The 72,089-nt window shown below is 38.8% G+C and overlaps 1 protein-coding gene across 1 annotated transcript; it reads left to right on the top strand.

The window, feature by feature from the left end:
• Positions 1-16,730: 16,730 nt before the first annotated feature.
• Positions 16,731-50,947, top strand: opn5 (opsin 5). The gene is made up of 5 exons (XM_085132996.1): positions 16,731-19,675; positions 43,789-43,959; positions 46,965-47,299; positions 47,400-47,635; positions 49,263-50,947. The coding sequence occupies exons 1-5, from the start codon at positions 19,483-19,485 to the stop codon at positions 49,327-49,329; spliced, it is 1,002 nt and encodes a 333-aa protein (XP_084989122.1). The 5' UTR covers positions 16,731-19,482; the 3' UTR covers positions 49,330-50,947.
• The last annotated feature ends 21,142 nt before the right edge of the window (positions 50,948-72,089 follow it).

The raw sequence follows: 72,089 nt of genomic DNA, 5'->3' as shown, positions 1-72,089 counted from the left end.
CAGCCAATAAAGAGACTGCAGCAGGACGTACAGCTGGAACAGCACGTATTACATGCTCCAGTCCCTCATTGAGCAAAAGCGAGGGCTGGGCGTGTCCGAGCATGAACTCCCTGACTATCTCACCGCTCACCAATGGGCTCTTATGGAGACGACTGTTGCCATCCTCGCCCTCTTTGAGGAACTAACTAAAAAAGTGAGCAGCTACGACGCACTAGCCTCTGATGTCATCCCAGCTGTGACTGTGCTTGTGAGACTTCTAAACAGAGAAACAGACGAACAAATTTAAAATTAAATTTTGTTTTTTATAATTATTTATTCTGTAATATGTTGCATACAACATGCTTTTCATTTTAAATAAATGTTCTTAATTCCAAACTAGTCCCTTGTTTGTTTGTTTTTTGTTAAATTATAGGACTAAAGCTGTTACCTCTAAATTTAAATCATGTTTTTATTAAGTACTCGGTATCGGTATCGGCGAGTACTGAAATGCAAGTACTCGTACTCGTACTCGTTTCCAAAAAAGTGGTATCAGTGCATCCCTATAAGAAAGTATTATTTTCTAAGTGACAGAAAAATGCTAACGTTCTAACAGCTCAAAGAACACATAAGCTGTTATTGTGTAGTTTCCCTTGGAGAGAAAACTTCTTCACTAAGAGATGGAAAAAATACATAATGTAAAGTAACAAAAGGACTGACCAACTGTAAATTTAATGCTTAAATGTAAGGTCCTTGTTCTTTTTAACATCTTGCAGTACAAGTTGAAGTATAAGAATATTTTGTTGTTCACATGTTCACTGAAAGAAATTTGGTGAAATTTGCAATGAAGCCCTGTGTTTGACTGGTGCAGAGCAGCTGTGATGTTCATGAACAATATTAGGGTATAAATGTAAGGTAATGAAGCTGTATAGAAAGTAGACCTACTTTTTAGATTCCCTTTGTTTTTTTTTGTTTTTGTAACAGATATTTAAGCATTATTATGGCATAATATGAGGTTCAGTTAGCTTGACAAAAAAATTACCTGGTATAAATGTCCTCCAAAGACCTACTTTTTATTTTTATATTCATCATTTATCTTTTACTTCAGCATTTACCAGAAAATGTTTTAACATTAGTATCTATACTTTGGTTTAAGTGATTAATGTGTATACTTTTGCTTACTTTTCTTGGTTATAATGTGAAACAGTGAAACAAAGAACAGTTCTGACTGCTCTGCTTGTGTTTTGCCAGCTTGATTTTGTCAGAAAAAAAATAACCCTAGGCTTTTCTCAGCATTATTATGTTAAACATTCTTAATATAGAAGCCATATCCCAACTTTTGAGACTGAAAAAAACAAAGCAGGTGCACCACAAAAGACAAATACTCTCACATTAAAAGACCCTTTAGAGCCTTGACCTTAACTGTGTATGCTGTGTTTTATTCGTTTTCCTTTGACACCTCATCTCAGGCCACATGAATGAGAAATGTTTGCACAAACAGTGCAGAGATATGTCTTCTCATTCTTCTTCTTCTTTTGAAACCTTACCTTACAGCTTTTGCAATCAGAATTATGATCTGAATGAAACACATTTTGCTTTTCCAAGGTCAGCTCTATAAATTCTCTATAGGCTCATCTTGTTAAGGGTTTATCTGTTTATTTCTTCCTTTCTGTTCGTATTATTTAAAGTTATATGTGGTATACAGTATGACAATGTCTAAGGCAGGACAGGCAGGAAAAAAAGGGGTGGCCGTAGGGGGGTGACAAAAGGACATTACAAATAGAAATGCATAATGTATGTATGTATAAAGCATACAGGTACGCAACAATGTTCTTGAGGGGTGTGTGTGTGTGTGAGTGTGGGAGAGTATTTGTTCACAGTATTTCTTTAAACACTGTGTTTTAAGGCAAATGCATTTTATAATAGTGTTGTTTAAAAAGACGTTTGAATGAAATAAAACTGGGTCTTGATTCAGATCAGTTCAAATTAATTTGGTGCTATATAACAAAACTTGAACTGTATTATAGCCCTAATATGAGTATCTATGAAGCTTTGTGCTTATAACAACATGACTTTCAGGTTGGTACAATTTTTTTAAGGCAACAAAAACTATGACCTCCAGTCAAGATTTTTCCATCAGTGGCATTGTCTAAAATGCTTCCTTTTATTACATCTCTCGTGGTATTGTCATTGTTCTTGAATGGCCGATAGACTTTTGACTGACAAACATGCTAATATCTTTGGCTACATTCACACCGCATCAAATCCGATTTTTTTTAACCCTATGCGACCCATATCCGATCATTGTATGACAGTGTGAACGGCACAAATCCGATATTTTCAAATCGGATCTGGGTCACTTTCGTATGTGGTACTGAATCCGATACATATCCAATGTTTTAGAAAGCGACTGCTGTGTGAACGGTCATGTCGCATTAAATCCGTCTTTTACGTCACTGACACAAGACAGACGCCAATTATCAGCGCCAGAGAAGCGCCCGAGAAGACATCGCGAACGCTTCTTGGCCATCCCGTGCAGATGTCAGTGAAACTGTTGGGAAGACAACATTGGAGAAACGTGAACATTTTATTTGTACTGTATAATCTGTCCTTTGAAGCACCGCTCCTCTAAAACAGCAATAAGGATAATTATTAGGTTATCTACATTATTATGTAAATAACAAAATAACTTAAAGCAAAAATTGGGAAACGTAAAGTCCGAAGTCTTTATATTAAGGGCCATAAGTCAAACAATATTGTTTGCTCTGGGTCTAAACAGCGCGTTGTGTGTGACATCTTCTTTTGCGCATGCGGGCCGCTTTGAGCGTTCACACTAGAGAGTGTTTGCTGGTCGCATTTTATTTGTAGTGTGAACAAGCAGACAAAAAAATCGGATTTGATCAAAAAATCGGAATTGAGCATTAAGACCTACAGTGTGAACGTAGCCTAAGTAGACGTTCATGAGACATGAAAGCCTCAGCATTCCCACTTAATCTCAGAGGCTTATTGGCTACCCACACATACTGAACATTACTGGCTGATTTAAGAAAGAGTTTTTTTGAACCATCTGTTGTACCAAGGTCGATGTTGTTATTTGCTAAGACAGCATAACATTTTTCATTTTTACATTATAGCTGTAATGAATATTTGACAGTAAGGTATTAAATTTTACAAATTCAAGTTTTCAAGTAGTGCCTCCACAACCTATTCTACATCCAAAAGTGCAAGTATATAATCTAATGTAACTTAAGTTACATTAAGAGTTAAGTGAGCTATTTTGCATGTCTTTTTGCCATTTGGTTTACTGGTTTCCCACCTGCTATAGTAGTTTTGGCTTACTTGGCTGCTTCCCATTGCCATTGGTTAACAACATTAAGGGAGTTCTTCTCTGTAACTGCTATATTTCATTTTTGGTTTGCTGATATCATGTCTTACTTCGGGATAAATAGAATGGGCTTCCATGAAGGTTGTACCAGCCATAAGCATATGACGGGAAAGCCTAATTAATTTACATTTTTTGTCAGCTGATTATATTTTTCAATTCTTTTTTTTTTTTTAAACAAAAGAAGCTTTTGCTATCAAGCTTCCCCGCAGAATGGCTTTCATTGAATCCCAAATAATTAGAGGGTTCACTTCTCCGTTGTCATTCTCTTTAATGAATGTATTTATTTCTTGTTTAATATGTTCATTTGTAATAGATTCATTATTGAGAAGCTGTCACAGGTGTGTTTGAGTTTTAGGTATTTTTGTATTCATTTTCAATTCAATTCAATTTTATTTATATAGCGCCAAATCACAACAAAAGTTGCCTCAAGGCGCTTCATAGATACAGAGAAAAACCCAACAATCATATGACCCCCTATGAGCAAGCACTTTGGCGACAGTGGGAAGGAAAAACTCCCTTTTAACAGGAAGAAACCTCCGGCAGAACCAGGCTCAGGGAGGGGCGGCCATCTGCTGCGACTGGTTGGGGTGAGAGAAGGAAGATAGGATAAAAGACATGCTGTGGAAGAGAGACAGAGGTTAATAACAGATATGATTCAATGCAGAGAGGTCTATTAATACATAGTGAGTGAGAAAGGTGACTGGAAAGGAAAAACTCAATGCATCATGGGAATCCCTGGCAGCATAACTAAGGGAGGATTCAGGGTCACCTGGTCAAGCCCTAACTATATGCTTTAGCAAAAAGGAAAGTTTTAAGCCTAATCTCAAAAGTAGAGATAGTGTCTGTCTCCCGAATCCAAACTGGAAGCTGGTTCCACAGAAGAGGGGCCTGAAAACTGAAGGCTCTCCCTCCCATTCTACTTTTAAATACTCTAGGAACAACAAGTAGGCCTGCAGAGCGAGAGCGAAGTGCTCTAATAGGGTGATATGGTACTACAAGGTCATTAAGATAAGATGGGGCCTGATTATTTAAGACCTTGTATGTGAGGAGCAGGATTTTGAATTCTGGATTTAACAGGAAGCCAATGAAGGGAAGCCAAAACAGGAGAAATATGCTCTCTCTTTCTAGTCCCTGTCAGTACTCTTGCTGCAGCATTTTGGATTAGCTGAAGGCTTTTCAGTGAGTTTTTTGGACATCCTGATAATAATGAATTGCAGTAGTCCAGCCTGGAAGTAATAAATGCATGAACTAGTTTTTCAGCGTCACTCTGAGACAGGATATTTCTAATTTTAGAGATGTTGCGCAAATGGAAGAACGCAGTCTTACATATTTGATTTACATTTATATTTATTTTGATATTACAGATTTTCAATCTAGTTAATTTATAGGTTGCTGTGTAGTCCTTATTTCTTAGTTGTTTCTGTCATCTCCCCCTGTACTCAGTCTCAGTCTCCCTGGTTCCTGCGTCTACGTGTCATGTTTCTTGTCTATGCGGTTAAGTTCATGTGATGTTTTATCTCCATGTCTATGTCTCCGTGTTTCCTGTTTTATTTTGGAAGAGTCTGGTGTTCTTTGTTCATTGTAGTTAGTGTTACTTTCCTCTGTATTGTCATTATGTTTCATTCTAGTCAGCTGTGTTCTCATGTGTCTCCACTTCCCCTGATCACCTCATGTGTGTATTTAAGTCCTCAGTCTTCCTTTGTTCATTGTCACGTCGTCTGTGTACCTCCCCTCTGGTCAAGTTAAGTGTTTTTCAGGATTCTGTGCAGTTCATGTTTGCCATTTGGATTATGTTGTTTTTCATGCAGCTGCACGATGAGGTTCCGTGCAGGTCATGTTCATGTCTGTTTTTATCACGCCATTTGGTTCACAGTTTCCATGCATCTGCACAGCATTCTGTTCACGGTGGTCATAATTGTTCCTTTCAGTCAGGTTAGTGTTTTTCCAGTTTAGGTTTTTGGTTAGTTGCAGTCTCTGTCCCTGTTATGTTTTGTCTACTCCAGCCCAAATAAAGGCTCGCTTTCAGTTTAAGTTCACTCCCATCTCTTCACCTGTGTTCGTGCCTTGGTCCACCACACACACTCTCCACACGGTCTGCCCCCGCCGGCCATGACAGAAGCCCTACATTAAGGCGCCAAACCGTTTTCCTTGGAAGTGAGTCCAACTGAATTGTCAGAAAAATCGCGTTATGATCTGAGACATCCGCTACCCCAATTCTACAGTTTAACACTCTGTGACATTCTTCCTTTTGCATTCTTGTTTAATTTTTGCTAATACTCTGGCTCTTTTGATTGGATTTCCCAGGCCGTTAAGCAGCATCAATTCCAGACACTGTGACATAGTATACTGTTGTGAAAATAAAATGATCCTCCACCACTGACCTCAAAAACAAACAAAACCTAAACCAAAACATGGTAGAACAAATAGATGAACAATTAAAGAAAACTGTAGAATTCAAAACTCGAACAACATTGCAATATGACTCCCAATATGAGGTAAATGACACACCCCCACACAATGATGAGAGAGAGAGCCTCACCAGAAGTGAGGGCCCTCTCTTAGAATCAGTGAGAACCCCGATCTGAGTCACACTCATCCTATCTTAAATTGTTGGCTACCTCAAGGTAGAGCGATTATAAACAACTTGAACCATGAAGAACATATTAATTATTCAAGAGAGCCAGATACATATTTGGAGTGATTACGTTATCTGCCCCCACACTGAAATAGTTTCTATAAAGTCAAACCCTTCTCTGAAGTCAAGTTGTTCCCTTGTAGTTTGTCGCGCACTCTCTGAATGGCTCCGTTGTTGCTTCTCCGACATAAGCCAACAGCTTATTAGCTGTTGGCTTGTATCTTCTTTGAATTTTTTCAGGTTGTCTTTCAACTCACGCCTGAAGACTTCTTTGAATGCGTTGAAGTCAACTTTCATCTCCGTCCGGAGGTCAAAGATTTGTTGGCTGATATTTTATATGACCTCTTACCTCTTGCAAAGAATCGAGATTGGCCCCCTCGCCATTTTCTTCATCTGAGTTAGCCATATCAGCGTGCGTACCCTCTCGTTCTTCTGCAAAATACTGTTCAGTTGGTTCATGTATCTTCTTGTTCTTTTTCTTTGCCTTCATTCCACCCCCCCCCCCCCCCCCCCGGCATTGTTTTAAACATAGAAGTAGTCAGAAAACTTGAAATTAAGGTGGAATTCGCTCGACCCTGTGGAGCTCAGAAATTACACAGCCATTCTGCTCACTGCCAACCGGAAGTCCCTTATTTTTATTACTTTGAATTATCCAAATTAATCAGGGAGTGGACTGTAGACAATTTTCATGTTGACAACCACAGCAAACACCAGAGCACTCAAAAACCAAAAACTCTGAATTTTCAGCATGCTGTCACAATGCTTTATCAAGGTTCTTGCCCTGTTTGTAACCCATGCGAGCACACTACAACTGTAGTTTCCTCTATTTCACAGGACATTCTCTGCTGATGGCAGTGATGGACAACGCAACGTGGCCACATCCCACTTCACAGATCACACTTGGTCACAGTAAAAGCTGTGAACTGACATACTGTTTGTCCCTTCGTTTTTTTAATTATGTAACAGTGTTTTCGCAGAAGTACAAATTCAGGTTTGTAATGGAGGCCATTTGTGCTAAATAGGGTTCATTGTAAGCAGCAAACTAAAAGAATACATTTCAGACTTTGAGGTAAATGACGCAAGCAAATAAATTTTCTGAGAAAGCTGCTGCCCTTTGATTACCTTCAACATGTGATCCATTACCATGGAATCCTAACTTTTGAGTTATCTTCTGTAGTTTTGACTTTATTTAGCTGGACAATTTCATGAGGACATAATAATATGAACTGTATTTTCTTACCTATTTCCATCCTTATGGACTGGTGTAGACAGTATGACAAAAATACGTAACATTTTTTTTAATCAAATCTCTGCTATAATTTTTGCTGCAGTATTCCCTAAATAAGAATTGGTATGTTTCAATTAATTTTCTAGAAACTACAATACATAACATAAGTCAGACGTTCCCAGTTACAAGGAAAGTGTAAGGTAGGAAGACTTTAGGACTAACGTGTGGCCCTGTACTTTGCATTTGTTAAATGACCCATGTGTAGCTATTATGTTATTACCTTTTTACTGCTTTAAAAAAAAACTTGCTCAGCTTCTACCAGAGGCCTGAGAGTTTGAGAGTTCTGTGCAGTATCCTAGCTGTTCGAAGCACTGTTTTGGAGAACATTGCTTTGCAGGGGGTCTTGCTGGTCAAACAAAATGACTTTAGTTGAAAATAACAAATAACAAGAACACTACAACACTATTGTTTGTAGTGAAAACCATTTCACTAAAATTCACATTTTGAGTGAAATGAATGTTGTTGTAATGTCAAATTTTGCAATGGGAGTAAATTGGATATGATCTAATTAACAGACCACCAAATTAAAATGTCAGCAGAAGACTAGTTTAGTTGCTGATACACATTTTACACAATCTTACATATCACACACACTGACTCATTTAATGACATGTCATTAAGTCACAGGTCTGACAAAAAAAATGTAGTCAGCTTATTAGTGTGTGTTAAAATGGGTTGTCTGTAAACCTGAATATCACTGGCAGACAATGTGAAATATATATATGGCAGGCATCCATGAAAGGGTCTCCAGCATGAAGGATTGGGCAGCACCAGGCCCCGACACGGCTACTGGTTGAAGACGCTAACTGCATCCCATGAGCGTCTGGCAGCACAAACGAACCAGGTGCTAGTCAATGAGAGACACCCAGAATGGCTAACTGAAGTCCTCCCCAAGGACCCCCAGAAGGGACTGGGCTCACCAACTACCGGCCAATAACCTGGCTCAGTACCGCATGGAAGCTCAGAGCAGCTAAGATGAACAGGCACATGGCTCAATACATGAGTGGGGCACAGAAAGAAATAGCCCATAGCACAAGTCACCATCAAGTGTGGGATCTACCAAGGAGATGCGCGGTCCCCACTGGTGTTTTGCATAATTATTGACAAGACTTACTACAGATACCGACTACGGAATAAAGCAGTTGTCAGCCACCTCCAATACATAGATAACATTAAGCTGTATGTCAAGAGTGAATGACACATCGATTCACTGATCCACAGCACCACTCTATACACACTACACTTGGAATGTCATTTGGATGTTTGGATTGGAGAAGTGTAGTGGGTTGGTAACAAAGAGAGGGAAGTTAGTCACAACTGAGGGGATCGAAGGGCGGCTACAAGTACCTGGGGATCCTGCAGGCAAATGGGAACAACAAAGAGGTTGCTAGAAAAGCTGCAACCACTAAGTACACAGAAATTTCTCATCCGTGGGATAATGAGGGTTTATTCTATTCAGTCCCGAGGAGTCCAGCTTGAACGGTAAGAACCAGATCCAGGCTATCAAACCTATGCCCTGCCCTGATCAATTACGATAATAAGCTGGCCAAAGGAGGTGATAGAAGCCACTGACATCAAGACCGGGAAGCTCCTGATACCACATGGAGGGTTTCACCCCAAGTCAAGCACCCAGATGCTGTATGCTAAGCGGAAGGAAGGGGGCATGGACTAGTCAGTGTCAGAACCATGATCCAGGATGAGACACAGGATGAGAAACGAACATTGATGAGTACATCAGGAAAATAGCTCCATCCGACCTCGTGCTCAGTGCATCCGACCTCAGGCAGCAGAAACCCAAGAAAGAAGAGCGAGAGGAGGAGCTATCATGGAAGGATAGGCCCCTGCACGGTATGTACCCCTGGGAGATAGAGGAAGCGGCTGACATCCAGAAATCCTACCAGTGGCTGGACAGAATACTAACAAACTTCTATTGATGCAACATTGAGAGTATTCTGACTGGCTGCATCACCACCTGGTATGGCAGCTGTAATGCTCTGGACCGCAAAGCTCTAGAGAGGGTGGTGAGATCTGCCAGCCATGCAGGATCTCTATAGACGGTGCTGCATGAGGAAGACGCAGCGGATCCTCTCTGATCCCTGCCACAGACTTTTCACACTCCTGCTGTCTGGCAGGCAGTTCAGGAGTATTCAGACCCGCACTAGCAGACACAGAGACATTTTTTACCCACAAGCCATCAGGCTTTTGAACTGCTGACATTCTATACACACGATTACACACTCACTACAATTACAGGACTATACACTATCACTTAAACAAATGCCAATTAAATGCTCATTGCACAAGTTATGCACAACCTGTAAATACTCTTGCACAAACTGTAAATACCAACTTGTCTTAAATTCTCTAAATATTTAATACTTTTTTTCTCTCTTTTTCTCTTTTATCATTATTATTATCATCATCATCATCATCATCATCATCATCATCATTATTATTATTATTATTATTATTATTATTATTATTACTGCTATTTTATGTTATTTCTTCTTAATATAACTGCACACTTTCTATATGCTTATGTAAAGCTGAGGAGCACGAGCCAAAGAATTTCATTATGGGTAAATGTGGCTACACTGTTTATCTGTACATGACAATGAAACTTGAAACCATGATGCAACATATGAAATAACACAAGAAAGTCTTTTCTGTGGCACCCTGTCGATGAAGCAAGCAGCTGTTATATGTGATATTGTGATCTGATACCTGGAAGTTTTGAAACAGTCTTGCTTTGCATTATTATTTTTATTTTCTTGCTACATATTCCAAATATTAGTAATAACAACTCATATTTTATTTTTGCTTTGAGATTGACTCATCTCACTTCAACATGTAACATGTGGTGAAAGGGATTATTTGTACATTAGAAAAGTCCTTTTCTTAATCTGTCATGTACTACTCATTAGTGTAGTGGATATAAAAAGTACTGCAGACTTGTTCTTGTTTCTACTTTTTCTTGTTGTACTGTACCATACATTTTTGTTCAGTGTCTAGTGGGATGGGCAGGCACTTTATATTAGACATATTAGAAGTACATGTTGGGGGGATGTTCTTGAACCATATTACGGGCGGTATGATTACACTTCAAGTGTTTGTTTGTGTTTTTTTTTCTTATCAGATTTCACTGGCAATTCTACATTGAACTGATCATTAGATTTGAATTTGTAGCTCTCTCCTGATTGATGTAGATTGGGGGATTCAAAGTAACCACCCAGATTTGTTACGAGGTCACGAGGCTTGCTTCTAGAAGTCTTTGCCTAAATCTAGCCAAACATCAAGGGAAATTCGTAAGTGAATTTCGGCCTGACAACTACAGAACAAATCACAGTCTCCTCAGTAAAATTCCTGTCATCGTCTACATGCTGTGAGTGCATATTGTCACCCGGGGGAAAGTGTAAAAAAAAAAAATGTTAAAGAAATAGAATATTGGCAACTGTTGTTGCTCTTTTAGCTTAATCCCTACTTTGGAAAATGCAGACATTAGAGACATTTGAGCCGCATAATATTTGAGCCGCATAATGAAGATGCACAGTCTATTAAGTATTAATGGGCATATCAACAGCACTAATAGCTGTAATTAAATTCTTGTACTACACATAATTACTTCTTTCTTTAATGTTACATTTTTATTATATGAAAAAATATGTTTTAATTGCAGGTATTAAATGAAAGAACTGGAATAAAATGGAACAAATAGGAAGTGAAGAACAAAAGTATGCCCTAGAAGTTTTTGCCTAAACAGTCTAGCCAAGCAGCAAGTGAGAGTAACAGTAAGGTTGTAATTAGTCCCCAGAGGGTTAAACACAAAATTGTCAGACTAAAGTGTATGAGACTTAATTAGAAATTTAACATCTTCTAGTTTTGATGGAAAAATGCCTATTTAGCATGTGGCTTAAAGTCCAGCTCTAACTTGAGATGTTAAAGAGAAAACCTGGGATTACAGAAGGCTAGAACACCCTTGACTGTGAATGCTTATCTCTGGTATAGGCTATAAGTGAAATAAACTTCTCACTGTCTGTTTTCTTTCTCATCCCCCACTTTGTATTTAGAGATGCACAATTAGTCCATCTGTGGTGTCCTATTAGCAATGTAATTACTTGAGTGTGAATTTAAATCTTTCAGCCACCCACATCTTCCCTGTCCTGTTCTAAGCTACAAGGGTTAATGAGGAAGAAACCTTGTATTTGTCATTAACAGAGACAAATCTCATAATTCGGATAACATGTTAACAATGCTTCAAAGACCAACTTATAGTCAAAGAAGTTTTAATACACAGAAAAGAGTTGTCCTTGCTTTGCAGCAGTGACAGCAGCTCAAACTGATGAATTCTTCAAACAATGACAGACTTACACACATGCTGCCCTATAACAAGGATGGGAAACTAATTTTCCAAAGAGGCCATATTAGAAACTAGGACTGGGGATGTTGTGGAGGGCTGCACGAGGAAGCTGGCAATTCACTTCATCTTATGCCGTGGCCCTCCACAACAGTCCCAGTTTCTCATGTGGCCCCTTGGGATAATTAACTGCTTACTCTTGTCCTTGTGAGATCTTCATTGTTTACAAGCTGAAAATAGCAAAAGGGTAATGTGCACAGAAGCAGTTTGCACAGCCAGTGCCTGGAACTCCCCACAAAAGGAAAATGTGTTCTGATAACATCAGCTGGAAGTCACATGAGACCTTCAGGCTCACATATTTTCAATCACACCAGTGTCTGTAGATTTCACTGTACTCTTAATCTGCAAAAGACATGCACATGATAAAAACATCTTCACCAAATTGACAACACACGTGTAGGATTTTAAAGGACATGGAAAGATGGAAAACAACCAAGCACAGAATGCGCTAATACATAGTGGAAACAAATAATGACATCAGTGCCAGCACAGAACACAGTTGCTAACACAAACCACAACCCAAATCTGAAACAGCTGGCAAATATAGCCTTTTATCGGACAAAGTGAAGATAAAAACAAAGTGTAATAAGTTAATGTCTGTTTGCTCTCCCTTTGGCTCATTTCTATGAAGTAGGAGATTTGATTTCCCCAAACCATTTACTACAGGTAAATCTGTCTGCCTAAATCCAACAGTAAATTCAGAACTGTAAGACCAAAATATATGTGTGAAACCTTAACTGAAAAGTAACCACTTGTAGTTTCTAAAAATGTTCCTGTTGAGCCTGTGGCTGAAACACAGCCAGACTCTGATGTTTCTGTAATTAATTTCAGGTTGCTGTGCTCTTTGATTTCAGGAATGTGCAGTTTTTTTCTGTATTTTGTTGTTTGTACACTTTTCAGCTTATGTGTTGCCAGCATGATGGTTTTCCCCATCTTTATCTATTTAGAGGCATTTTCTTAAGTTGGACTCTGTTGAACTGTCAGGGTTCAGGTACTGCTGTCAGCTTGTCATGACATGATTTCGTTAAGGAAAAAGTAAAAAAAAAAAAAACAGCTGCAAAGTGAAACCAAATGAGTAACGCATGTTTAGATACATTTTTGGAAATGTAAACATTTCTTGTTCTTTATATGTCAGGCCCATGCTGATAGTGTTCACTTTGAGTTCTGCAGTGTTTGTAATTATATGTTGATAACATTAACATACATTACCCGAGTTTGTGGCTGTCTGTGGCTGTTAATTTTTTTTAATTGCTAGCTAAGTTCTCTTGACAGCCTCTGTCATTAAATGATAACAACTCACACAAACATAACTCCTCGTGAATAGAAGGAGCATTAAGCACAAGGATGGTAACTAATAACAGAATTAAAGTTTATGTTGGCATTTATGTACTCCAAGTGACTTGAGGACCAAAGAGGTCTGGAGACTCTGCACTGCATGTGCATGTGCACTGCCATTGCCAGTAGAAATACAATTAGCAAACTGGCTGCAACAAGAAGGAGGAAATTGTTATTGGAGCTGTGTGATTGTTGTGTGTTACTATTTTTTACAATGACAGAGTAGCAAGAAATGTTGTTTACCCTCTGAGGTCTAAGTCATCATCATTGATGACCCCAACCCTTAGCTCTGAACCCTAACTTCTTGTTAAGTAGATTTCTTTTTAATGTAAATAGGTTTTTCACATTACTGTGAAGACCCTGGAGAATAATGTAAAAATGGTAATCAGAATGGGAGGAGGAAGACCGGGTTGCGTGTAGAACACTTGATGGACACTGGAGCTGTGTTGGAGCAGCTCTTTGCACTCACAGTCAGAGTGAACTTGAACTTTCTTGCAACCCTATTTCTGTTTATTCTTTTTCTATTAATTCTTTGCTCTGTGTCAATGCCTCAATAGCAGTTTGAAATAGCGCAGTGAAAATGTTGCTGTATTTCTTCAATAACATAATCAAGTCTGAATGTCACTGTTGCTCCATTAACTTGCTTAGACACCAACATCCACACTGATCTAGATCAGTCACTGTACAATTAAGTCACTCAGAGGTTCCTCTTACAGTGGAGGTAGTACTACAGTAGTACTACAAATTACCCAAAAACTGGTTTTAAAACCTTTGATATTCCATAGTTCAGTGCTAAAACACAAAATAAGGAGAAAATCCCTCCTTATAGGAATTTATAGGGTTATAGAAGCTGTGAGTTTGATATGTCGTCCATGTACCATATTCAGAAAATATAATTTTCCATTGGTTTTAAATTTGCCTTTAATGTGGCATGTCAAGTGTTGGCTGTGTGACAGGCAGGTCGTGGACCCAAATGCACCACTTGGGAAACCGGTATGACTCAAAATATCAGTTTAAGTGCCATCATTCACAAAAATACAGGAAAACCAGATTATACACAGGGCAGGGACTCAGAATATCAGTAGACTGTGGGAACACAGAACAAGGAAACACAACCACGAGGGATGACATGACAAAAGACAATAGTATCAATACTATCGATAGTAATTATGAATGGAACAAAGGAGGAAGTGAGAACTAGAAAGACAATCTGGGGTCAACAAAATATTTGACTTAACAAGTAGGGTCCCCGTTTAACCAATGATAATTAGATAACCTTAACCACATGATTATTATTGAAACTTTGAAGACGAAGGTCCTCTTTTCATACACATATTTCTTCTCACAGATGCTGTCTGCCTTATCTTTGTATTCTGCAGCTTATAATAGTAGATAATCATTTGTTTTTGTAGCCTTTAATCTAGTTTGTGTAACAGACATGGCCACTACTTCATCTTGGAGATAAATTTTTTAAACACGAGAAGTAGATCATCTTTTTTACTGATGAGTTACTGTATATGCTTGTAAATTCAGTAAGACAGGTGGCCTGATTTGATTTTCATCTATCTTACAATGTGACTGAGATACCGGAGAATAGAGCGGCTTAATGTATGGTGACAGAAACAGATGGACAGAGCAAAAGGCAGCGTGGGGGATTCATGTTCTGTGTGTTGTGGTTTTCCATTGTTCCTTTTATTCTTGTAGGAATGCCCTTACAGCCCCTTCATGGCACTCTGTCTTTGCTATTATATTTTTTCATGGTGCTGTGCATCATATGAGTACATGGAAATGTGGACATGTACACTCTCCTCATTGTGCTATTAGTTAAATTATTTTTCCTTCAAGTGCCCTTATAAATAAACCCTCATAAATGAATCTGATTTATTCAGCAGTGAACAGAATGTGTGTGCAAAACCAACATGCTGAATAGGAAGCAGCTGACGGGGTGGCCGCTTTATCCCACACAATCTCTGCCATTTCAGTGGGGAGATGGAGTGTTACTAAACTCTGGTTTCTGCATGTCTTTGACACTTCTTCTGATTCACAATTTTCATTAATTATAAAATTAATGAAAATAGTGAGTTAATGTCTGTTTGTGAATCTTTTTCATTTGATTAAAATGGTGGAGCTTTTAAGTGGAGGAGTAGATTTGCATTATGACATTGTATTCAGGCCTGGTTAATATTAAGAAAATGACAGTTTTCTTCTTCTTCTTTTTTGTTTTTACTTTTTTTTTTTTAAATTAGATTTTCATAAATAAAACACACACACACACACACACACACACACACACACACACACACACACACACACACCAAGAACTGGCAAAAAGAAAAAAACAGAATGAGGTCATGGAGGAGGTTCCCAAACATTTTTTCATAAAAGAAAAAAAGTTTCAACACCATTTTCCCCACCTTTTTTCTCCCATTTTTAACAATTTTAATAAACTAGGTGCTTATAGGTTAGTCTTTTTGGAACCAGACCTTAGTGATGAATTTTGTGCTGAATGCCAGCAGGATCTTTAAAAGGTATTTGTCCGTGGGACAAATTCATCTGGAAAGTATCCAATTATCCAAATTCACAAATTCATATCTCGAAAGTTAACTTGTTAATTTTCAACCAGTTCACCCCAATTATACTTAACAAATTAAGTGTTTAAGATTAAATTGAGAGGTTGTATTCATTTTACAAATCATTTAGATTATTTCATTGCTTTAAAGTACAGCTGTGGTGTCTGTTGTTGTGTTGCTGGAGAAGGCAAAGATGCGTTGAGTTATCAGTTTTAACTTCTGAGTATCAGTTTTTTTGACAACTGTAATTGATGTTTGTTTCCAAAGAAGTTTACTGGAGATGCAAATCCAGAATTTGTGACTATGATCTTCCACCATTTATCCACATTCTAGCCAGTTGAGTTGGAGTTGATTTAAATTTCTGTTTAACAACAGCTATATAGTAACTCCTATAGCTATATAAATAAGTTTGAATTATATAGCTTACATTACAGACATGGATTTTGATACAAAATGCTTGCTTTTGTTTTTGTAATACAGAGTAGGCTCAGGTTATCACATAATGAAGATAATTATGTATTACGATAAAATAAGGGTCTATGTCATGGTTTATTCTTTCAAAACCAAGCCTGTTTGTGCTGAGGTCAGTGCAGAGTTATTGGCAGAATAAGTATGTCTTGTAGTGAACTTTAAATGATTGGTATGATTAACTGGGATCCAGCTTTCTACCAATTATGCTATAGCTAAAAAATACTGATGATTTTATTAAAATGAAATATGACACAGGATGCATATTATCCAGAGAGCAGTGGATTAGCTGTTTTGGATTTACAGCCATTTTTATACATAAACCCCCATTTTTTAGGGTCTGAAAAGTAAATGTTGACTGACAGACTGTTCCATAACCGGATGATACACGTTCCCTTTTCATTCCATGACAAATTAAGAAGATAAAAGCCCTGATATTGAATCCAGGTGTTATGTACATTCCTATTTACAGTAGCTTTTCTAAGAAGGAACAAAAACCTCTGGGTCAAATAATCCTCGTAAAACATATTTTCTCTTATTAAAGTTTTCTTTGATATTCGTTTTTATGTGTTTCATATTTATTGTTACAATTTCCAGAATAGTTGAACAGCCTGCACAAACAAGATTTTGTGGTGATGAATAGAGTAGGCTAAGAGGGACTCAGAGTAGAGCCGCTGCTGCTCCACATCGAAAGGAGCCAGCTGAGGTGGTTTGGGCATCTGATAAGGATGCCCCCTGGGCGCCTCCTGGGTGAGGTGTTCCAGGCATGTCCCACCGGGAGGAGGCCCCGGGGCAGACCCAGAACACGCTGGAGAGATTATATCTCTCGGCTGGCCTGGGAACGCCTTGGTGTTCCCCCGGATGAGCTGGAGGAGGTGGCTGGGGAGAGGGAGGTCTGGGCCTCTTTGCTTAGGCTGCTGCCCCCGCGACCCGGCCCCGGATAAAGCGGATGAAGATGGATGGATGGATGGATGAATAGAGTACATAGAGTTAATGACTGCCTCTAGGCTAATGACACCATGAGCCTTCTTTAATAGTTAAACAATATTTGAAAGACTTTTGGATTTGATTGTTCTGTCGGATTTCTATGACAACCCAGGCAATCATATTAGCGTTTATTGATAAGTTAAAGTGACTTTTTTTTCTAGCAGACTATAATAGAAGCTCAGTTGGGTACATGGTTAGAGTTGATTGAGATATTAGGTGCAGTTTCCACATGTCTGCATTTGAATGAATCAAAGACACCCTATGCAGTTTTGAAATACAGAGAAAAACTATTTTGGATATGTATGAAAGAAAAAATATTAGTATCAGCCACTATTTACAAAGCAAACAAAGATGATTTTTGTGATAGTGTCACATGGGGCATTAAAGTTTAGCAGTTTTGACGGGGTTGTGACACTGATTCCCAAATCATAAAACAGCATGTTCGTATTTGTATTTGTGTTCTTACTTTAAAAAACAAAACAAAACAAAAAATAGTTAACAGTAATTTAAATACATCCACTGTAGATTGAGCCATTGTACCCCTTTGCAATTTACTACAAATTTGAAGGCACATTTAGTGTTAATTTTTAAATAGGGAGAGAAGGAACTGACAACATTGTCCTGAAACTGGTGTTAATTTTGAAACTTTTTAATCATTCTCTTATAAAATTGTCATGGCTAATGTGTTAGCTTTACAGGACTTGCTTGTTAAATTTTTAGCTTTAAGGTTTTATTTGATTTTTTCTACATCTTCATGGGTCACTGTATGGTTTGCTTGTCTGACGTCTTTAACTGTTATGTTTTAGCTTCACACACTATATAAAGTTGGGATATGTTCGGTTTGTAGCATAGTGATATGTAGTGCAATTTTTGTGCAATGTTTGGTTATGCATTAGCCACTGGCCAGAAGCTTGTTCATTCATAGCCGATTATGATTACCGGAATATAGCTACCGTTTTATAGATATGCATGTGTTGGTAAAAGATGTGTGGAAGAAGAAAAATGTTTTCCTCTTATCACTCGCCACTTGACAAACTGAATTAGGGCAGAATTTGAGAGGATTTTGGAAAATCCAAAGCATAAGAGATCAAAAACAAGTCAATTTCTTTATTTTCAAGGTTTGAAAGGAAGGAAGAAAACTGATCTCGCTATGTCTCCATCAATACATAGGCATTCCAGAGAGTGAATAAAGCTGCATTTGGCTTATCTTATTTAACCTTATCTACATGTTCCTGTTTCATCTTGTGATATCATCCATATCACTGGGAAAATGTTGTACAAGACATAGATAGGGAAGAAAGTACTGATTGTCTCTGTCAAAGACAGAGAGTGTGAGAGAGTAATGTGTTCTGAGTTCCCAACTCATTTCCTGTAGCTGTATCATCCACTGGTCAATTTGACACACAGCAGATTGAAATGACCCTCAGACCACTGGGAAATACCCCAATGCCTTTGAGATGCTGTTTTATTTTTAAATAAACCTGCATGCAAATAACCTATGCATGCAAACTGCTTCTACAAACATTTGTGAAAGAATCGGTGGCTCTCAGGAGCTCAATGAATTCCAGCGCAGTACCATAGGATGGCACCTAAAAATTTCTTTGCTGCTAAAAATTGAAAAGTCAGCTGTTAGTTCTATAACTCTAAGCTTAATGTGGCATTCAGATTAACTCAAGGACAGTGTGCTTATGGCTGAGTTTACTGCTGTAGTATTTCACCATCGTCTGAGATCAGTTTTAATGCTGTTATTTCAGGGGGAATTGAATGTTACATTGTGACATAGTTTGTGAGGAATAAAAAATGGGATATTATGCCTTCTATTAATAGACAAACATATGTCTTTACGCTTGGCATCCAAACACATGAATAAAATGGAACTGAAATTATGTAACAATATATAAAATATTTGATATTAACCATAAAGAGTGTTGGTGGTGCCGGATCCAATTTTAAAGCACATGTCAGTGTAGATGTGTTTAGTAGATGCATTTAAGTTTAAATAAATGAGTCCATAATTCTTCAATATTTAAATCCAAACAGTGAGCCACCTTTTTGGACTTTTTCAGTTTCATATTAAAGAAAATCCAAAATTTAAGCAAGACGGAATAACATTTCTCAGGAGAGAACTTAGCCTGTCCTGCTGCTCTGAACATGTTGAAATAATGAACATGAACACTCTGTTTTAGGTCTAATTTTGGGCTCTAAAACTAGGAACAACAAGCTTATTGTTTGAGTCTCAGTGTTCCTGTTGAAAATCATACTCACAAACTAACTTGTGGGGTAACTAACAAGCTAGATTAGTTAGCCGTTTGTGAAACACAGAGGCTCTGTCAAGATTTGGGCCTGCAGTTTAAATAGTGGTATTGAGCATCTGGTCAAAACTGATGGAAAGTACTAAAAATACTGTCTTGATTTTGATCTACCATGAAGAATGATGGGAAAGAATCTGAACTAATGGATAATTGGTATGATCGCAGTCTTTCTTTCTCTTTTTCAGGAATCATGTCTGCAACAGGGAATGGATATGTCATTTATATGACCATGAAACGGAAGACCAAGTTAAAGCCTCCTGAGCTCATGACTGTTAACCTAGCCATCTTTGATTTTGGCATATCAGGTACTACATCTCTCAACGCAGCTATATTTGTCTACAGGAGATATAGACTGTGTGGTAGCTATTAGTATCACATATTATTTTTCAACTAGGAGAACTACTGTTCATTACTTGATTATAAAGTAATTGATTCTTTCGGAAATGTAGCTGGGTAATTATGTCATTGGCATCGGTGAGCCACTGTCAATATGTGACATATTGAAATCGTTTGAATTTGCGCTTGTTTTTTTGCTTTCACTTTGCAATCGCGCGAACTGTGAACTGAGAGCGACAGTACTGATTGGTGAGTGACGATAATTTGCGCACCAATTCCTCTGACATCGTCTTATCAATCGTTAGCTTACTATGCAAACATGACAAGTGAAATCTCCCGCAGCAAGCTTAAACATGTGAGAGGTTGATCGCGCAGAGAATCGCTGAGCGTTATTTGAGTGTGTGTGTAAAAGCAGCAGGATATATATTTTAGTTCTGCTGAGCCAAATAAGACAGGTCAGGGTGAAGAAGTGACAGCCAAAGAAAAGCTTACCACAAAACAGAAGCGTTATGACAAATCAGACTATAAGGCAAAAACAAAGTGCAGCTTTATGGTTTCATGGACAAAAGAATTTCTGTGGCTGCAATATGACAAGCTATATAACCAGGGGTGCACATAAGTGGTCCGCAGGTGCGCATTCGCTGTCAAAATAAAAAACGCGCACAAGATAAGAAGTTGCAACGCGTGTTTGCGTACATAAGATTTTCTGGAGGAGGACAGACATTTGTTTAGAACTCTTAAAGATGTCGAAGAAGCAAGCTCCTTTAAGCAATTACTTTGGTGTTCCTCCACCTCCAAAGAAATGTCAGAAGGAGTCCGAACCACAAAAGAAGCGCGTATTCTCGGAAAAGTGGTTGCAGGAGGTGAGCTGGCTTCAAACAAATGATGAACGAACAGAGATTTGGTGCAGAATGTGCCGTGAAAATCCCACTCTAGCGGACAAAAAAATTGCCTTTAAATGGACGCAAACGTGCGTTGCAACTTCTTATCTGGTGTGCGTCTTTTATTTGGACAGCGAATGCGCACATGCGGACCACTTATGCGCACCCGTGTAAATAACATGTTTTGCCGGGTGTGTTGTTGGTTTTCCCTCGATTTCTGAGTCGACAAGCGCCTTTGTTACTGGGACCAGTAATTTTAAGAAAGGCCCCCATTAGAACCCATGAGAAATGCAAGAAATGCATTATTGCTCAGTCTGGAATATCTTTCCCAGAACAAACACCAATTGCAAATAACATACTAAAAATAAATCTGAAAAATCTGTTTAGAACAGCGTAGTATGTTGCAAAGAGTGAACTACTACTGGCACAATTTAGCAGTCTTTGCAAACTTCAAAAAGCAAATGTCCTAGATCTTGGTTCCACTTGCCTCTTACCCGTGACTTCAGTGGAAATTTCAAATTCAGAATCTGACACAGACTGATTCATGTTCTACACAGTTCTTACAAGTGCAAAGAGATGTCTGTTCAATTAGAACCAAGTATTTGAGTTGATGATTGTAATTTTTATACAATGTTGTAATTTGTGTTTCAACAATTCTTTGATTAATGTTTTATTTCCGTTACAATATTATACTTTAATGTATAATATTGAAATTTTGCGAGCCCTGCAATTATTATATTGCTTTCAAGTAACAGTACTACAACAACCGTGATTGTGCTTGACACTGTTTAGGAATTTAAAATCTTCAGTATTAATTATGCAATATCATTTGCTACTTATAATTTGAGTCCAAAGCAAAAAGGTAACTTGTATTTAATACAAGCATTAAAAGCAGCATCTAAACTTGGTGAAACATATACAGTAAGTCACTGCTCTCTCATCTACACAGATCGTACAGTGGTTGATTGATTAGGAGCTGCTGTGTTCCTGTGTCTTTAAGGTGGCAGATATTTTACGCTTTAAATAGCAATTGCTCTAGAAAGTTGTTTTAACCTGTGTTAATGCACTTAAAATGAAAAGAAAACTATATTTTTTAACAATATGCAGTATTCCAGTTACGTTTTGTCCTACATGTTTTTAGTGTCTACTGCAAGTTATATTGTAGTTACACTGAGTGAGCCAGATCAGTCTGGAGATAAGCAGTAGTGTGTCTTGTGACTTATTACATTTTGACATGTGCTTCCAAACAGACGTGTTTCATACTTAAAGAGTTTTGATAGCTTTGAAACGTGTCCTATCATTTCAGGCTTACCTCGTGCCTAACTAAGTTGACTGTCAGGTCAGTGTTGCACCGCAGTTCATTCATGGCTACCATCATCAGGCGAAAGGCTCTGCAAGAGACCTGAAGGCAGAAATGAGATTCAAGTCCTACTCCCCACTTGTTACATGCTGTAATTCTATTTGTTAAAAAAAGACTAAAAGAGAAGAGCTGGATAAATCAAAGCATAAACATGATAGAATAAGAATCTTATATCTAAAATGAATACAGACACCACATTCAAAGCCAAAAGAGTAAGGAAAAACACCAATAGATATGATAAAATGCCTTTAGATGACAACATCAGAGTATTTTTTCATATACAGATTAGTCCAGTAGAGTCTAACATGAGTTCTTCAATGTCCATTTCACACATGATGAGACTGTAGTCAAAAGTGCTCCGCTGTTAACCCTTTTAACCCTTAGATGCACACGGGTTGTTTTTCTTCAAAATCTTTAAAATGAAAAGTTGTAATATATTCATATTCCAGGTATTCCTCATAAAATATGTTTGTAACATGATGCCATTTGCATTTTTATTTATTTTTTCATTAATTTAAAGAAAATGCTGTTTTTGTATCACTACCCCACTCTTCCACAGTAGTTCCTATGGAATCTTCTATGAAACTTTCATTCTTAGCAACTCTGACTGTCCCACTTACACTTCTAAAGGATCAGGAATTCATTTTTACACAGTAACATATAGGATTCATAGCCAGGGCTGCACATAAGTGGTCTGCAGGTGTGCATTGGCTGTCAAAAAAAAAGTATTCCCAGAAAATATTCCCAGAAACCTTTTGCGGTGGAGGAACACCAAAGTAATTGCTTACAGAGCTTGCTTCTTCAACATCTTTAAGAGTTCTGAACAAATGTCTGTCCTCCTCCAGAACATCTTATGTACGCAAACGAGCGTTCCAACTTCTTATCTGGTGCGTGTCTTTTATTTTGACAGCGAATGCGCACCTGCAGACCATTTATGTGCAGCCCTGTTTATAGTTTTCTGTGCATTTCAAACATTGTACTTTCTGATGTTTTTTTTTTAAATATCTAAAGTAACATGGCTGCTATGAGGCCAGCTAGGATCCCTGTGGACCTTGCCCTACAAATGATCCAGGATGGATGGGATGAAGAGCCCATCGGAGGCATTGACTCGGACATCGGACATCTCAGATATAGAGGACCCAGACTATTGTCTCCCCCCCACTGAACAAGGCCAGTCAGACACAGAGGAGTCCTCTGATGAGTCCTCTGAAGAGGAAATGGATATTGAGTCCAACAGAATGAGCTCCTCTTACTGCTCTAGCCACAATATTCTGAATTAGTCAGCCAGGGCTTGCATCTGGGTTTAGTACTGTCTCCCCAACAGATGTATGGAAGATGTTCATGTCTGATAATATAATAGAAGAGGTGCTGACATGCACAAACATGGAGGCATGAAGAGTAGCCACAGACAGGGGAAAAGAGTGGAAAAATGTAATCAAACATAAGCTGGCCTTCATTTGATTGACCATTCTTGCAGGAAGTGAGAAGAACTGGGATGTACCAGTCGGTGTGCTTTTTGGGAGTCCTCTGCATAACCCATTGTTCAAGGCCACTATGTCAATTCAAAGATTTGAAGATATTCACCCGTCTTGCACTTTGATGACAAGAGGACCAGAGCCTACCGACTGAAAACAAACCACGTGGCAGCTTTCCGCTCCATATGGGGGCTGTTCCTGGTCAACTGCAGGCAGAAATTCATGCTCAGTGATTGTGTTACAGTGGATGAACAACTTGTGCCTTTCAGAGGGAAGACCCAGCTTCTGCAGTATATGCCGAGCAAGCATACAAAAGTGATAGAAGTGGTACAAAAACTCCAATTTCTTAAAATTAATGAAAAAATAAATAAAAATGCAAAGGGCCTCATGTCACAAACATGTTTTATGAGAAATACCTCAAATATGAAAATATTACAACTCTTCGTTTTAAAGATTTTGAAGAATAACAACCGAGTTTATAGCAAAATGCATTGATTTTATTTGGGGTCATTTTTGACCCCACTCGTGGAAGAGTGTAGGTATTGGTAGGTTGTGCATCCAAGGGTTAAACGTGAAGAGGGTGGTGGATGTACTGAATGCAGTTTCTTGTTTTGCAGGAACCTTGTATGCTGAGGCTTTTCTTAGTGAGCAGCATTGTTCCTAATCTCTGTTTTATGATGAACGCTTTTACACTCTTAAATGCCACATTGACTTGTTTGTTTGAACCCCGCATTTTCTAAATGAACATGTCACACCTCTGTATAGTGTCAACTAAAAAAAGATTTTGACCCACTTTGATTCAGTGAGTTGTGAAACATGTGTCCTCCTACATGAAAGCTTTGATTTCCTCTCTCAAGCGCTGCCCCTGCTCAGCCAGCTCAGTGAAGAACAGGACATCCCTTTATGCTGCTTCAATTTCCTGACAAGAGGGCAGGAAAAAAACAACACTTCATGACTCCTGACCTGATGTCGCACATCCATTTCACTGTCTGCTAGGGCTATAGTTGGTGTATTCTGGTCCATATCAGTGGATGACTTTGTAAACATATAGCTTTTCCCTGTGGTTGGGTTTGTTTTCATGCTGCCAAATTGTATTTGTGGTGTTAATTTCGAGATCGATTTCGATCTTAAATATGATCAACCTATCTCTAATAATCGGCTATGTACCACAGGCCTTCAAGGTGGCTGCAGTTAAACCTTTAATCAAAAAGCCATCTCTAGACCCAGCAGTCTTAGCTAATTATAGGCCAATCTCCAACCTTCCTTTCATATCAAAAATCCTTGAAAGAGTAGTTGTCAAACAGCTAACAGATCATCTGCAGAGGAATGGTTTATTTGAAGAGTTTCAGTCAGGTTTCAGAGCTCATCACAGCACAGAAACAGCTTTAGTGAAGGTTACAAATGATCTTCTTATGGCCTCTGACAGTGGACTCATCTCTGTGCTTGTCCTGCTAGACCTTAGTGCAGCATTCGAAACTGTTGACCATAATATCCTATTAGAGCGATTAGAACATGCTGTAGGTATTACAGGTACTGCACTGCAGTGGTTTGTATCATATCTATCTAATAGACTATCTATCAATTTGTGCATGTAAATGGAGAGTCCTCTTCACACACTGAGGTTAATTATGGAGTTCCACAGGGTTCAGTGCTAGGACCAATTCTGTTTACATTATACATGCTTCCCCTAGGCAGCATCATTAGAAGACATAGCATACATTTTCACTGCTATGCAGATGACACCCAGCTCTATCTGTCCATGAAGCCAGATAACACACACCAATTAGTTAAACTGCAGGAATGTCTTAAAGACATAAAGACCTGGATGGCCGCTAACTTTCTGCTTCTTAATTCAGATAAAACTGAGGTTATTGTACTCGGCGCTGAAAAGCTTAGAAATATGGTATCTAACCAGATTCTTACTCTGGATGGCATTACCTTGGCCTCCAGTAACACCGTGAGGAACCTTGGAGTCATTTTTGACCAGGATATGTTCTTCAACACACATATTAAACAAATATGTAAGATTGCGTTCTTCCATTTGCGCAACATCTCTAAAATTAGAAATATCCTGTCTCAGAGTGACGCTGAAAAACTAGTTCATGCATTTATTACTTCCAGGCTGGACTACTGCAATTCATTATTATCAGGATGTCCAAAAAACTCACTGAAAAGCCTTCAGTTAATCCAAAATGCTGCAGCAAGAGTACTGACAGGGACTAGAAAGAGAGAACATATTTCTCCTGTTTTGGCTTCCCTTCATTGGCTTCCTGTTAAATCCAGAATTGAATTCAAAATCCTGCTCCTCACATACAAGGTCTTAAATAATCAGGCCCCATCTTATCTTAATGACCTTGTAGTACCATATCACCCTATTAGAGCACTTCGCTCTCGCTCTGCAGGCCTAGTTGTTGTTCCTAGAGTATTTAAAAGTAGAATGGGAGGGAGAGCCTTCAGTTTTCAGGCCCCTCTTCTGTGGAACCAGCTTCCAGTTTGGATTCGGGAGACAGACACTATCTCTACTTTTAAGATTAGGCTTAAAACTTTCCTTTTTGCTAAAGCATATAGTTAGGGCTGGACCAGGTGACCCTGAATCCTCCCTTAGTTATGCTGCAATAGATGTAGGCTGCCGGGGGATTCCCATGATGCATTGAGTTTTTCCTTTCCAGTCACCTTTCTCGCTCACTATGTATTAACAGACCTCTCTGCATTGAATCATATCTGTTATTAACCTCTGTCTCTCTTCCACAGCATGTCTTTTATCCTGTCTTCCTTCTCTCACCCCAACCGGTCGCAGCAGATGGCCGCCCCTCCCTGAGCCTGGTTCTGCTGGAGGTTTCTTCCTGTTAAAAGGGAGTTTTTCCTTCCCATTGTCGCCAAAGTGCTTGCTCATAGGGGGTCATATGATTGTTGGGTTTTTCTCTGTATCTATGAAGCGCCTTGAGGCGACTTTTGTTGTGATTTGGCGCTATATAAATAAAATTGAATTGAATTGAATTAATTTCTTTATTAGTTATTTTTACCCTACAGTTAAAGGTTTAATTAATTAAAAAGAGAAGATATAAAAACTCCATCTCCCTGATGAAGTCAATGGAACCACATCATCTGCAAAAAGCAGAGATGAGATCCTGAGACCACTTAAGCCTTCAGCCACTTGCCACCAAAATATCCTGTCCATAAACATTATGAAGACAACTGATAAGAAAGGGTGGCAAGCCAAATTTTTTGTCAGCAGTGCGATCCCCCCCCCCCCCCAACTTCTTTAAGTTGGCAAAATACATAATACTAAATACATATAGACTGGTTGGGCAAAGTCCCACACATACTCAGATATCCTGGAGAGAAAAAGGAGGCGGACCAACGTTCCACGAGTGGAATGAAAACCACATTATTCCTCCTAAATCCGACATTTGACTAACAGACTCTGTTCTGGAATTTCTTCTCCAGTACTGCGATGAAGAACTTTCCAGTCACTAGGATTGAAATTCTTGATCCTTCCTTCCACAACCCGACTATATCCTCAGTTGAAGCCAGCAGCACCACAAAACCACTATAAAGTGTGAGCAGGACAGTGTTTACACCCCTGAGTTGCCTGATAAAAGGGTGATGAAAGTCTTGTTCCATGGTTATAAAAATATAAAGCAATATTAAAGTATCAGATACGCACAATAGATTTCAGACTTAACTATTCGAGGGAAAAAATGACAGCATATTACTGTGAAAATGTTAGGAAATGTTGAGAACTGGTATAACTAAGTGATAAGAACTAACAAACAACAAGCAACCTTGAAAACCATTAGAAAGTCAATCACCTATCTTCAGTGGAAAGCAAGGTGATCCTAGTGTGTTACAAAATGTAACTGGTCCTTCATGTCCATGTATTTCTCATGCTCCTCCTCTCTACAACATTCCTTGTAATTTGGGCTGGCCAGAGTAATGATATTAAATATTAGGTGTGGACGTGTATCTAATGTCCAACAACCCCTTAAGCAAGAAGTAAGGTGGGATTTTTATCGTGTTTCTTACTGTTTCCCTAACCCGATCTGAATATAAATTGCCCAGCATCAGTCAGCTCCTTTCCCCACCTCACTCAGGCCACCTTCACTAAAGCTGTATTAGCTCACCCTTAGCATTTTCATTGATTCATTTATTCACAGACACAGGATAAATTAAATAATTTCCATCCCAATAGTTCTTTCCTCTCCTGGTGAGATTGGGCTGTCTGTCTGTCTCCTGGCTTTACATTTCATTTTAAGATTTTAGGCCTTTTTGTTGCACTGCATCCCATCCCATCCCATGTTGTTGTCCAGACGGAAACTTTTTCAGGTCAGGTTTAGTTTAAATCCCTTCAGAACATTTAGGAACTAGTGTTTTTCTTTCCAGATGAGTGACTTGTTTTCCAATGAAAACTGATGTGAGATGCCAGACATTTAGAATTTTATTAGGGGTCTTCTAAACATTGGGGACCGTCACATTATGTTGCAGATTAACACTTGTTCGGCTGGTAGGAGGTGATGGAAAGGTCATGTGTCTTGAGGAATACTTTGGAATTTGAAAACAATTGGGAGCGGAGTGGGGGGGCATCGTTAAACTCATCTTATCGCTTTCCCTGCCAGATGCCAGTCACTGGCAGCATTTTAATGATATTCTCTAAAGTTTTGATACTGCCTATTTTGTTATTCTCTGTCAGAAGACAGAGAATAACTTCTACTTTCAAAAACATGTTCGACTAATGCCACTCTCCAGTGACATGCGGCGAGTGCTACGCTGTGGGCTCTTGCTGAATGAAGCTAGGACAGCCACTGATGTTTCTTCATTAGTGACAGTTTTCTTGCGTCCACATTTTGGCAAATTCAACACTGAACTGTAGCATGGGAGATGGGTGGTCTCGTAGGGTGTCTTGCATTGAAATCTGCTCCAGATATCAACACAATTTGGATCCGCTCCTCACGTGTTAAACTCTTCGACATGTCAATAGCTGTGAACAAAGAGAAAATTGTAAATAACTCATGAAAGAATAAAGTTACGTTGAAACCAAACACATGATTGTTTTTCTTGTGTCATTAGCAATAAGTTTGATGTGTCACATGGCCCTCTTCCTATTGAAAAAACAAAAGTTGTATCCAAGATGGCCGACTTCTAAATGGCCACCATGGTCACCACCCATCTTGAGGAGTTTGCCCCCTCACATATACTAATGTGCCACAAATAGGACTTTAATATCACCAGCCATTCCCATGTTATTACGGTGTATCCATATAAATGGCCGACCATGTAGTTTTGTACAGTAAAAACGTAAAATGTTATGGGAAACCCCAGCCTTTAGAACACTAAAACAATTGCCTTCTTGCAAACTTTACTTATAGCTGTATGTTTATATATTGTTTTGCTTGTTTGGAGTTAGAGGGATCCATACATTAAGATTTCAAGCTATTCTCTTTCATTCAAACACTTAAAAATTTGTCATTTTGAATGAAAACTTGAGATAAGTGCATTTTTGATTTTTATCTTCACACATGATTTCTTCAACAACTAGACGTAGACTGTATAAACTGCAACGAATAAATAAAAGAACAAAACAAAAAAGTTATATCTTTGAGTGGTGCATTGGGTAGCATTCCCCAAAATGCAAGGGGACACTAGAACCTTTACAGTAGTAAGATGTTTCTTTCTATACCCTCTTTCTAGCACAAACCATCCATCTGCAGCTTGGGTCTTGCTTTTTGGGTGTTAGCAGGATTGGCGTAAGTGCTACAAAATTTGCATCGAGGTTGGTAGACTGATTCGCCCAACCACTCCAGCCTGCATGCCAAATTATCCTTAGACAACATACTGAACCCTGACATGCTCCGCGCGCGTGTGTGTTTGTTTGTGTGTGTGTGAATATTGCACAAGTGCATCAAAGGTGCTTAGAAAGAAGCTCTTGTATGAATGTGCGTGAAACTGGATGAATGATTCTTGTAGTCAAAAGCTTATTGAGTGCTTATTTAGAGTAGAAGAGCACTATATAAGTACCAGCCCATTACCATCCAGTTGTGATTGTAGAATGCCTGTAAAGTACTGACATTGATGAAATGGCATACACCTTCAGCGTGCTTTTTATATGATGAATTTTGATCATCATCTGCCTGCTGTGCATGGATTCTGTTTGCACATATTAGCGTGGGATGCTGACCTGTGTCTGCCCCACGCTGTGCAGACAGTCTGTAGTTAAACCAAAAAAGACCATGTGCACACTGAAAGTGAACAGAGCCAGCTTATCAACCCATGTGTTTCCCCTCTAGCTACTTGTGCAGTTGTCCTGCCTCACAGTAAGTGTTTTTCAAACCATCCTGCTGTCCTCTGCTGCCTTGTGATATGAATGATGACATCGCTCTATTGAGAAAAACTTAAGACTTTTATTCAAAATTGGGTCAGTTGAGTACTCGCTTAAAGGTCAGAATGTCTTGCTACACTTATGAACCATATCAGCCAAGAATTCTGAATCATGCTGCAGTGATTCGCAGTGTTTTGGAAGACTTAATTATACATCTTTATTAGGTGTACATTTAATTAAATTTGATTCTTCCTGAAAGTGTGTTTGCCAAAAGCCACAACACTGGGGACTAAAAGAATGAAGTCAAATTCACCTGTTATTTTACTGACCGGTTGAGGCTAGCTTCTCTTTGACTAAGAGGGCAATATGAAGCTTTATTCCATTATAGAAATGTAATTGATAGCTGTCTGCAAGGCCTCAACTCCACTAACTGGACCTCTCAACTGTGTTTGTGCTGTTGTTGCCTTTAGAAGATTTCAGTGGAGATACCTGACAAATAAGCTGCTTTGTAAATGGTAAATGGAGTAGTTCTTATATAGCGCTTCCCTAATTTATCTGAGCACACAAGGCGCTTTACACATCTTGCCACATTCGCCAAAGCACTCTGTTCTAACATTCACACGCCAATGGATGCATCGCTAGTATCTTGGATATTTGGCATGCAGACTATAGCAGACAGGGATCACATAAAAACCACCGGCCTTCTAGTTAGTAGGTGACATCCTCTATCACCCAACTTAGCCCCAGTGAGGACTGATCTCACAACCCCTGGTTTAGAAAACCAGTGTTCTAACCACTGAGCTATGGAGGTTTTTCAGTTCAGTCTATAAGTTTAGTACTTAGCAGTGTGTCTATGTACTGCAGCTTTTATGACGTAAGCTAGCTGGCATTAGCCAATAGCATCACAGTCTAGTTCAAATATCTATCTCCAAAAAGCTAACACAGTTTTCAAAGTACTAACTCTGAAAAGTTCAGAAATCAATGGCTGATGCCACGGTGGTTAAAACATCAATTTAAAAATATGTATATTTTTTGTAGGTATTAATTTTTGAAAGGAATATCATACACCACATTAAACTATGGTCAATTTAAAGGCCACTATTTTACTGCTACTGCAACTACTACAAGGATAATTTACAGTATGTGCTTTGCAGATCAGGGTTGTGTCCCTCACCTCAGGCATCGATTATTATGATATCTTGCTAATTGAGATAATATTATGCATATATTATATAGTATATAGTTTCACTGCATCTTTGTAGATAGCTAAGATGTAAGTGTGTGTTTATGGTGATCAGTTTTTTTCTTTTTGCAGCGACTGAAGTTAATCTCAAGTTGTTGTTTAATCGTGTGTTTGTGTGTGAAAGTGTGTATAGTGGAGGGCATGCTCAAGAGTGGAGACGAGACTTATGAAAACAGCCTTAACTAGCTTATTAGTTGAACTAAAGGTCTAAAAAAAAAACAGGCAGATTTTATGACATTATAAAGTTTAGCTGTTAAGACCTGTCACCGTATGGTCACTACTTAAATTTGTTCATTGCTGTAGGTGCACGCTAACCCTACTTTCGAACATACTTAATTGCAGCTATATTGGCTGTCGGCAATCTAACAGCGAGTTGATAGGTGGTGTCCAAAACAGTACAGGTGGATGTTCGGTTCAGTTCATTTTTATTTCAAACATATACATTCACCAACATTCCATAATATCATTCCATTCAGTTGTTTGAAAAGGTGTAGGCAGAAGTATCTACTTTATTTACCCCCTTATTTCTTTTTTGAGTTTTATTTTAAACTGGCTTAAACTGTTTATGCTTCTGCCGTTAAGAATATCCATTAAAAAGTCAATCTATAATATGAAGTCTTATTTTTGCCACTGTCAATTGAGCTTTTTTAAAAATTTCAGTCACAGTGGTTGATAACCAATAAGTACCTAAATCGTTACACATGAATAGGAACAAAATGGGGGTCTTTGGGAACTTCTCAACTGATTTTGATTCTAATTCCAATATGTCTGTTCAAAACCATCTATTCATTGATGCAGTAAATAGAAAAGGGCTTGGGTTTGCTTTGAGAGTCTCTCGCACCAGTGAAATGCTAAATGAAACATTATTTATAGAGGTGAGGGTGACTTCAAATTGATTCCAGAAAGACCTGAAAATAAACAATAAGCAATTCTTTAGATGCAAGGGAAGTGTTAGGGCAGCATGACAAGACAAAATATGTGTAACTGAGTGTGGACATTAGTTAACCCTAACTGAACAATGGTTTTACAGTTTAGAAAAGACAGGCGTCCTTGACGTGACCCAAACAGTGAAGGTTGCCTCATACGACACGAGTGCATACGCCCTGAGCGGCTTTTCCACAGTGTGACTCCTGGACCTTTTGCTTCATGTCAGTCCCCAACTCTTTTTCTGTGCTTCTCGTAATTCTTTCAATTTTGAGTCAGATGTCAAGATTCAAGATCCTTTTATTTGTCACGTACATGTCAATATTTTAAATTCTGATTTTAGTCTCAAGCCACATTCTTAAGTATTTTTGTAACAAAGAAATATGGCAAAATGGAAACTTTAATAGCAGGATGGTTGGGTGAGTGAGAATTGCATAGTTTAAAAGTGATTAGAAGGAAACCTGGGGCCAAAAAAAATAACTTGTTCAGCTTTATTTCTGCCACCAGCAGCTGTTATCATTGAATCAGCTCTGATAAACTCACTGTAATGTTACTACATATGTATTGGATCTGGGAAAGAATGCTAAATGTTGGTACCACGATGCATCAGTGAAAATTAACAACATTTAGTATTTAGATGGAACAGTTGAGATCATCGCTAAGATAACATGGATAGCTGTGTTAATTGCTGGGGTTTTTTGGTCTACAACTGCAACTATATCTTTTCTTATTTCAGAAGCTGCTTCAGATGCTTTCGCATCTTCACTTTATTTCGTTTTGCTTGTGGAATCATTCAGTTGATTGCAGTGAGGTGCCTTTTATAAAAAGCCCCTTTTATTCAGTAGTGAGTTCACTATGTTTGTTGGTCTGAGGGTGTCTTTTTAATGTAATTGATGAAAATAGTCTCAGAAAAGGCACAGAATACATTTTCACTAGACAAGATCTACATTTTTGTTTGTAAAACACTCCCCTATCCAGGCAATTTTACTTGAATCACTGAAAAAATGGTCATTAATATGTGTAAGTGTAGAGATAGAGTTTTAGACTCAAGATCGATAGTGTTAGTTTAGTCAGGCCAGAAAGTCAGGCTTGGATGTAGTCACATCAGGTCATCATCATCAGCTGATAGCTTAACGAATCACCTGCTACACATTTTGTTGACTGCTACATATAGTGCGTCTTAAATCAGCTACTTTAGCTTGCCTACAATTCCTGCACAGCTGCAAGCCACTTTGCAACCCACCTCTATCTCAGCTGTAAGCTCATGAGACATTATAATGTTTAAATTTACACTGTGCAAATTTCAGTGTTATGCATAAATTTAATCTAATTTGTTCTTCAGTATTTATTTTTTCCTGATAGTTATCAAGTGATTTTTGTACTGTTACCTAAGATAGGGTGGCCATATTTTGATTTCCAAAAAAGAGGACACTTGGCCCAGTCATGAAGAACTTTAATAATACTGTTTGCTTAAAGAAAATTTTAACATATTTAAACGATGCCTTCTCTGTGCAGTTAATGAATGGTGAAATAAAAAAATGTGATATAGGCTTTTACAAGTCAACAAGGGCAAAAAAAAATAACTTCTGGAATTAAATAATGGTACAGAAATAAGGCCTCATCTCTATAAGAAAAATTACCAGTACCGGGACGGTACAAGGGAAATGTTTTTTGCAGTTCATCTGAAAAGCTGCAGTTGTGCTTTGACATCTTTTAAACATCACTAGGCGCTGCTGCACGCTGTCTGTCCCGTCTGTGAGCGCAGAACAACCACTCACAAAGCAGCTGCTCGGAGATGACGTCACACACTCTGTAGGAAAATCTGGACATGTTCATTAATCTCGAAAATCCCCCCGGACGCCCTGGACAGAACGTGAAAAGTGGACACGACTGGGGAAAAGAGGACGGTTGGTCACCCTACCTAAGAATGTACATAAGAAACTGACAAAGCTTCTGGGTCTGCTAGTGAAAACAATGCTTAAGTGTCTTAAACCTATTCTGTCTAATGGCCATTAGGGGGAGACTCTTCTGGTTGCAAGAACACACACAATTCTATAAAAGTCTATGAAAAATGGCCTTTAAATTCAATATAATATTGATTTTCTAAATTATGGTAAAAAAAAAAAATGATACGAAAGGTTTGCCTTAGGGTGGGCATACTATTTCATTAACAAATCAGTACTGTAGGGCCGGGCCATATCGTACCGTTCACGGTAATACCGGTATAATGTTGGGCAACGATAAGAAAATGAAATATCGCGATAGAATATGGGTAAAACGCGCATGTGCAGTGCCTTTGTTTTCATACGCACATGGCGGAAAAAGCATGGAACGACGGAGAATGAGAAGGACGAAAGCGGATCATTGAATGAAACAAATGAACCAGGATTGGTTTGTAAGAATGCTGCAACTTCAGTGGTGTGGAACTGGTTTGGCTTTTGTCCATCAGATACACAACAAAACACTATTTTTGGTAGAGCATGCTAGCGAGCCATCGTTATTACCATGTTTTTTGGAAAATACAGCAGACTTAAAATCAATCCTTTGATTTTTCTGAAAATCGACAGTGCCCCTTATAATCCCGTGTGCCTTATGTATGAATTCTGGTTGTGTTTACTGACCTCGAAACGATTTTATGTGGTACACGGTGCTCGAAAATCTGTCAAATGTTTTAGTACGACTTTGCTAACCTACAAACCCGCACCACTTGATGGATTGTCGGAGCATTACGGCTATTGTAGGCAGGAGCCTCGCGGAGTGATACGTACTGTGCTTCAACATAATATTACCGTATTGTATGTGCATAACCTATTTTTAAGTTTTGTGGATATTATACATGGTTATGCTAAGGATATGTCGGCCAATTTCCACTAGAAATGCCTTTTGGTTAAACTGACAGCAAGGAATTTGCATTTGCACTGTTAAATTTTTATAGAACTTTAATGCACATAAAAAAACAGCTGCTTGTTTAAGTGAAAATACATTGATGTTTGGGGGGTTTTTTTTGCACTAATAAAGTTGTGGAGTATATTTTTGGTCATATCGCCCTGCTCTACAGTACTGTATAAGCAGGAAGGTCCCTCACTCATCACATCCAGTTTCCAAACATCATGACAGTGCAACTACTCAGCTTAAAACCTCACAACTAGGGCTGTTCGATATAACCATATATATCGGATGATGATCTGCAAACGTCTATTTTTTCATATTATGCTATCGTTTGTTTTGCAGTGTCGCAAAATAAACGACAATATTTTTTCATCATTTTTATGGTCACTGTCATTTCTAAAAGTTCTCTCTTTCTCTTATATTTAATATAACTACATTACGGACGGACAAGTGACTGCTTTTATGCCTTATCATTAGCAACAACGATGGTAAAACCATCGCATGGCTCCGTCGTCCGCTTGTTTATTTTCCACATAAACCTTTCACAATAAAGCTGAAGATCCTGTTGAGATTTTTCAAAATAAACTGAATCACGTGAAAAAGTGTGCAGAGTGTTTACAGATCAGAAGCAAAAAAGAGCCGTCAGGTGCTAAAAAAATAAACCTTAGACTCAAACGTTAGAACAGGCTTTTTCCCGCAGCACACCATGTAATACATATTCACAAAGAAAATGGCGGGCGTTTCAACTGTCTAAAAATGTATAGCTTTGTGCATCAGTCAAAACACCTGACTCCAGGTACATGATGCCCAGCGGAAAACACTTCACACAAATCGAGTTGCCCGAGATTCACAGAAGTTACAGAAAATGTAAAATTTTTGTGATATATATCATTGTCGGGACGATAAATGTCTTATATCGGGATATGAGATTTTGGTCATATTGCACAGCCCTACTCACAACTATTGTGCAAAGTCACTGTGGCTAAGTATATACTTTAGCATATACAGTATTAGAGATGGACCGATCCGATATTACGTATCGGTATCGGTCCGATACTGACCCAAATTACTGGATCGGATATCGGCAAGAAATAAAAAATGTAATCCGATCCATTAAATATCAAAAAAGCACCTCACAAAACTTGCTACACGGCGTCACTCGGCTCATAACCGTAGCACGTAGCAGCAGTGTGCATCACATGATAGAGCGGCTGTGTGTATTTGTAGCCTTGCTAGCAAACCAGCATTTCATCTATGAGGAAGTTTTCCCAGAGAGAAGTAAAGCAAGTGTGTAAGTTCATCTCTGAATGTCTGTAAAGCATTCCCACGTTAAGCTTAACAACCATACCTGGAGCGACTGCCTCTCTCTCTCTCTCTCTCTCCTGCTGCTACTTCAATCGTGAAACAGCTTAATGATCAGCTGATCGGCTTTTCTGTCGCGAGTCCGTCTCTCTTCTTAGTTTTTGGCCCACTTCTCACCAGAAAGAGGAAACCAGCGGCTGAACAACAGCAGCACTATTAAGCTTGATAAGCTGTTGTTAGAATTTATTTAATATTACTTTCTACACCAGGATCTTTTTCTACGTAGCTGACGGCTGGTAACTGTGCAGGGGCGGATCTAGCAAAGTTTAGCCAGGGGGGCCGATAGGGCATGAACAGGGAAAAGGGGGCACAAAGACTTTCTTATTCTCATTTAAAATGTCTAGTTTTTAATAAATAATTATCTGACTCTTACACCCAAAGTTTTAATCTTGTGTAAAATATATAGAAGTCCATTACTGTATATAGTAACTGTTAAGTCTAATATACCCTAGTAAGCTATAGTACTTTTTCCTTTGGGAAGATACCATCTGTGCAGTCTGCAATTCTGTTGAAGAAAGATGTTGAATCTATTTAATTATTCTTGAAAAATAATTTATTTTTGTGCATTTTCCCCCTGCATCAAATTAAATTTGATTACATCGATTAAGCATCATGAGGTGGAGGGTGGTTCCCTATTTTCTTTTGCTGGGAGTTTGCAACCCTATTAGTTAGGTTGCTTAAAATTTCTTCTAAGTACTCTTTAAAATACCAGTATAGGGAGGATAGAGCAGGTTTAACTTTATTAGATTGATCAGTGTTGCTGAACTATGACATATTTTGGACGCAGTGTATTTTTTACATACAGGTATAACAGAATAGCTTTAGTGTTGTTATTTATTTAAACTTGAGTATAAACTTATACAAAATGCAGCAAGATATTAAAAAAACGTTTTGTTGATTAAAAAACACACTATATCGGATTCATATCGGTATCGGCAGATATCCAAATTTATGATATCGGTATCGGTATCGGACATAAAAAAGTGGTATCGTGCCATCTCTATACAGTATATGTACAACCAAAATTGCAGAAGCCCTTTTGTTCTAAACTAATTAACCATTACCTCCCAATATATGCCCCCACTCCTTTGTGCATTTTTAACTCATCTCAAAAGGAACTTTCTGTCAGTATATATACTATATACTACTTAAATATACTATCAGCAGAAGACCTCAGTGCCCTCAGAGTGTTTTTATTTTTGACTGTTGGCTTTTAATTACTTTCCTGTCAGCTTACACAACTATGGATCAATACATACATAATTATTAAAATTTGGAAAATGAGTGAAAATAATTCATTATCAGACACCATTTGTGGTGATGGAGGTGATATAATTTTATTACATCACCTCCATCACCATCATATACATTCATTTAAACATCGTTACATATTTATACCTTCCATAATGCTCCATCCTCTGTGTTGTAATCTTGACTATTCCTCTTTGGTTCACTGGCTTTCTCACTAAGCCTTTTTCACTGGGCCTTACAAGGACATGCTGTGGTCTCCCTGATCATTGTAAAAACAATACACCATAAATAAAAGCTAGTACAGTTATGCTTTTGGCATTTGAAAGATAACACAATGGTCAGTATAAATATAAAACAGAAAGCTTTACATTTAGTCATATTCATAATGGAAGAAGAGTCCAGGACCAGTTTCTCTAGATTAGAGGACACATACATTAACATTATGAATAATCTCCATTATTGAAATTATTTTTTTTGCAGTGCAAGAAATAAAGATTATGAGGTCATTCAGACGTGCTTGTAGTATAGCATCAAAAACTGGTTGCCATAATGAATTACAATTAAAAGATATTCAGTATATTCATGAGCAACACTTAGACGTCCCATTAATTTAATAAAGGAAAAATCATGTTATCTGGTAGTTGCCACGAGGAGTGTGATCAGAACCAGTGCACAGGGGTTTTGGGATGTCTGCTCCGAAGTCCAAGTGCAACGTCTTCACTGAGTCTTCACCCTGACTGTTGAGAGCCTGGCCTGAAATAATTTTGGTCTTCACTCTGCTCTGATGTAAGAGAGCAACTTTTAAATGAACTGACCTTAATGTGGAGTGCTGGAGGGAGGACAAGAATCCTAGTATGGATTGCATACAAAACATGCATCTTGAATTGGTTATCGCCAATCGTTATGGCTGAGTATGGGAGAGCTCTGTAAAGTTTGCGGTTTCCAGTTTGCATTGCATTTTTTCCAAGTTTCATACAGCTTGGAGAGTAAATGGTGAGTGAAGACACTGACTTGCTACGGGGGAGTCAGTGTCTTCCATGCAAACTGAATGTGGCAGTCTGCTAAATACTTAACCAATCACAGATTTTCACCTAATGACAGCCAGCAGCCTCCAAATACCACTCACCACCACTCAGAGAATGAAAATCCCCCATTAGATACTAGAGGTTGACTGGAGGTTGTTAACCAGCTTCTAGGCTTATTTGACTGAGGTCTTAATAAATCTGCCCCTTAATCAACGGATTGTTTCATTTCAGCAGAATTTTAGAATGTAAAGCTTTGAGAGATAACTTTTGTTATTGTCCTTATGCTGTCTTACCATGCCACAGCCTTGCTGCTATATCTCTGAATAATAACAATTTACATATTAATCCTTTCCTTGTGACCCAGGACAGCAATGGTCAACATTACACAAACCAAAGAGCAAACAAAAATGTTATTTATTTATGGGGGTAGAAATCATGTCATGACTGAGTAATATATGTAAGTCTTGTTAAGGCTACAAGCAAGTGAGCAGGGGTGTGGAAGTGTGTGTATAACCCCTGCTGGCTTTCAGTGATTCCAAGAGAATATTTGGGTTATCATGTCTGGAATGCCGACTAGAGATTCTTGGAACGCGGTGGCTTTTTGCCCATCCAGCTATCTAGGAAGAGGGCCCACATCTGACACAACAGTCAGGAAGTCAGTGTGGTGTGAGCGATACAGTGGATCTTTGTGTTAAGCTCTGTAGCTCTTGTGGTGTGTGAAGGATATTTTGATCTCAAATCCCAAGACAATTATCTGTCCACCATAACCTTCACATAAACTGTCTGCATTTTACGGAAGATTCATTACAAGAATTACTCCTAATGCTAAAGTCAGTATTATCATATTTTCCTTATTGCTGTTCAGTAATGAGAAACTAAAGTGAGTTGTTACAAGAACTGTCTCATGTGTGATACAGGACATGGAGGGAAAAGTCACATTTAACTTTTATCTCCTGTTGCTTAAAAATGCAGCACTCATAACTGTTGTTAAGGCGGCGTAAAAAGAGAAAAACTCACAGTCACAGCATAAAGAAAGTATGAGGCTTTATGTATTAGGACACAATGAGAAAATCATCAACTTTTAGCAGGTCTCAAAATGAGGTAAATACAACCTCAGATGAACAACAACACATGATATGTACTGGGCCATAGCAACACATCCTGTTGTGTCAATGTGCTGACACAACAACAGCACGTCGTTATTTATTTGACAGAAATTGAACCAAAATACAAAAACAGTGAGTGAAAGTCCCCCCTTACTGCTTCCATAAGAATTAAGAGAGTAAGTAGAAGCCAGATGCTGCTAATCAAATGCACTTCATTAGATCATTACATGAGTGTGAGCACCTCTGTAAAGGCAAAGCAGACAGTTTGGCAGTTTGTTGGTCTAGGGTTTTTAGATGTGGAAGACACGAAGAACGACACGAGCAGTGTTCTTAAAGAAGCCAATAGAAAAAGCCATCAATCTCTGAAGGATTATAAGGCCAGCTCCAAACTATTTGAAGTCCATCTTTATAGAGCTGAAAAGATTATTCACAGATGATTGCCAGTATTTCCAGAAGTGGAAATCCCAGGAAATTCACCACAAGGGCAGACTGTTGACACAATAAAAACACACACACAAACACACACACAAAACAAAAACAAGATCCATGTCTGTCAGCCTCAGTTAGTGCTTAACATTTAACATGCTATTAGAATAATACTGAACAAATACGGCTTATTTTCATGCAGCCATGCTGTTCGCTCTAACAAGGACAGCATGGCTGCATGACTTAGATTTGTAAAGTTGCATTTGACCTCTTTTTACCAAAATATTCTTAAGTCAAATGTGAGACTATCTATACAACAGCTAGTGCTTTGGCCAAATTGGACCATGCAACAGGACAGTGATCCCAACCAGAGCAGCAATCTACAACAGAATTACTGAAAAACAAATGAATCAGGGTGGTGCAGTGGCCCAGTCAAAGTCCATACCTCAATCCAACTTGGACCTCAAATAGAAGCCTCAATGTAGCAACGTTGTAAAGAAGAGTGGGCTAAAAGTTATACAGGAATCTATTACTTCAAGTCATTGCTGCTAAAGATGGTTCTACTACCCAATTAACCATGGGGTGTACTTAGTTTTTCACACACTGCTTCTGGCTTAGTTTTTGTCAAATAAATAATTCCATGGTGTCATGTGCTGTTGCTCATTTCTGGTTGTATTGACTTAATTGTAAGACCCGGTAAGGACTAGATATTTTTTATTATGCCCTGATACATAAAAGCTTAGAACTAACAGACGGTGTACTTTCTTTTTTTTACCATGACCAGTGTTAGGAAGGTTACTTTCAAAATGTATTCCACTACAGATTACAGAATACATGCTCCAAAATGTATTACGTTACTCAATGAGAGTAACGTATTCTGAATACATAATATATTATCAAGCTTTTTACAAAATACATAATAATAATAATGGATTGCATTTATATAGTTCTTTTCTAGACACTCAAAGCGCTTTACAATTCCACTATTCATTCACTCTCACACTCTCAAATCTTAATATAAAATGAGTAACAGTAGGGTGGACATTGAGTAAGGCTGCACTTTTTATAGCGATCTCGTATAGAAAACTATTCCGCGCTTTTATAAACGGCTCCGAACCGTAGTAAAGGGAAGTCTGGCTAATATATGTCGGGTTCATAACCGAGCTCACAAACTAGCTTTACTTTGTTGTCTGGGTTAACTTTGCTAGTGAGAGACAGAGAGAGGCATTGAAAGGCTGCTCCAACAGAACTTATTGTTTCGGGGAGAACTTGAACATAGTGTATAGTCGAGACTTAATAGTTTACTTACAACTGGGCTATGCCTGTCACACTCTGCCTATTAAATTTAAAAATTTAAAAAAATTTTGAACAATAATTTTTAAAAATATTTTGTCACATCATTATGTGGGCTGAAAGTAGAGGTGACATGGACCGCAAGATTGAGACACAGGCATTAGAGCCTCTTAATGCATGCTTTGTTTGGGTTTCCATCGGCATTCCACGCCTAACATATGAAACAGGAAAAACTGCCATGTAATCCATTTATTTCAACAAAGTAACTGTATTCTGAATACCACCTTTTTAAACGGTAACGGAATACAATTACTCATATTTTGTATTTTAAATACGTAACGCTGGTACATTTATTCCGTTACTCCCTAACACTGACCGTGACTGTATCTTAATGGTAAGGCTCTGTTAAAAAAAGATTACAAAGACAGTTACAATTATTAAATTATGTAAATAAAGAATAACATTTTGAATTTTAGGTTTAGGAATTGAGTCATTTAACTTTTGAGCATTTAAGCATTGCAGAAGGAATAGAGTGTCGAACATACAGTGGGGCAAAAAAGTATTTAGTCAGCCACCGATTGTGCAAGTTCCCCCACTTAAAATGATGACAGAGGTCAGTAATTTGCACCAGAGGTACACTTCAACTGTGAGAGACAGAATGTGAAAAAAAAATCCATGAATTCACATGGTAGGATTTGTAAAGAATTTATTCGTAAATCAGGGTGGAAAATAAGTATTTGGTCAATAACAAAAATACAACTCAATACTTTGTAACATAACCTTTGTTGGCAATAACAGAGGTCAAACGTTTACTATAGGTCTTTACCAGGTTTGCACACACAGTAGCTGGTATTTTGGCCCATTCCTCCATGCAGATCTTCTCAAGAGCAGTGATGTTTTGGGGCTGTCGCCGAGCAACACGGACTTTCAACTCCCGCCACAGATTTTCTATGGGGTTGAGGTCTGGAGACTGGCTAGGCCACTGCAGGACTTTCAAATGCTTCTTACGGAGCCACTCCTTTGTTGCCCGGGCGGTGTGTTTTGGATCATTGTCATGTTGGAAGACCCAGCCTCGTTTCATCTTCAAAGTTCTCACTGATGGAAGGAGGTTTTGGCTCAAAATCTCACGATACTTGGCCCCATTCATTCTGTCCTTAACACGGATCAGTCGTCCTGTCCCCTTGGCAGAAAAACAGCCCCATAGCATGATGTTTCCACCCCCATGCTTCACAGTAGGTATGGTGTTCTTGGGATGCAACTCAGTATTCTTCTTCCTCCAAACACGACGAGTTGAGTTTATACCAAAAAGTTCTACTTTGGTTTCATCTGACCACATGACATTCTCCCAATCCTCTGCTGTATCATCCATGTGCTCTCTGGCAAACTTCAGACGGGCCTGGACATGCACTGGCTTCAGCAGCGGAACACGTCTGGCACTGCGGGATTTGATTCCCTGCCGTTGTAGTGTGTTACTGATGGTGACCTTTGTTACTTTGGTCCCAGCTCTCTGCAGGTCATTCACCAGGTCCCCCATTGTGGTTCTGGGATCTTTGCTCACCGTTCTCATGATCATTTTGACCCCACGGGATGAGATCTTGCGTGGAGCCCCAGATCGAGGGAGATTATCAGTGGTCTTGTATGTCTTCCATTTTCTGATGATTGCTCCCACAGTTGATTTTTTCACACCAAGCTGCTTGCCTATTGTAGATTCACTCTTCCCAGTCTGGTGCAGGTCTACAATTCTTTTCCTGGTGTCCTTCGAAAGCTCTTTGGTCTTGGCCATGGCGGAGTTTGGAGTCTGACTGGTTGAGGCTGTGGACAGGTGTCTTTTATACAGATGATGAGGTCAAACAGGTGCCATTCATACAGGTAACGAGTGGGGGACAGAAAAGCTTCTTACAGAAGACGTTACAGGTCTGTGAGAGCCAGGGATTTTCCTTGTTTGAGGTGACCAAATACTTATTTTCCACCCTGATTTACGAATAAATTCTTTACAAATCCTACCATGTGAATTCATGGATTTTTTTTTTCACATTCTGTCTCTCACAGTTGAAGTGTACCTCTGGTGCAAATTACTGACCTCTGTCATCATTTTAAGTGGGGGAACTTGCACAATCGGTGGCTGACTAAATACTTTTTTGCCCCACTGTAAAGGGTTTGCCAACCTTTAGCTACAGTTCAACACCAACAAACACAGCAATGTTAAATGCATTACTTGCATTTAACATTGCTTCAAGCAGTTTCTTCTATCTTTTGCTCTCCTACATCCAGTCATGTTTCTGATCTGCAGCTATTTAGCTCTGTTGTGATATGTTCCACAAGGTTTTCTCCCTGAAAAAATAGAATGTATGTTTCAATATGCTACATGTTGTCTGTTTACCATTTTCAACCAAATATTTCTCTTTGTCCCACCCCACTCCAACACTACCTTCTTTTATGATCTTTGTCTTCATCCTTTTTCTCTGCCCACACACTCTCTTTTTCTGTTCCATTTCCCTTCTACTCTGTCTCCTATTTATTTTTCCTCACAGTGACAGGAAAGCCCTTTTTCATTGTGTCTAGTTTATCCCACCGCTGGCTGTTTGGCTGGGAGGGATGTCGATTCTATGGCTGGGCAGGCTTCTTCTTTGGATGTGGGAGCCTCATCACAATGACTGTGGTCAGCCTGGACCGGTATCTCAAGATTTGCCATCTCCGATATGGTGCGTAACTAACAACTCAGCAAATTTTCATAAACATCAGATGTTCACGTACACTTACATACTTTAAAGGGAACCAAAGTGTTTTGCCAGTAGCTCAGAATTAAAAATACCCTGACTGGGAGAGCAACATGGGGTTAGTATCTTGCCCAAGGATATTTGGCATGCAGACTAGGGTTAAGCCAGTAATCGAACCACCAAGCTTCCGAGCAGTGGGTGACCTGCTCTGCTGCCTGAGCAACAGCCACCCCTGTAAACATACAAAAAGACATACTAAAAAAAAAAAAATGAGCAGAAAATGAGTGGCTGTTGCTTGAATCTTATTCGACAGATTTTACCTAACCAAACACAAGCAGATGCAACCACCAGGTACTTACTTAATTGTCCAGTATGCTTATAAATTCACCAGTATGCTTATAAATTCACCACATAACAAGACATCCATCCTTTTTTCTCCGTTTTATCTCTGTAATTTTTTTTTTATAATTGCGTTGATCTTTTGCTCATACTGAGGCTGCTGGCTTGTGACTAGCTCTGAGCTTTGGGAAGCTTTAGCTTTACCAACTTTTCCTTTAGCCTCTTAAAAATGTAAATTTTTAGCTGGGTGAGGTAATATAAGTTTCTGATTAGGTTTATTGTTGAATGTTTTTATGATGGGCCCCCTGCAAATAACTGTAATAAACACTTTCAGTCACAGTTACAATGCTAATTCCATTTAACATGTACAGATGTTGCAAACCTGGAATATGTACAGTGGTCCCTCGCTATAACACGGTTCACCTTTCGCGGCCTCGTTGTTTTGCGGATTTTTTTGTGTGCAATTATGCATGTTGTTTTTGTTTCTTTGTTTTACAGCTCATGATGTTCTGGGTACTGATTGGCTGTAGACCATTGTCAATCAATCTCGTGCTGTGTCTCCTGTACACAGTGTTGGGAAGGTTACTTTTGAAATGTATTCCACTACAGATTACAGAATACATGCCCCAAAATGTATTCTGTAACATATTCCGTTACGTTACTCAATGAGAGTAACGGATTCTGAATACTTTGGATTACTTAATATATTATCATGCTGTTTACAACTACATGAATGTACTATTGCTGTGTGGTTTATTACTGTTACTGAAGGTCTGCGGCTCCGAACCGTAGTAAAGGGACCTCTGGCTAATACGTTGGGTTCTGTGTCGGGCTCGTAGCCGAAAAATAGCTTTACTTTGTTGTCTGGGTCAACTTTGCTAGCGAGAGACAGAGAGAGGCGTTGAAAGGCTGCTCCAATGGAACTTTTTGTTTTTGGAGGAAAACACGAACACAGTGTACAGTCAAGTCTTTATAGCTTACTTACAACTGGGCTCGTCAGGCACTCTTCTTGGCTGCAGTGGTTATTATTATATTTACATGCTTCCAGCTCCCGTTTTTGCTCGATGACAGCTCGTACTTTTCCTTTTTCTCCCTCCCTCGCTCACAGACACATAACATGTATGGCAGTCCATTCTCCCTGCAGCACGGACTACACTGCCTATGATGCTACATTCTTTAGCGCTATACCGGTAGCATTCTGCCTATTAGCTTAGCACAACAACAACAAAAAGGCGCTCTCTCACCCAGGGAACACGCAGAGAGAGAGCGTCACCCTGTAACCATGGCAACCGTAACGCTGCCACCTGGAACAACAGAACGTAGCTGTCAAACAAAACCCAAACAGTCCTGACCCGCCACAATATGAAACAGGGAAGTACCGCCGTGTAATCCATTTATTTCAACAACGTAACTGTATTCTAAATACCACCTTTTAAAACGGTAACTGTAACGGAATACAGTTACTCATATTTTGTATTTTAAATACGTAACAGCGGTACATGTATTCCGTTACTCCCCAACACTGCCTGTACAGTACAGAATGTGTTCAGCTTGTCAAATTTACATAAATCTTTGATCGCTAGCAGTGTGTTTCTGAAGTGCTGTACTGTATGTTTGTAAGTTTTATGTCCAACAAACACAACATCAACAAAACGTTTTTCACCGTCAAAGGCACCTGAGGTGAAAAGTGTGAACATTTCCATGCCCTTCTGAGAAAAGTGTGTAGTGAGGGATTTTACAGCCTTAAAACATCTAGAACAATTGTTAAAAAATGGCTCTACTTCGCAGATTTCACTTGTCGCGGGTTTTTTTTAAGAACGTAACTCCCGCGATAAACAAGGGACTACTGAATTTGTTGACTTTCATGTAAAAAAGATATGAATAGGTCTGCAGTCTAGATCCAAACCTGTGACTATAACTACGTATTTAAATTCTCACAATTTAATAAAATGAGTTATTCCTGAATCACTGGCCATTTCTTGACAAGGTTTAGATTTACCTTCACATGAGTTATAGGCCATAAATGATGCTCTAACAAAACATCTGTAAGCCTGTATTGCACAAATATCTAGGTTCATGATCTACTGTAGGTGCTCCTCTTACTTTTTATTTTCCATTCAGTTCCCACACTATTATAGTGTACATCACTATAATGGTGTGGGAACGCCCCATCATAAACATCAGATTAAGGGGGGCTCCCCATCATCTGATGCAGCACTGCACTGCACTGTTTTGTAAAGGGATGGGGCTTTTAGCCTCCGGAGTATAGTATTTGTTATTAGCCTATAACCACAGCTAAGCCATTATAACACTGTATTGTAATTCTTTTAAATTAAATTCCTTTTCAGTCATTCATAGTCAAACACAATAATACAAATGTGTAAGATCCCAGAATTAAAATATTCCACTACAGTAGTTTAATACTTTTTTTTTTGTTTACTGATGTCAAAAACATACCTTTTGATGTGAAGAGTCATTGACTACAGATTTTTTTTTTTTTAATACTCAGTATTTTTCTAGGAATTTTTGTGAGTCTCCTACTAAATCTAATGCTCTGAATCCTTTTCATTTGTGGCATAGAAAATTAGTCTGGCAGCCAAAATGTACCATTTAACCAACATTAGTCTTGGGGTTTCTTTCTCCAATCCTAGGTGCATGGCTAAAACGCCACCACGCGTTCCTTTGCCTGGCCTTTGTATGGGTGTATGCAGCCTTCTGGGCCACAATGCCCCTGGTGGGCTGGGGAAACTACGCCCCGGAGCCCTTTGGGACCTCTTGTACCCTGGACTGGTGGTTGGCTCAAGCCTCAGTGTCTGGCCAGAGCTTCGTCATGGCCATTTTGTTCTTCTGTCTTATACTCCCTGCAGGGATCATTGTCTTCTCTTATGTTATGATCATCTTCAAGGTCAAGTCATCTGCTAAGGAAATTTCACATTATGATGCACGCATCAAAAACAGCCACACCCTTGAGATGAAACTCACAAAGGTAGGTCCAACATTAGTGATAATGGAAGTAGAACAAAGAGCAAAGATTTTTGAGTGCTACTCAGTCCAAATTTATGATCAGAATATTATTTTGTGTCCAGGTTGCAATGGTGATCTGCACAGGCTTCTTGATAGCCTGGATCCCTTATGCAGTGGTGTCAGTGGTGTCAGCATTTGGTGAGCCAGACTCAGTGCCCATCCCTGTGTCTGTTGTTCCTACGTTGCTGGCCAAATCCTCCGCAATGTACAATCCCATTATCTACCAGCTTGTGGACCCGAAAATCTCAGCCTCCTGTTTTAAGGTTATGAAGAAACGAAGGCATTTTAGAAAGTCAAGGTAAAACTAGCCTTTATACATACATAAAGACATTTTCTGAAATGTTTTAGCAGTGGGAAAATTTTTGCCTTGATGCTTTCTGCTAGGAAACAATCTTTAGCCCAGAACAGATCATGGTTATAGGATTTCACCCTTTCAAAAACCTCTTATGGAGTCGAACAAATCCTTGGCAATCAGGATTCAAAGAAAATAATCTGTGCTCAAAACTATTTCCAGAAAAGTGTTTAGCACAAAATATAGGATTAATGCTGAGGCCTTGAGATTAGTCAGCAACTCTCTGGCAACCTCCGGTCACTGGGAGAAAATGTGTATTCATTGACTAACTGGCAAGTGGTTAGTGGTTAGAGTATGGTGCACCAGAAATCTCCTTGCAATTGCTTTGGTGACTAGCGGGATTGCTGTCAATGATAGTTTGCATGGCACATAACAGCCTGTCTGCCATGCCATGCCAGCCTGTCTGTAAAACTTAGTAACTAATCAGCAAGCAGCAGCAAGAAACTTGGAAATATGTGATGAAAACTGGAAACAAAAGACAATGAAGACCACTTACCATGAAAGTCAATGTAAATGGTAAATGGTAAATGGCCTGCATTTGTATAGCGCTTTTCTAGTCCTTAAGGACCCCAAAGCGCTTTACACTACATTCAGTCATTCACCCATTCACACACACATTCACACACTGGCGATGGCAAGCTACATTGTAGCCACAGCTGCCCTGGGGCGCACTGACAGAGGCGAGGCTGCCGGACACAGGCGCCACCGGGCCCTCTGTTGGACCTTGTGAAATTTGTTGGTTACAGCGGTAAGGGTACAAGCAACTATGGGCAACCTCAGCAACCTACTACTAGTGACCAAAACAATCACAGGGAGATTTTTGCAATGTATTCTTTTTGTGACCAGTTTCACATAGTGACAGTATGGAACCGCCCCCAGCCACCTGCCAGCTGGCCACATCTGGAACATTAGATTTTTCCCTAGTAATCAGTGCTTGTTAGAGGGCTAGTGACTGGTTTCTAGGCCTGAGTGACTAGGTCATAGCAATCTATTTCACAGCACTGCACAGAAAAGCAACGACTTACAGTTGGTCAGGGAATACTCATTTTTCTCTTGTGACCTGTGGTTTCTAGGTGGTCTGGTTGCCCACTGACCTCTAGGTTTGTGTGACTGGGGCCTTAGGTTTTGGAGCAACCTCTATAAGGTTAGGAATGAGTTTTATTTTAGCCACATGCTAAATAGGTACATTTCATAAAGTAGAGACACAAGCCTTTAGGGGTTGCGTCAGGAAGGGCATCTGGTGTAAAAAATCAGATCATATATGCGGAACTACCTGTTTTGACTACCCTTTATGAACTTGGGGGCAGCTAAAAGAAGCTAATTAAACTTTCAGATAATATCCCAAATCTTTTGATTATAGTTTTTATTGTTAAAACCTTTTGCATTTGGGTGTTTCAAATTGACAGAAAAGTGGACATTAACCGAACCCAAGCCAACCCTACTGGTAAACAATGACCTTAGATAGTTTAAAAGTTTTATACTTAAAGGTTTGCTTCACAATTTTTATTTTTTGCTTGTGTATTGGTGAGCTTTTTTGGTCTGACTATTCTATCATATGTTCACATCTCTGCAGGTTCTATGCCATTTCTGGCTCATTAAAAGACACACCACCAGCCAAAGAAGTCCACATTGAGGTGTGAGATAAATGTGAAGCTACATGACCTCTTTTTACCGCTTCTATTTTGGACAGTTGGACTTGTTCCCTGTCCTATGTGCTCTACCAATCACTCTCAACATTTTCTGTGACATTATGGACTGCATACATTTGTTCCCAAGTATCACAGCTTGGTTTTGCACCCACACTGGATATCCATGCAACCCTCAGCTCCCAACGTCTTACTTGGAAAACATCTTTCCTATGTGGTGTTCTTCCCATGTGGTCACTTGAATGGTGTTGTTTTACATTGGCAGTGTGCATGTGATAAACCTACTCTTTCAGTCCCCCCCCCCCCCCCCCCCTCATTATTACAGACACATTGTTTGTCAATGTTATTAGCAAACAATGCACATCTTACTGACTTACGAGCATTTTTGCTACCAGCTCTTCGCCACTGTCAACCCAAAACTTTTTGGTGGAGAAAAAAAAAGTAAAACTATTACAAATATTTCAAAGGTTTCATTTAAGCATATTTCAAATGCTCAACTGCAATTTAACACTGCAACAACCTTAGCACATGTAAGTCATGTGCCAGTGTGGCCTCAAGCTCAAAGTATCTTTACTGTTGTCCTTTGTACTCTTACATGTGTGGCTTCTATACTGTAAATATATATCAAAGGCAAAAGGCACTGGATCGCCTTACTATGTTTTCTTCAGCTATTTACTACACAGAACCAGTTATGTCACTTTGATTCATAAAAGTAGTTAAACTAACATTGTTACTTTTAAAACAAAGCCATTTTATCTAATTGTAGTGAATTTTTGCAGAAACCAATCATTTAAAGTGACAACACCTAAAGTTTTTTTTAGTTCTATTTTTCAATATTAACTGTTGTGGTAATGGGCACAGAAATAATAATAGCTAAATCAGGGACCATTTTTAGTGTGTTCATTGTTGGGTGTTTTTTTTTTGCTAATGCAAGAAATAACAGGATTCATTAAAGAGTAATGCTGAGAATCCGATTTTTAAAAAAATCTTGTATATGTGTAATAAGTATGAAATTATAGCTCAGAGGCAATGGGCTTTATCTTAGCAGAACAACAAGTAACACTACTACTACTTGTTTAATCCAGGTACCAGTTGATAAGTTAAAGGTGATAAATTATTGTTTCTTGGGCAGTTGTGTACTAAAACCAATTGTAACATTTGTTAAAGATGTAGTTTGAGATTTCAGTTAGTCAGCTTTTGATTTCTCTGTAGACTATATTTTCAACTTTTAGACTTTTCATCTAGCCTTTCTCCTTGACTGCAATTTTTTGTACATTTGTGTTAAGCTAATTTTGTTTCTCAATTGTAGCTTCATACTTATAGATACACGAGAGTGACATCTCTCAGTTGACTGAGAAGACATCTAATTTAAGGATCGTTTGAGACAGTGCTATTGCTGGTAGTTAATTGGCTAGCTAGCAATTGCTTGCTTGCCATTGCTACTTATATTCTAATGGAATTGCATCCAAGCATTGGGAAGTCATTTATATCTAACTCTGTGAGTTCTAAGTCATTATCAGTGATGACCTTAGTCATGTTTGTGTATTCCTTCCCTTAGCATAGCCAAATACCTACCCAAAGAGATATAAACATGGTACCATGAATCTGCCATTAGGCCTGTTAGGTTCAATATTGAGGAGGGGGAGAGGAGGTAATCAACTTCCATAATAACAACACTGGTCCGGCCGGGTGGAGTCAAACGATGATTTTAATGCACACGCGTGGGAAGATCGCCCGCTGTACGCAGACAGCGCCGATCCCCGACTTACAGAGCATAAGCAGGTGTTTTATACCTTCTGGGCTTAAATTTACTACACCCCTAAACGTCACTCAGATACAGTTCATACATAGGTTTCAAAACCACAATGACTTAAGACAGTTTAAAAATAACATTGTCTCCATCTCCACAGCAGATGCTTCCTGTCATCTGACTTTCACTTCCCGTCTGGAAAACCAAACTGTTCCTCTGTTTGCAGAGACAGCTAGAAACTATTCCTCTTTTACAGAGACAATTTTAGAGCTACAAGCAAACATGATTAACCTCTCACCTATAAATGAGATAAAGTCTACTGTGTGTTTGTGTCAGCATGAACTGCACTCAGTTTCAACTTGTAACCTTTTCCACCAGACAGAAGGCCAGCACATACACATTTCAGATTATAACAAGCATTCAAAAGCATTTAAGATTATAGATTTAACTCAACAGTTTAGAGTGGTAATAACTGCACCTGTAGTAAAGGCTAATTGGGTACCAATATGTTTAAACATCTGAATACAATATCAATACTGTAGATTGTATTATTAATGCAATGGTAATGATGATGATGATTAACAATAACAGTAAAATAATTTCTAATTGCTCACATTCCCTCTCTTGGTGACCCTCAAAGAGGGTCACCACACTTTATGTGTGTCATTGCTCCGACCCTCTCTAGCAGTCTTCTGGCTCAGCCAATCAGACAACAACATCATCTCATCTAGGTGGTCCAGTAATAAACGTCAGCTCCCCCTTAAGAACAGTCCATGCATGAGATTAGGTTTTTCTGGGTCCCTCTCTTGTGGTCCTTCAGGTCTCGGGCCTCCAGCATCCTCACCCCCTGTGGTAGCCGAGATGTCCTGCAAAGGAACAAAACACCTTTTCCTACGCCTCCCTAACTTATCACGTTCATCAACATCCTATACACAAACTGTCGCTGCTGCAAGCGCCTCCACTCTGACCTAAAAGTCACCTTTCACAATAGATCACAAGAAAATCATTATAAGCGCCTATTCTACTAAAAGATCAAAGACAAAACAACCATTTTGATCAATTAAGTTTAAGCATATAAGCAATTACTCATGCGTAAATTTCATCATAGCTAAACGCTGCCCAGAAACAACTCCTGTGTGTTAACACTAACCTCATTTTAAAGCTCACATTTCCTGTGTCATAACCTGTTCTTGATATAGCATCTTTATTTCATTTTGCTCCTCTATAAACTAGAGTTAACTTCTACAGTGGCCCCCTTTTTTTTAATGGCCCGAATTATATCAACAAGTTTCTCCTCTTTCAGCCAGATTCAGTTATAAGCTAAATGAATTTCAGGTTTATGGATTCTATGTGTTTGTAAGCATGTGCGCCCCTTTATGCTCTCGTCACTTAGCACAATAGATTGCCTGGACATTCGCGCCAAACAAAGCTTTTGACCTTCAATAGACTGAGCCACAACTCCTTAATTAGCACAAAATGCAATGTGTAAAAATCATTTCTACGTATAAGCTCTCTCCTCTATCCTAAAAATAAATCTATGTAATATCTGCCTGTGTAAGCCTACATTATAACCACTTCTTCTAGAAATCAAAAAGAAATCAAACATTTTCTACTCCTACAATCTTCACTAGTTTCCCCATATCTTATCTTTTTGTCAAAGCGTCCCTTTAAATTTTGTACACAGCTTCTTAAAAACACCGGCATTTTATCTTCTAAACAGGATTCAGTTCACTTTAATCCTTTAACCTTAACATAAAAATAACAATTTCTGGTTCAGTTTTACCATATCCAAATTATCAAAAAAAACCAAAAGTCATAAAATGATCCTAAAACCTATTTCAAACCTTAAATTCCCCCTTTTTTGACACATTTCATGTGTCAAACTAAAAATGCTTCACCCAAGTTTAGGAAATTAAAAAAGTTAGTCATCCCAACTTTGATCCATTCACACAAATTCACTCACACGCATTCACACCAGGTTTTTGCTGATAGTGGAGACTCCCACGCAAGTAATCAGATTCTCCAATCTCAGCAAAATGAGCTCATTAATTTGTCTTATTTTGTTTTAGGAAAATAGTTCTTTATGCTTTGGACTGGATTGAATCGCTACAATCCTTTTAAACAGGGACTTACGACCCGATTAGGTCCCCACAGGTAGCCTTCTCCTCAGCCAGTTGTAATCTGGAAAGGTCACCTTATATTTGCTCTCCCGAGAATTTGTCAGCGCTGTTATTCACCGTTGCAGGCCTGCTTAGAACAAAAATGAGAAAAAGAGAGCTGATTATTAGCTCATCAAAACACAAAACAAAATCACCTGACAGGTTTTCTCTAAGTGCACTGTTACAAAAATAATGGGCCCCTTTTAGACATGTCCATGTTTACTAAAACTCCCTCTATTAAAAATAAAAAACAAAAACAACCCAAACCTAACTGACAGAATCAACCCGTCACCACAACAACAACCTCAAAGATCTTAAACACACAAAAGTTTTTGCCACCAGAGTCCTGACACTCCCAGGTCAACTGACATAATTTCACCTCCTCAATACGCCGAAAATCTCTTTAAAACCACACAAGTTGCACACAATAATCTCCCCCTTTATGCACTTTAACATACTTAGATTCACCATAAGATATAAACCCAATACAACAACGTATCATCACTAAACTATAAATTTCCTATCCAAAGCTGCACTTCTGAACAGTCTGCTATGCTTCCTTTCCCGAAAATTTGTCACACACACACACACAGGAAACTTCCTCGTCACCACTCACTCCAGCTAATTTGCATACCGAGTCATATCTCCAAAAGTTGCCGTAACAAGTGAAATACATGTTTAAATATTACCACATTATTGAATTACTTTCATTTTCTTTCAATACTAATCACTTGCTTTGATCAATCAATACAAGAGCACTCCCAAGTCACTCTTATAAAACCTACTTTAATCACTTTTCTTTTTCCATAACTCACTCCCTCTGTCATATAACTTCTTTGAGTTATTCCTCATCTTCAAGCTCTAAGTGTATTTTATTAAACATTCACACCATTTTAACACTCATACAACAAGCAAGCTGATTTTCATTGCGTATGTTTATGTTCTTAGCCAGGTTTAATCAATGTCTATGCATTAATCTTCATGAGCTTGTCCTTGTAAGGTTAATGCATTTTCTGCTTGTGTATGTGATTTTGCATATGTTGCTTTTTGCAGTGTTCCCGACTCCTTCACAATTCTCCACTTAAGCAGTCAGTTTTCTCTTCCCCAAATTTGCTAACCCAAATTTTGATTTCCCACCTGAAATAACAGCATCCCTGGTCCTCAGCCATAGGTCAGAGCTTGCTTGTGAGGTTCATGGACTCAGGTGCTGTAAACAATTCAACCAGAAACTTACCTTAACATGTCCAGTGATGTTAACCTATAACTTTCTTCCGACCGCTGCATGTGGAAAATTGATCCAGGTCTGCTTTGCCCCTGAAAATAACACAACTGAGACATTTTCATCATTATCATGAGTGCTTAAACGACCCGTTTCTCTCTCTGGTCAGAAATACCAACTTATGTCATGTATGTAAGCATGTTCTTCATTGCATTTGTATTCATGTTCATGTTCAGTGAGTGTAAGCTGTTTCTTCATTGCATTTCATGTTATAATCAAGCTTAATTCATGCATCTTTTCACTGAGTTCTGCATTCAAACGATCTCACTTCTGATTCTTTCCAAAAACAATTTCACATGTAACAATTTGTGTATGTGTGTTTTCTATTTTCTGTTTACCTCTTTGTTGTGATCTGGGGGACATCTCTAAACCATCATGAGTTCAGGCTTCAATTTCAACCCAATTATATTCTGTATTCTCGTAGTCGAACTCGTCTGGGCTTCACCTCTCACTGGTCTCCGTCCTCTTTTCACAGTCTCCTGTGTTGTCTTGAAATCTCCAGCAACTTTAGTCCCAAGTCAACTGCTTGCTGCTTCTCTGTTTCTTCTCCGTTGATCTTTTCAGTATTTTCCTTTTAGATCAAGTCCCAGCCTGGCAAAATACCACATTTAGTGCCTTCAGACAGTGATGCTCTTACCAGCCGGCAATTCACCGTGCATGTTTTCATCACGTGATTTCTGCTTCTCTGTTGATACTCTCAGTCTTCTCTTTCAAGATTGCTCCAAGCATGGCAAATCTGAAAATCAGTGTCCAGTGCTTTTCCCACAGTTCTTTATCCCACTGTTCAACTGCCCAGCCTGTAATTCACAGTACATGTTGCATCACGTGCTTTCTTACATGCTGCTGCTGGTGTCGTCAGTGTGGTTTCAGTATTAATGGTTCAGTTGCACTGTCTTTTGCCTGTTGTTAATTCTTCAAGTCCACGATGTTCTGTCGGTCTTCATCAGGAGATTAACGGTCCTTTGAGCTTCTTCTCAGGATGGGGACAAAGTGAGAGGTCAAGCTGTAAAATTTGAAGCCAAAACCCTGGCCTGTTTTCCTCCCAATTCTGTTAATCTATGGTTTTGCCGCCGTACTCAAGATTCCAGGTTGAGAGAAGTCCACCTCTTTGTTGACACGCTAAAGCATACAATTAATATCCTTTCCATTTCTTTTCTTAAAACCTCCATTTGCTTATTCTTCCTAGAGTTTTTAACTCGTCTGTTTCTCTCTCTGGGTGCTCTCTTGACACAGTCAGTTCCTTTTATGGCATGCAGTTCCTGTCACACACACCATTTCCTGTCACACACATGCAGCCATATTTTCTGTTCCTCTTTCCCATTTTACAGCCTAATCAAACTCTTTGGTTGTACTAATTCTTGATCTAAAAACAATGCACCCTTATTTCACGCACACACACTTTTAACTATACTAAATTCTTTGCATTTGTCAACATTCACATCAGTCTTCAGCGTGCTCAACAGAGCTCTTTCAGACATCAGGAATCGTCTCACACACACTGCCTTCTCTCTCACACTTCCAATTTTTCACTCACTCTACTATCCACTTTCCTAGTGCTTTTCTTACTTATTATTTTTGTACAAATCACACCCAATCACTCAAAACCTGCTTCTCACAGCATTCACACTCTTAACCTGTGACAGAAGTTGAGGAATATAACTCAGAATACGCTTCCCTAAGAGTCTTTTAGACATGCCTTTCATAATCAGAAAGAGCAAGTCAAAAAAATTGAAACCTCTAATAATTCTCACAGCACAAACAACAAATTAAAAAAATAAAACACACCAGCTTTAATTGCTGGAGAAAGGTTACTACTGAAAGTAATATGTTAGTCTTAAGCATATACAATGCACTCAATATACATAAAAACTCAGTCACAGATCACACATTCACAGCAATCAATTCGAACTCTATTTATACTCTTGTAATGAGCAAAACCAGCATCTTAGTTACAGGCATTTAGCAATATTTGCAAACAATAGTTATAAAGCTCAATAACACTCTAAACCAAAAGCAACAATCTCCATGCGCGTCACCGCTCCTCATTTGCATTCACACACACACCGTCTAAAAATAGAAGTCAGCAGGCAGTGCACTGTTGACCCAGAAACTCCTTTCACACTAAGATCCATTATTTTATATACACAGACGTCTTATATTTACAAACACTGTCAGGCCCCACAGCTTTCGCGCCTAAACAATTTCGACAAATTTAAGTTAACGGTCCAACCGATAAAGTCCAACTTTTTTGTAATCAATTAACCAGTATCTGTCCAACAGTTTCTGGCCTCATCTCTAAAGTTCCTAACTCAATTTAAAAGTGTCCAACACCCAAGGTCCAACCTTTGCTGCCCAAAAAAGTGCAGATACCATTCCAAACGGTAAAGTGGTCCAACCACTAGTTATTCTGGAGTGCCCCAAGCTCCACAGTGACCAACTGACTATCCCTCTAAGAGGACAAGGCCTAGGCGTCCCTGGCCTTGGCAAGCGTTACCTCTGAGCACTGCGCCTCCTAGTGGTCCAACCACCGTCCTCAAACAATTTATAATACTTTGGAACAACAGTAAAACACCCAAAAAAGTGTAAGACTGAAGCAGGTCCAACCTTATAACCAATAAGGGTTTTAACCCACAAATGACCAAATTCCCTACTAAACTAAATTCACTCAGCAGTCCAACTGCTTTAAATCGTTTAGCGGTCCAACCGCATTAAATCCTTTTAGCAGTCCAACTGCTTTAGCTTCTCATGAGATTTTCACCAAAATCAAAACAGACATTCACCAGTAATTTCAGTGAGTAGACTTAAATTCTTTCATGTCCAATTTGGCACGCTTTGGAAATCATTCAACAGGTAGTGCCTTACCTTTGGATAAGCCGGCTTATGCCCACTCACTTCGACCACTGACACTCATGCCTGCCCGTCTGACTACCTCGGACCCCGGATTTCTCTGTCTACACCTCCAACTCACTCTCCCTCCTCAATAACCGGACGAGCCTCCCAAAATGTTAGGTTCAATATTGAGGAGGGGGAGAGGAGGTAATCAACTTCCATAATAACAACACTGGTCCGGCCGGGTGGAGTCAAACGATGATTTTAATGCACACGCGTGGGAAGATCGCCCGCTGTACGCAGACAGCGCCGATCCCCGACTTACAGAGCATAAGCAGGTGTTTTATACCTTCTGGGCTTAAATTTACTACACCCCTAAACGTCACTCAGATACAGTTCATACATAGGTTTCAAAACCACAATGACTTAAGACAGTTTAAAAATAACATTGTCTCCATCTCCACAGCAGATGCTTCCTGTCATCTGACTTTCACTTCCCGTCTGGAAAACCAAACTGTTCCTCTGTTTGCAGAGACAGCTAGAAACTATTCCTCTTTTACAGAGACAATTTTAGAGCTACAAGCAAACATGATTAACCTCTCACCTATAAATGAGATAAAGTCTACTGTGTGTTTGTGTCAGCATGAACTGCACTCAGTTTCAACTTGTAATCTTTTCCACCAGACAGAAGGCCAGCACATACACATTTCAGATTATAACAAGCATTCAAAAGCATTTAAGATTATAGATTTAACTCAACAGTTTAGAGTGGTAATAACTGCACCTGTAGTAAAGGCTAATTGGGTACCAATATGTTTAAACATCTGAATACAATATCAATACTGTAGATTGTATTATTAATGCAATGGTAATGATGATGATGATTAACAATAACAGTAAAATAATTTCTAATTGCTCACAGGCCCCAGAGGGTGAAAAACTGTCTATGTGTTTTTCAAAAATTATGACTAGAAGCAAGTTGCTATCAGCAATTTTCTCAACTTGGGTGTATTTGGTTTATTATTTTATGTTTCTGCACATACTTGAGGTCTCTTATTTATGAAAATGTTTATGGAATTTATGTTTAAAGGTCACATGTATGTTTCAGGATGGAATATAACCAATGGTTAGAAATCTGCTTTACTTGTTTTAGCATTAATAGCTTACACAGCTTAACTCCACAATAGCTACTTGGTTATGGGTGAAGGAATGAGACTGAAATGGTTGATTCTCCACTGGCAAACACAGGATCTCTTTGATGCTCTGAACATTCAGTCACCTGGAAATGAAATAGATGGAGTGGGTGGAATCAGATCTGCTTGCATCATTAGAGTAAATCAAATTTCACTGTGCTGGCAAACAAAGATGGAGACAAAGTGGTTGATAAATTGATAATGTGAGTCTTACACCTGATGAAAGTCCTCATAATGAAGTGTTAATTATCTTTTGAGATGGGCTGAGGTATCATTTCTGATTAAATAAATCTAATAATTATGATAAATAGATTAGCAACAGCGAATTAGTAAAGTCTTGCATGAGAGTCAGGCATACTTGAACTCTGTATCTTCATATTTTAACATATTTTAACATTTGTTAATTTTTTAGAATGAAGATTATGGTTATGGCTAATGACCTTTACATTTTTTGCGTTAAAAAAGTACTATAGCAGTTAGGGCTGGGCCATATTATACCGTTCACAGTAATACCGGTACAATGTTAGGCAACGATAAGAAAATAAAATATCGCGATAGAATATGGGTAAAAGGCGCATGCGCAGTACCTTTGTTTTCATACGCACATGGCCAAAAAAGCATGGCGGCAACGGAGAATGAGAAGGGAGAAAGCAGATCTTTGAGTGAAACGGATGAACCAGAATTGGTTTGTAATGGTGCAACTTAAGTGGTGTGGAACTGGTTTGGTGTTTGTCCGTCAGATACACACCAAAGCATTTGTTATTTTTGTAGAACATGCAAGCGGGCAGTCGTTATTGCCGTATTTGTCGGACTAAGGTGCTCGTAAATCTGGGTCCTAAACTCCGTCAAACGAACACTGCAGTATCACTGAGAGTTAAAAACTGTCTAAATTCTTTCATCTTTAATAAAACGATCAGCATTGCTGCTTTACCAGGCGTAACTATGAAGTTTAACATCCAGGCATCCATGAAAACAGAATTTATTACATTTAACGGAGTTAGAAGTTAGCAGGAAGGAAGTTAGCTCGCTAGTTTTGCTAGTTACTTAAGCATGATATAACATGTTCTGACTGAGAGATTTCTGAAAAAATTCAAACGTACAGCTCTGCTATCATTTCCAACATAAATGAAGACAGGAAACTAAACAGCAGTGACGTTTGTAAGGTTACTGAAGTTGGGCTAGCTGGTATATAATGATGTGCTATGTGATCGCTAGCGACACAGCTATGTTAGCAATAACATAAACAGTGAAGCTGGAGGATGAACGCTCACTTTTCCACTCGATAAAAGTTAACGTGAAGGTTCCTGATGGTTAGAGACAAATGCAATCGCATGGCAGGATGCTGTAAACGGACCAAACTTCAGTCAGGAGAATAACTGAGATAATCCATCCACAATAGAAGGTTAGTCATTAATATACTGCAACAACATGGGAATTGAGCAGCTGTGAGAGAATACAGCATTAATGAATCAATGGTACAGAAGTGGAGGAAGCAAGAAGAATGAGTTGGATTAAGTTTGATTTATCTGACTGCTTTGTTCCGCTTAATGTGTCTTATAATCCTGTGCACTTCATGGTCCGAAAAATACGTATTTGACTTTTTTATTTGGCACACTGCAGTTTAATGTTGCAAAGCACCTGTTTTTAACTTCAGTGGATATTATACATGGTTATGCTCAGGATATGTCACCCCATTTCTACTGGAAATGTTTTTTGGTTAAACTTTCACTAAAGAATTTGCATTTGCACTGTTAAATTTTTATATAGGTTTAATGCACATAAAAAACAGCTGCTTGTTTAAGTGAAAATAAATGGATGGGTTTTTTTTGCGCTAGTAACGTTGTGGAGTTGTATTTTGTCTCGCATCAATTATATCGTCAGTTATATTGTTATTGCAAATTTTAAAATCTACATCGTGATAAATATTTTTGGCCATATCGCCCTGCTCTAATAGCAGTTTTGAAAAGGACTTGTCTTGGCTTATTTACATTGACATGTTACAAAATGGCATTTACTATTTTGTTGTTTTTACCTTTAATGTATGACTTTAAGAGCTAATTATGTATGTCTCCTATCGTGGTTAATGTAGCAGATTCCTGAGCAAAATAGCAAAAAAAAGTAGAAAATAGATCAGTTGCTGGATTCTGGAACCGCGTTTTGACTTATAGGTACCTTTTAGTTTTTAGGGCTTTAATTTAACAGATCACCAAAAGTTGGATTGTGGTAAAAAATAAATAAATGTTAAAGCAAAAATGTCTTACATCAAAAATAAAGGGATGCGGGTGGTATGGGACACCATGCAGAGACTCAGCAGCCACTTTCTCTTCCAGTCTAGAATTAAATGCACATAGTGTTTTTAACGCTGGTTTCTTGCTTTGAGAAACTTACATTCTTGGATTCATTTTCTGTGTTTCCTCTTTAGCCACATAAATGTTATTTACCTCACATTACAAAATGTAATGTGGAGTTTTCCTTTATAGAACAGCTTTATCTTTAAAGGTACTGATTCTAAATGTATGTATTTTAATAAGGTTTTAAAATTTACTAAAGAGATTTTAAAGAAATTTATTTTTACTCAATAGAATTTGAAGAAATAAGCTGCTCTGACTTAATGTTCGAAACATCTGTGTATTCTATCAACGCAATAGTCAATCATCTGAAGTTGAACTAGAGCTGGACCATATTTCAGTGTAAAAGCCAATTTTACTACAAGATTTTGCAGTTTGTGAGGTGAGTCAAAGCAAGTTGTTAAGACATATTATTTAGAATGGGCTAGGAAAAGTCAAAGCCCCTCGATGAACTGGGAGAAGAATTAAAAAGAAACATGTAAAGTTAAAAGAACAGCAGCACTTGTCCGTTGGTGGTAAACATTTTTGTCAGAATTTGCAGATGATGGTTACAAAAATGACCTTTAAAGGTGGTTAGTTTCACCCATAACCAATATGCTGGTCACGTTTAGGAGCTGGCTAAAAAAAAAGATCACAAGTTCACTTAACCTTTGGTCAAATCGTGTCACTTCAGCAAAGGAAAAAAAAATCAATTTTAACATGGATTTATAAATGTTAAAATGCAGTTTTATAAAGTATGTAAAACTAAGCCGGTTTGTGTTTTACCAGGCAGAGATGACTTTGACTGTATAAGAAACTTCTGAAAGCACTGTTTTTTTTTTGTGTGTGTGTGTGTGTGTACGTGTTTACTGTTGTTCAAGTGACATATTTGACCCTTTTGTTTCACAATATTCAGTCCAATGTTGTGCTCAACAAAAACACGCCAGTGTCAATCACAGTTAGCTTCTCTACAAGTCATCTAAACATGGCACATGTAGAGCTAGAAAGCTGAAAACCAATAAATGAGGTTTACCACTCAGAGAATGTACCGATTTTATTACTTATTTTCTTTTTATCAAGTCTTTATAACTAGACCATTTTTAAGTTCAGAACACAGAGAAAACTAGTATAATTAAGCCAGTCGGCAACAATTTTACAGTTTGATCAACCCAATCCGGTCAAATCCAATCAAGGTGTTCTTTTATACGATTAGATGTAGGGGACTGCATTGTATTTTTGTATTTTAATGTATTTTTATATTGTGCATAACCAGCTGCACTTTACAATATATATTCTTGATAAAATCTTCACAGAGGTATTCAAAACGTGGTGTTTATTGCAAGCTGTTGTATTAGATTACCGTTGGTTCTCAGTTTCCTTGGTATGTTTTTAGCTCCCTGCTTGCATCTATAAATGCTTGCTGACGTATTTATGAATTATTTGACTTATAGTGTACATATTACATTGGCTTAAATTTATTTAAATACTTTTGAGAGAACTGTTTTATTTCTTCATTCCTCTTTTTGTTTTTGAAAAGATGTTGTGATTTCAGTTGTGTCTGCATGGGTGAGTTCTCTTTAAGAGTCAGGAATGATCCAGCTGATGATTATGCACAGAGAAAAATTCGAACACAGGTTGTCATCTGGTTGCCCCTCAGTTCATGTGTAAAATCTTTCACATCCATTACGAAGTTTACAAATGAATTATTTGAAATCCTGAATGCTGGGAATGGAGCCTGGCCTGTCGGATAATGGTGACTGTATTGGTGTCTTGTTTGGCTTAGAGATGAATCTCAGGTATTGGCTGTTAGTTGTTTTAGTGTTTTGCTAGACTTTTCAGAATGGGGTCAAAATGTGTAAATTGTATTGCAGAAAGAACAGGGAATTTGAAACGTTTGAATGTTTGTAATGCAGTTTATTGGCACACAGTAAAATATAGATGTAATGTGGTTTTGAGCAAGTAACAGAACTAAAACCACATTAAAAAGTCAAAACAACATTAAATCAATTGATAAAGATGAAAAACGGTTATCAGTATTACTACTAATAATAATAATGATAATACCAGAGCAAAATATTTAGAAATTGAGATATTTTTGGCAGTAATGAGACACCATACATAAGGCACATGTGGTTATTTTGTTTGCTTGGTTTGACTACCTTCAAAACTCTACAGTGGGAAAGATTACCTTTATCTTATGCCAATGTTAGTAGAATTTGTAGGTTTACTATATTCATTTTTAGTCTAACTTAAATTTAAAAGCCCAACTTGAATTATTTTTATTTCTTTTATTTTTCTGTCTCAAATTGTGATTCTAATGATTCATTTCGAAAGCTCTTTAAGGTGTCAGTCACACAGACCTACAGTATAGATCATTTGGCAACCATATGGCAACCTGGAGTTCAGAAGTAGATTTCACAGTGACAGTAAGCAACCTCTTGTAACTGGTTGTCAAATACAAATTTTTCTCTTGTGCAGTTTCCAACTGGTCTCTAGGTCTGTAAGTCTAATACAAACACTGTACACACATGACACTGTGTCCTCCAAAGAAAATCAACGTGATATAAAATGTTGCTTTTATATACATTTCTATGTAAATGGTAAATGGTAAATGGACTGGTTCTTATATAGCGCTTTTCTACTCTGTCCGAGCACTCAAAGCGCTTTATACAGCTAATTCATTCACCCAATCACACCCATTCACACAAGCACTTCTAAGCTCAAGTGCTAAGTATCTAACATTCATACACATTCACACTCCGATGGATGCATCGGAGAGCAACATGGGGTTAGTATCTTGCCCAAGGATATTTGGCATGCAGACTGGAGCAGCCTGGGATTGAACCACCGACCTTCTGGTTAGTGGCTGATCCGCTCTGCCACCTGAGCTACAGCCACCCCCATAAGTCCCCCATATGTCTTGTCAAAAGGCTCACATATAGTGCCCAAAAAGTTGATTCCATTGATCTGAACATAGCATTTTCAGTGGGAGAAATGTTTTAGTCATTGTGCAAATGTACTGTTTATAAGGTTGGGGAAACCTGCAGTCAGCTGACACTGAAGAAGTCACTTGGATGAGTGACGAAACGTTTCTCCCACTGTAAACGATGTCCAGATGAACAGAATCAACTTTTGGAAATTTACTTACCTGGATGATTGAGCATGCATCAAAACTAGGGATGGGTACCGGTATCTGACATAAACGGTAGTAACCAGACCGAAAAGCAGCACATAATTTGGTGCTTTTTTTCGGTGCTTTTTTTCCTGAGATGTCACACACTTTGGATTCTAGCCAATCATTTTACCTTTGTGAGCGTAGTAGGCGGGCCCAGGTACGTACGTTCTTTTAGAGCAGAGCTACAGATTAAAAATGCCCAAAGCGAAGCGGTCAAACGTCTGGCTGTACTTCACAGCAAAAGATGCAAACTCAGCAGCCTGCAACAAGTGCTGTAAGGTGATACTGTGCAAAGGAGGTAACACCTCGAATCTGATGAAACACCTGGCGACGTATAGCATTTTGTTAAAAGCTGAGAAATGCGACATATTTGAAAGCATGCTGCGAGACCGAGCACCGAGCACATCTACTGCGGGTGGGTTGCCTGTTATCGACCCGGAGTTAACAACATCCCCCAAAAACCCGAAGATTAGAGTCCTGGCCCCTAGCCCTGCCCTGGATGATGATGGCAGCAACAGCCGTTCTTCTCTGCGTGAGTAGCTCAATGTTGTTTGTGTGTAATTTACGTTGAGTAGGCTAACCACGTTATTACATTAATGCATGTAAGGTGAACTAGCAAACACCGTTGTAGTTACATGCGGTTGTCTTCTTGTTTAATGGCAGATGCTCCCTTCACCCTGGCCAAAAAGGCTAAAATGACCAAAGAAAAAGTGGGAAACCGCTAAACATGAGAGGTTTTTGGACAAAGTTGGTGTTTTTTCCATTGTTTAAGCACTGCTTCCAGCCAAGAGTGATGTAATAAATCCCCTATAGCTGCAGAAAAGGCTAACAATGTTATCTTTTTACAAAAAACAGCTGAACATGAGAGGTTTTTGGACCAATTTTGTGTTCTCCATTCTTTAAGCACCGGTTCAAGCACCGGTTCAAGCACCGTTTAAGCACCGGCACCGTTTCAAAAGTACCGGTTTGGTACTGGTATCAGATAAAACCTAAACGATACCCATCCCTAATCAAGACTCACATGTAGTGATGAGACTGTATAACAAATGTGTGTCGATAGCTCTGTGCCATTCCAGTGAGTAACAATTGTGTGTTTCAAGTGTATTGCACACTGAGTACCTTGTTTTGATCACCTGTTATATATTGCAATCATGCAGTAACTTGCAACTCTCTTGTGTTATGTGATTTCTTGAAAGATGGTGCAAATAAAGGTGGAACAGTGTATTATGATGAAAATGTTTTTTCCCCTTACTGTGTATATCTTTCAGCACTGCTCCCTCAGTCAAATACATTCTCTCTGCTTTGAGCGTTGACTAATGTGTGTTGAATTGTTACATTTAACAAATGACCTGCTTTGCATTCTGAAGACGTGAGAAGTTTCAGATGAGCAGAGTAGATGATTTCAGTTTTTCAATATCTATGAGCAGCTATCAAATCCAAGTTCAGCTCTTTAAACGATATCCAGATCTCATGAAATATTGAGGGAACACTTGGCTATGAAACTCCTTTTTAGTCAATTGTCCAATTACATCTGAACATAGAGGACTATGTACAGTGGCTTGCAAAAGTATTCAGCCCCCTTGAACTTTTCCACATTTTGTCACATTACAGCCACTCCCATCACCCTCTGGAACACAAACTTGGAGTAATTAGGACCCTACACCACCGGGCAGAACATGTTCCCTCTAAGCCTGAAGGAAAAAAGAAGGAACACACACATGTAAAGGAAGCACTCAAAACGTGCGGCTATCCTAAATGGGCGTTCTTAAAGTCAGCAAAGAGGCACAGAAAAGAAGATCAGACACCAGCGAGGGAGGATAAGAAGGACAGACGCAACAACATTGTCATCCCCTATGTAGCCGGTGTATCAGAAAAACTCAGGAGGGTTTTCTCCAAGCATGACATCCCGGTGCATTTCAGACCCAGCAACACGCTCAGACAAAAACTGGTTCACCCAAAAGACAAAACACCAAAACACAGACTTAACAATGTGGTGTATGCTGTACAGTGCAGCGAGGAATGCCCAGACCTCTACATTGGAGAGACCAAACAGCCACTTCACAAGCGCATGGCACAACACAGAAGAGCCACCTCCACAGGACAAGACTCAGCTGTCCATCTGCATCTTAAGGATAAAGGACACTCTTTTGAGGATGCCAATGTTCACATTTTGGACAGAGAGGACAGATGGTTTGAAAGAGGAGTGAAAGAAGCCATCTATGTCCACTGTGAGCGACCATCTTTGAACAGAGGCGGTGGTTTACGACACCAACTCTCTGCCATCTATAATCCAGTTTTGAGATTCCTTCCCAAACGCCTTAACGCCCACTCACATCCTGGGCCATCTGACCTCAGGAATTCGCATGATAAGGTGATCCAGGTTTCACAATGAACTCACCCGAAACTCTGGCTGATTGGGACCCACACCCAGTTTCACACCTTGGCTCAGGCGATTAGAGGATCATCAGGGGGTCCTTTTGTCCCTCTGTGGGGGGATACTCCCACTAGGTTTATATCTGGGACTCTCCACCATTTGACCTTAGAACTGAAGAAGCTTCTCGGATGAGAGGTGAAACGTCTTCAAGTAACTTAAAGAAGTCCAGACGCTTTTCTTTGCAAGCTCCTTTGACTACAGCCACAAACATGAATCAATTTTATTGGAATTCCATGTGAAAGACCAATACAAAGTGGTGTACACGTTAGTAGTAGAATGAAAATCATACACGATTCCAAACATTTTTTACAAATAACTGAAAAGTGGGGTGTGCGTAATTATTCAGCCCCCTTTGGTCTGAGTGCAGTCAGTTGCCCATAGATATTGCCTGATGAGTGCTAATGACTAAATAGAGTGCACCTGTGTGTAATCTAATCTCAGTACAAATACAGCTGCTCTGTGACGGCCTCAGAGGTTGTCTAAGAAAATATTGGGAGCAACAACACCATGAAGTCCAAAGAACTCACCAGACAGGTCAGGGCAGGCTTAGGCTACAAAAAGATTTCCCAAGCCTTGAACATCCCACGGAGCACTGTTCAAGCGATCATTCAGAAATGGAAGGAGTATGGCACAACTGTAAACCTACCAAGACAAGGCCGTCCACCTAAACTCACAGGCCGGACAAGGAGAGCACTGATCAGAAATGCAGCCAAGAGGCCCATGGTGAGCTCTCTGTTATTGTTATTGACTGGACCATGTCTGATCAATAACCCTCTATAACTCACTGGTGATTTGTGAACACAAATCTTCCTGAAATGGACTACTTGGCAGACTTAACTCTAAAAGCTTCTGCCATTGACCTGATGACACCAGTGAGAAATGCTGTGTACAAAATCAAAATTAGGTTAAAGGAATTAGAGCTAGCTAAACGAAGGAATGTGTGCTTGTCTAAAAACCAAGGAAACAAATAAGGGCAAAGAAGTTTATACTGTACCACTTGGGATTGAGAGTCTTATGGTCAGCATAAGTCTCCTGCTAATACTCGTGTTACTGCATGACTGAATTTGACATAAACCAAATCTAAATGACATCTGCAGTATGTGTCTTGGTGATGCAAAATATACTGCTCTGAGCTTAAGGAGGGATAGTTTCCTACAACTTGAGCATACTGAGCACAATGTGACTTTAAGAAACACACAGTCCTGTGAAAAACTCATCATAAATCTCCACTGGCTCCTGGTCAAGCCACACATTACTTACAAGATCCTACTTGTTACTTATAAATCCCTCAATGTTCTGGCTCCTCAATACCTGTCTGACCTGCTGCATCCACACAGTCACTGACACTATGGTCCTCAGCTATGGGTTTACTACCTGTCCCTTGGACCAACATCTATACCTTTGAGGACAGAGCCTTCACTGTGGCAGACCCCACCCTCTGGACCTCTCTCCTATTTGAATCTGTAACCTTTTTGTTTTTATATACTCTTTTGTAAAATATTATTGGGTTTCTTGAAAGGTGCGTTACAAATCTAAGTCATCATCATTATGTTATATGATTGTTGGGCTTTTCTCTGTATCTATGAAGCGCCTTGAGGCGACATTTGTTGTGATTTGGCGCTATATAAATAAAATTGAATTGAATTGAATTGAATTGAATCATTATAATAATAATAATAATAATAATTGGTAGATTTGTGCCAAGTTTTAACTGTCAGTAGATGCCCATAGAAGTGACTTTGACCTGGTGTAGTTCATGATAAACTCTGTGACTGCAAGATGCTCTGGTCCTCTGGCTGCAAAACAGATTCCATCACTCCGCTACTACCGTGCTTGACAGTAAGAGGTATTTGTGCTAATATTCTGTGTTTGGTTTTCTCTAAGTGTGGTACTGTGCATTAAGGCCAAACATTTCCGCTTTGGTCCAAAGGAAATTTTTCAAGTGGTGTGGTTTGTTCAGATGCAACTTTGCAAACCTAAATCATGCCGCCATCGTCTTTTCGGATGGAAGTGACTTTCACAAACTTGAATACTCTAGAGTCATTTTCTCTGATTTAGTGATTAGTGATTTAGTATATGTGGTATGTTGAATTGAGGGGCAATTTTACCATTTATGCCTCAGATGGCAAAGGACACATTATACATTTCTCTGAGACCTCAGTGGTTAACTGGAAAATCCTCAGAGGTAAACTGAATTTCTGACTAATTCTGTATTCTCATGAAGTAATTTAACCATATCCAAATCAAAGCCCTCCGCACCCCTTGTTCTCTGAGCAAACAAATATGTCCATTTTTTCCAGCTCAGCCACTGGCTTGATTCTTTAATATCTATATCTTGAGAAAAAGTAACCTGTTTTCTGTGCACTCTCATTATAATTCTACCTTAACCTCTGAAAACACAATGCTACCTGCAATACAGTTGTTGTGTGGCAATATTGTGCAGAATGTCTGTGTTTGAGCAAAAGTTATTTAGTGTGTAAACTAAAGAAAATAATGGGTAGATGCAGTAGATGCACCTATGGCATCATTTGGAAAATCCTCGGTCTTTCCTGATTCATTGTGTTCACAAAATTTCAGAAAACCTGATTTCTGACCTTGACCTTGAGATCAGGGTCAGAGTCAAAGTTGTCTGAGATGTTTAGTAGATTTGTCTGTGATAAGAATGTTAAAATCCCACATTGCCTTTTTCTTGCGTTAACATATTCACAAGATGTTCAGAATTGTGATGGATTTTGAACTCATCTGAGATTTTGTAGATGCACCTATCACTACATTGTGTTGTTCTCAAGTTATCAATTTCACAAACTTGAGCGTCCAGGACAACACCCTATCAGCCTATTACGGATGAGGGGTAAAAAAGGTCGAACAAATTGTTGTACTGGGACTCTAAGAAAGAATGGATCTGCAGGTTATTTATGACCAAAGATGATTTATTATTTGATTATTGAATTTGAGTGTTCCATCCACCAAAATTATGAGCCAGTAAATAACATTTATTCACAAATGAAACAAGCTTGACCCTTAGGCAAGTAATTATTAAAACAATCATTGTCTTTGTTTAGTTAATTGAATTATTCTGCTCAGTGTGTACAATGCCTATTACAAATAAGAAATATTCAATTCAATTTCAATTTTATTTATACAGTGCCAAATCACAACAACAGTCCCCTGAAGGCCTTTTATATTGTAAGGTAGATCCTACAATAATACACACAGAAAAAACAAACAACAATTATATGCAAGCACTTTGGTGACAGTGGGAAGGAAAAACTCCCTTTCAACAGTAAGAAACCTCCGGCAGAACCAGGCTCAGGGAGGGGCAGCCATTTGCCGTAACCAGTCAGGGTATGACAAGGTAGACAGGATAAAAGACATGCTGTGGAAGAGAAACAGAGATTAATACCAAGTATGATTCAATACAGAGAGGTCTATTAACACATAGTGAGTGAGAAAGGTGGCAAAGAAGAAATACTCAGGGCATTATGGGAATCCCCCAGCAGCCTACACCTATAGCAGCATATCTAAGGGACGATTCAGGGTCACCTGATACAGCCCCAACTATAAGTTTTAAGCCTAATCTTAATAGTAGAGATCGTGTCTGCCTCCCAAATCCAAACTGGAAGCTGGTTCCATAGAAGAGGAGCCTGAAAACTAAAGGCTTTGCCGCCCGTTATACTTTTAAATACTCTAGAAACAACAAGTAAGCTGCAGTGTGAGAGCAAAGTGTTCTAATGGGATGATATGGTACTATAAGGTCATTAAGATAAGATGGGGCCTGATTATTTAAGACCTTGTATGTGAGGAGCAGGATTTTGAATTCTGGATTTAACAGGGAGCCAATGAAGAAAAGCCAAAACAGGAGAAATATGCTCTCTCTTTCTAGTCCCTGTCAGTACTCTTGTTGCAGCATTTTGGATTAACTGAAAGCTTTTCAGTTTTTAGGAGTTTTTAGGACATCCCGGTAATAATGAATTACAGTACAGCCTGGAAGTAATAAATGCATGAACTAGTTTTCAGCACAACTCTGAGGCAGAAATACTAATAATATGTAAAACAAGTCATGTCAGAGTGCTAGTTGCATTGTAAGAGGCGCAGAGTAATGATTATGAGCACAAATGTTTAAAATTCAAAGGTCTTACAACAGTCAACTTACTGGACAAAGAAAGGCCATTCCCAAAAAACAGCTACATCTAAAGTATGTAGGTGGGTATACATATACAGAAAACATTTACATTCCATTTCTACAAGAAGCCTGTTTAGAAAATGACCACACAGTTCAGTATTATTTGAGTTACCAGGGCTTTGTATACACTGCCCTCTCGTGGCCACCCAGGAGAACAACATGACCTTGTTTAGACAACAAACATTTAAATAACATAACATATGAGGTTGTTGAATTTTTTTTACAGCTCTTTTTGGACAAATGATCAATAACACATTAATGGGTCGCAATGGTAGAGTAGAGGAGGAGGAATTTCTTTTTTTCTTTTTTTTTTTTTAGAAAAAAGCTAATAAAAATCAGCAGTGAAAACACTGAAGATCACATCTGCTTTTACTCTGATGCAATGCAAAACTGTAATGAGTGTAAATGTTCCTGCTGACGTTGCTGTGATGAAGTTAAATAGGCTCGGATGTGTCAAGCTTCACGGAATGTGCAACGTACAAATTACAACCAAGGTTAGAACCTGGACTGCGGAACAAGCATCCACCCAGGATATCGACCCAGGGTAACTGAAGCAACTGCAGTCAGAATGAGCAGTTATCATCTCTTAAAGTTAACCAAGGTGGTCTCAACCTAGTGATGAGTGCCTTCACATAAAAGGGCCCAAACTTCCATCTGTTTTAGGATTGTGTTGCAATACAAATACTGTTAGATCAGTCAAATCACAGTTCCCTCTACTGATGAGCTCTGCTATCAGTGCTTGTCAGAGAAAGTCATTGTTTTGATCATCGTCCACTGAGCTTCCAAGAATGGTAACGCTGTGTGGAGTTTACTTTTTTTTTTTTTGCCTGTCCCATTTGGTTCTTTAGCTGTCAGAATTGTTGTCTGAAGACCAACAAGGATACCCAATGGATTTATTTTGCCAAATGGATCATCATGGCATTGCCGTATTGGTCCATTTGATCGACCTTTGTTTTTATTATTTATTTTATTTTATTTTCAGTTGTTACAGACGGGACAGACATGAGTGAGGGATAGGAAAGGGAGAAAGAAAGAGGAAGGAAAAGAAAAACAGAAGGGGAGAGGGACAGTGAGAAAGGGGGGAAAAAAATATCTCCGGGATCACCTGTTGAGAGAAAAAGAATAGAAAACAAGCAAAAAACAAAAACAAAGCAACATACTAAACAACACCATCGCATTAATCTAGCTAAGTGTAAACAGCAGTAAATACTAAATATTGAATGTTGTTGTGCAGCACGCAGGACAGACAGCGCACAATGTGCTTTGAAGTAGCAGCCAAGAAAGGTGTGATTTAAGTCTACGAACAGTGAACACCCGTGTGCACACCTGTGTGGATCGGCGCGCTTGTATTCAAATGGTTTCCCCATGTAATGGTCTGCAAGAGGATGTAGAGAGCCATAGCCCTGTCCCCCAGGGCATGAAGCA

This window comes from Neolamprologus multifasciatus, chromosome 15 (genome assembly GCF_963576455.1).
Source record: "Neolamprologus multifasciatus chromosome 15, fNeoMul1.2, whole genome shotgun sequence".
NCBI classification, from domain to species: Eukaryota; Metazoa; Chordata; class Actinopteri; order Cichliformes; family Cichlidae; genus Neolamprologus; species Neolamprologus multifasciatus.
The sequence above is the reverse complement of the archived record's forward strand: the minus strand, read 5'-3'. Positions and strand labels throughout refer to the sequence as shown.

Bases quoted from the DNA above. Each gene is read 5' to 3' on its own strand.
- opn5 (XM_085132996.1), top strand. From the start codon at position 19,483: ATGAAGAATGATGGGAAAGAATCTGAACTAATGGATAATTGGTATGAT. The intron at 19,676-43,788 runs GTACTACATCTC...TTTTCCTCACAG, and splicing joins CTTTGATTTTGGCATATCAG to TGACAGGAAAGCCCTTTTTC. The intron at 47,300-47,399 runs GTAGGTCCAACA...TTTTGTGTCCAG, and splicing joins TTGAGATGAAACTCACAAAG to GTTGCAATGGTGATCTGCAC.